Raw genomic sequence first — 69,862 nt, 5'->3', positions numbered from 1 at the left:
CTCATCTTCACGAAGTTTTTCATTCCTTGAGCAAGGGCTAGTATCAACAAAAATAACATGAATTGATTCTTCAATGCATAAGGTTCTTTTATTATAAGCCCTATATGCTCTACTTGAGGGAGAATATCCAAAAAATATACTTTCGTCGCTTTTTGGATCAAACTTACCCAGATTGTCCTTTCCATTATTGTGAATGAAGTATTTGCATCCAAAAGGATGGAAGTAGCTGATGTTGGGTTTCTTGTCATTCCATAGCTCATATGGAGTCTTTTTAAGAATGGGCCGAATCAAACACATGTTGATAATATGACATATTGTGCTTACAGCTTCTGCCCAGAAATGGTGGGGTAGAGAGTTTTCCACAATCATGGTTCTTGCCATGTCCTGTAAGGTTATATTTTTACGTTCTACCACTTCATTCTGTTGGGGCGGCCTTGGTGAAGAGAAGTTGTGAGAGATTCCTTGGGTATTGCAAAAGTTTTCAAAGGCTCTACTTTCAAATTCTCCCCCGTGATCACTTCTGATAGTGGAAATGTAGTATCCTTTTTGACGTTGAAACTTCTTACAGAAAACTTTAAAATTCCTTAGAGCTTCATCTTTATGACTTAGAAAAATAACCCATGTAAATCAAGAAAAATCATCCACAATAACAAAAGTATATTTTCTACCGCCTATACTAGCAGTTCTAGTCGGACCAAACAAATCCATATGCAATAGTTGAAGTGATTTAGTAGTAGAAATAATATTTTTATTTTAAAAGATGAGCGAGTTTATTTTTCTAGTTGACATGCATCACAAATATAATCTTTTGAAAAGTCTAGTTTTGGAAGACCAATGACTAGATCATGTTTAGAAAGTTTTTGAATAGTATGCATGCTAGCATGTCCAAGCTTTCTATGCAAAACCCAAGGATCATCAATCATAGAGACAAGACAAATTTTATCATCAAGACTATCTACATTACTGATAGTATAGGCATTCATGTTTCTGTTTTCTGAAAGAATAACTTTACCTGATTCGTCTTCTATAAGCCAACCATGTTTCTTAAAACGAACCTCATAGTCATTGTCACAGAGTTGACTGATACTGAGAATATTGTAACTGAGTTCATCAACCAGGTATACTTTGTCCATATCACATGTTGAGCTTAGAGAAACTTTTCCAACTCCAATTACGTTTCCTTTTATTTATCTCCATAGGTAATTGTTCCTCCATCGAGTTTGGTGACTGTTTTAAATAATTATTTATCACCAGTCATATGTCTGGAACACGAGCTGTCAAGATACCATTTTCCTTTTCGATTCTTCTTGCGGTGTTCCTGCAAAATAAAATTACTTATTTTTAGGTACCCAAGCTTGCTTGGGTCCTGAATGGTTAGATTTTTGTGTGTTAGCTTGACTGGAGGATTTAGGTCGCCAGATCCTTCTCCTGTTGTCCTTGAACCTACAATGGTTAGAAGTGTGACCACGTTTTCCACAATAAAAACACGACAGATTATTGAGATTTTCAGAGCCTTTTTCTGCCCTGATTCTGTTCCTGCATTGGTTAGTGTTGTGACCATTTTTACCACAATAAGAGCATGCATGAGAGTTTTTAGTTCTAATCAAAGAATTATGTGGAGTAGTCTGATTTGATTTGACAGAACTATGACTAGTGGATTTTTGTAATCCATTCAGTTGAAGTTGAGGTTCATTTACTTCATCTTGAAGCATGTCACGCTCAATTTCACAACCTTCCAGCTTCAAGGCCCAGTCTTTCTTTTCTCTTTGGATTTTTTTGAGTTCATTTGGAACTTTTTCAATATCTGCAAGAGCAATATCAACAAATTCTTGTAGTTCATAACAACTAGGACATGTAGGAAGACGTACCTCACCAGTTCCTTTGTCTGCCATGAGCCCAAGCTCTCACGAGTACTCATTGATATCTTCTTTTATGGCCATGAAATACATATTTGCAATTTCTTCATGGTCAGATTCTTCTTCATCACTCTAGGCTCCAAAAGACTTCTTCTTTTGAAGGTTCATGTTGAGCTTCTTCTTCAGTACGGGACAATCAGCTTGAATGTGTCCATGTTTTTCATATTCATAGCATCTTCCATCATTTTTATCATTTTTATTATTTGTCCTTCCTTTTCTGAAATTTGATTTCCCTCTTCTGCCATATATGTTTTTCCTCATCATGTTTGTTACAACTTGGGAAAGCATGGCTATGTTTTCATCCTGTTCTCCTCTTTCCTCTTCCTCTTCATTTTTTGGTTCAGCCACAGTTGCTTTAAAGGCTATTGTTTTCTTCTTTTCTTGTTGAATCTGCCTGTCCAAGTGAGTTCTCTCAAAGGCAATTAGATCACCTCTAAGTTTACCATAAGATATTTTGTCAAGGTCCTAACATTCCATAGCAATAACCTTGGGCTGCCAAATTGTGGGTAGACTTTTAAGGATTTTTCTGACATGTTCTCCGCTCTTTATTGGTCTACCAAAAGATTTTAGATCTCCAAGGATTTTGCTGGACCTGGAGAAAATTTCCTCCATTGATTCTCCATCCTTCATTTGAAATAGCTCATAGTCACGAACTAGAAGATTGATCCTTATTTCTTTCACCTTGTTGGTTCCTTCATATGTGATCTCCAATTTATCCCATATTTCCTTGGTAGCTTCACAGCTTAAAATTTTTTCATACTCTTCTCCACTGATAGCATTATACAGTAGATTTTTTGCTTTGGCATTCACAGTTATAACAACAGCTTATTTATCAGTGTAATCATCTAAGTCAAGTGGATCAGTTGATACAATGACTTGACCATTCGCATATTTCTTTGGCGGAATAGGAAAATTTTCCTTTTTGATCACACGCCAAACTTTGATATCATATGACATAGCGTGTGTTTTCATACGAACTTTCCAATGAGAGAAATATTGTCCGTTGAAATATAGAGGTCGTACATGAGAGGTTCCTTCTTGAAATAATACACCGACGACTGTGTTTGATCCCATTATCTTTTTCTCACTAACTGTTAAGCAAAGTTTGTGAGCCTGACTTTAATACCAATTGAAAGTACAAGGGGGTGAATTGTGGTCTATTAAAACTTGGTTGACTAAGTATGAGTTTAGTCGACTAGTTTTCGTATAGCACACAGATAAGATAGAGATGAACCAAATGAATTGAAAGCAAAATAAGGCACAACAGTTTTTATACTGGTTCGATACTGGTGTAACACTTACGTTCAGTTTCCCTTGGGTCACAAGGGTTCTCTTAGATCTTGATAAAGAATTACAACAGTGATGGTTTTAGCTCGTTTACCACCAACGATGTTTAGCAACAATAATTTCTGGATGTTGACACATCTATCTTTTGTGTTGTAACTCTTCCTATCTTTTATGATACTTGTAGACTCAAGAATACAATATTTGTAGTTGCGTATTGAATCCTTGAGTTTGCCAGTGTTCTTATAGGCGAGTTTTGAGAGTTGTTGTGGATTGGTCTTTGATTGATGCCCACAATATTTTACTGATAAAATGTGTCTCTGATTCCTTCCAGAGATATGGGCTAGATTAATTAATTCAAAGAGTGCTCTATTCCATGCCGAAATGCTCCGTGCTTTATTTGGGAAATGAGCAGCACTTCAAATTGTCTCCATTTGATGGTATGGATTATTTAATCCAAGGAGTGCTTCATTTTTATTGAAGAAAGGAGTAGCACTTCAAATTGTCTCTCATTATGTTTTGTTTCCTACTCAAATTGTCTCCCATTGCTTTCGCCATTCCTTCTTGATTTTCTTGGCTTGAGCTTCTGCTGAATCTTTCGTGATTTGCTCCATTTTTGCATACTTGAGAATCTTGATCAGTGTTGATTGATTTCCTTTTTGATGGTGTCTTGATTCCTGCAATCAAAGTAGATAGGATTTAGTTTTGCGCAATTTGTCATCATTGAAACGTAGATATAACAGATTTAACAGTTTCAATTATTTTCCTTTGAAATATTTCGGAATAATAATGAACATGTTCTAGACTTCCAATGACAAGTACATATATATAGGGACGGCCAGATAAAAATAAAAAAGTTACAATAGCCTAAGCTGCAATTTAGTAGCTTTAGAAGGATATTTGGGTTTCTTGGTGGCATTTTTGCCACAGAACAAGGAAAAAAAGTTTTAAACCTCTATAATGCATTAGAGTTTAAGTTGCCTTTCATTTGAAAATTTTATGGACTTAAAATATCTGTATTGTTGCCAAACAAATTTGCTATACATAGTCAAAATGTTAGTAATTCTTTTTCACAGCTATTTTTTCTGGCGTTTCCCTATTCCAATCCCAATCCCCGCAAAGCACCCCCTAGCAAGAGATATATCAATAAGAAAGTTTAGCTAAGAAAAAGGGAAAAGTGCTCATTTCAACATCTTTTATATCTACACATTTGATGCTATATATCAGATGAAAAGGACGAAATAAGCAATGTATAAAAAGTTAAGCCCGAGAGAAATTAAAATAAGTACAAGAACAAGATCAAATTACGTAGATCTTTTACACCTCGAACAAATTTCTAGCTCTTGAATATAATTCCATTGATCTCAAATTAGCGACAAGAGTGGATTGCTCTAGTGGTGAGCATCCTCCACTTCCAAGTGGTTGTGAGTTCGAGTCACCCCAAAAGCAAGGTGGGGAGTTCTTAGAATGCGGGAATCAGGGATCTATCGGAAACAGCCTCTCTACCCCAGGGTAGGGGTAAGGTCTGCATACACACTTCCCTCCCCATACCCCACTAGTGAGATTATACTGATTGTTGTTTTTGTTGTTGTTGATCTCAAATTGGCATAGCAAGACTAAAGAAATAGGGAGATACCAATAATTTTCAACACCTACTATTCCAGAACTATAGCTATATAAGCTGGAACACCTTGTAGGGAATTAATTTTTTTTCTTTAATATTGTCACTACTAGAAATTGGTAAAAACCGACCAACTTTGGTCGGTAATGGCCAATAACCGTCCAAAATGCGACCATTTACGTGTGGACGATATTTTAGAGGTCGAAAAGGAATACCGACCAAAGTTGGTTGGAAATTACCGACCAACTTTGGTCGGTTAATTAAATTCAAAAAAATATTGCAAAAAAATGACCAAAGTTGGTCGGTATTTTAATTATGTAATCAAAAGATTCACATCTGGGAATCGAACTGGGATCTGTACTGTGGCAGTATACTATTCTACCACTAGACTATTGGTGCATTTTATTTTAAGACTGTCTTTTATTTAATTTATACTCTTTAATTGTATTTTGGCACAAAACTAACTGACCAAAATTGGTCGATTTTATTAAAAAATAAAACTACTGACCAAAGTTGGTCGGTTTTTTAAAATGACCGGCTGAATTAATCGACCAATTTTGGTCGATTTTTTTAATATTAATTTTTATTTATTTTAATTGAAAAACCGACCAAAGTTAGTCGGTTTCTTAAAAAATAAATTTCGCGGGACTCAAAAATAGTTTCCCACATTTTTGTGCCAAAGAAAACCGACCAAAGTTGATCGGGTTCGTAAAAAAAAATTAAAAAATAAAATATTTTGAAAAACCGACCAACTTTGGTCGGATTTTTGACTGGCCAAAGTTGATCGGTCGACCTTGGTCGGTTTTGCGGAATTCCTAGTAGTGTGTAGACCTTTGGCTCTTTTGCATGGCTTCTCATTAAATTACATAATTGATATATTGACATAATGTCTCTTCATTTGTGCTAACACTATGGTTATTTGAACTATACTAGTTTATAAACACGTGCATTGCACGTGTGTCCCATATCAATTAGTACAACAATAGGTAAGTGCGATGAGCTAATTTTCTTCGTTATTTGAAAATATTTTATTTGAATGCGGAAGAAGATTGGAAATTTAGATGCAGTCATTCAGAGTATAAACTTTTTCCCCTATATTCTTTATTATTTTTTAGGATAAAATTCTGATATTCGCCTTTGTAATAAAGTGTCAAGTTTTTCGCAAAAGTAATCAAAATTTTATGCTATCGGGTAATCTCTTTTAAACACTTTAACGTTCAAGTTCTCGAAGAAAAAGAAAGAAAAAATACTGTAAGTATTTCTTGGGAAATTCTATTCTTTTTCTGAAACTCTTGTAACTTTACTTTTAAAAATTACATTTCTCATACTTTCCACCTTGTCAAATGGGAAGAAATAGAGAATATACTTGCTATAAATGTTACATTCATAATGAAAATTAAGTACTCCATAAAAAAAAAATCTACGAAACTCATTTCTAAAGCGTATTATTCACAACAAATTTTTAAAAAAATGGTAGATCATATCTCTATGTACTATAGAAAATCATTTATTTTTTCAACAACTTATACAGAATTAAACTAACAGTTCTCTATTTATTAATCATACATTAATTATTCCACTTAAGTTTTTACAGAAATTCCACCAAAAGAAAAGAATGCATTCTACTGAATATTTATCATCAGCACATCTTATTTTTTCCCCTCAATAGATTAATAGTACTCAATGAGGTCGAAATTTTTGACTGCAAGATTGGCAAGTAAGCACAATGATTTTTGCAGAAAATTAATATCATATTACATTTCACTCAATAAATACAACTCCTAACATAGAAGGCAGTAGAAGAAAATAAACTTGTCTAATAAGAAAAAAATAGATTTACCTGTGATCTACTACAAATAATGCCGAGTGAAGTACGTGAAAATGGAATTTGTGATGGAAACAAGAGAAATAAGAACTTTTAGTTGTGCACTTCTATAAATTAAAGTAAAGAATGTCAAAGATTGTGTAAAAATATTATTACAGTGGGAGCTGAAAGGAACAATAACAAAGGATAAAATGTGAAAAGATTTGTAAATAATAATGTAAAAAATTACGTAACTGACACCCTGCGATAAGCCAATAACAACTGGCCGGTAGATGAAACAATTATGGGCGAAATTCAAAAATAGTCAGATTTACAAGCGTTAATTGAAAAATAGCCATAGTTTCAAAAATAATCAAAATTTAGCCACTTTTTATGTAAAGATAAATCTGAACGAAAATACTGTTCAAAATCCGGAAAATATTCCAGCATAATATACTAGAGTTTGAATTTTTTACATGTCAACTTCCAGCATAATATACTGGAGTTCCAATATAATATGCTGGAAGTTCATACACAGGTGCTCCAATCTTCACTATATTATGCTGGAACTTTTCATGTGCTGGAGTTCTATCATATTATGCTGGAAGTTCATACACAGATGCTCCAATCTCCAGTATATTATGCTGGAACTTTCCGTGTGCTGGAGTTCCAGCATAATATGCTGGAAGTTCATACACAGGTGCACCAATCTCCAGTATATTATGCTGGAACTTTCCGTGTTGCAGCAAAATAGTGGTTATTTTTCAATGACTTTGTAAATACTGACTATTTTTTATTTACCTATCCGAAAACTGATTAGCCCGTGATATTTTCACAACAATTCTCTGCATGTAGCCTGTTCTATTTATAAAAAGTTTCAGTTTCACTATTGAGCTTTACACAAAACCAAAGGCCTTATTAAAAGATTATCTTATTAAAGGCCGGCCACTTAGAACTCATCTGAATATTTCTCTTTCTTTGGATTTTACCACTTTTTCGGTTAACTTTATTAAACTATTTCCTTTTTCTTATCTTTACAAAATGAATGGCAAAATAGTCATCAATACTATAACTCTTTGATTACCCAATTCTGGTACAACCCTTCGGCTAATGTTGAGACAATGTTTTTTGAAAATGAAAGAGTCTTCAAAACATTAATGAATAGACATAGTACGTACTCACTAAAAGATGAAAGTAATTCTAATTTCAAGAAAATAAATAAGTGCTTGGCGGAATCATGGAAATTTCAAGCCAATGACTTCCTATTTAATTGATATATTTATCATTTATTGGAAGGTAAAGTTACCATGTAGTACAAATTTAAGCTTCAATCATTGCTTTAGTCAAATATACTTGATTTATAGCAATATATATCCAGGTAATTGTAGCTCAAATGGTAGAGTGCTCACTTTGCATGCGAGAGGCACAGGGTTCGATGTCATTTTTACTCCAACTCTCCCTCGTTTTATTTTGCGAATTTTATGAATTGCGCTGAAGTTGTCAATGGCATTTGCAGTTCCTCTTTTCAACTTTGCTCCAAATTTGACCGTCTCGAGACTCTGCTTAGGTTAAACTTTGGTTTCATCCCTGTCTTTAGCTTGTGCAAAGTCGGAGAATGCAGCTCTTTTTAATGCCTCGTTTATTCTCAGTCACAGGAACAATGACTTTCAGTGAATAGAACATTTCAACTCTTCGATAAAGCCTTCAACTCAGGAATTAACTTCTTCGATCCTGCTGAGATGTAATCTGTTGGCTAGCAGCTAAGTGGCAAGATGATAGCTAACTACAGTTAAGATTAAGTGTAATATTAACTAGAGTTAGTTAGTTAGGAGTTAGTAAAAGCCGGTTAGTGTTAGAGGCAGGTAGTTTGTTAAATAGTGTAGGTTATTGTGCAGAACATAGTTTTTGAAAAAATGAAGTGAGCTGATTCTCTTCTTCTCTCATTCTTCTTTCATTTTCTCCTTCTAGATTCTTCCGTCACGTTATCTTTGATCATCATTTCCATGGTTGTTAACATGATATCAGAGCCATCAGTGTGGATTTAAGCAAGTTTGCGAACGAGTCTATTCATTTAGGTTGCTTCAATTCTGCAATTTGAGGTGCTGAATTGTCTCAAAGCAATTCTCGATCGAAGCTAGGGTTTGCAAATTGTGTTCTATCAAGCCAATTCCCAGTCAACAATGGCAATTGAAGACGATCAAATCAACAATACTACTCTTGTTCACACAGCCACAACCTCAGTGAATAACAATTTCATGACTAGTACCTCCTTCCCTACCATTGATCATAATCACCCTCTGTATCTACAGCCAATCGACACACCAAGTAGTATCTCTCTTCAACTTACTGGATATGATAACTATGCTTTGTGGAGTCGCGCAGTAAGAATTGGCTTGCTAGATAAGAGTAAATTAGGATTTGTCGATGGTAGGTTTCCTAAGTCTAAGTTTGAGCCTGAACTTCATGATCTGTGGGAGAAAGTGAATGTTATTCTCTTGTCATGGATAATGAATGTTGTGAGGTCAGGGTTGCTAAATAGTATTCTATATACATCTAGTGCTCATAAAGTTTGGGAAGATTAAAAGAGATATTTGATAAAGTAAATGGTTTGAGAATTCTGTACCTACATAGGGAGGTTCACACTTTGACTCAAGGAGTTATGACTGTAACTAACTATTTCTCCAAACTAAGAGAGCTTTGGGATGAGTTTGATGCTCTTATGCTATGTCCTGGTTGTCCCTGTCCTGAGTAAAAGAAGTATGCTCAACATTTTGAATATCAAAGGCTCCTTCATGATGGCGTCCAACATCGTTGCTAGACAAGCCAACAATGAATAACTTAATGATTTCCCATTTTGACGATTCTTCCCACGTAGTGATCTTTTTCTTTTACTTAAAAGATTTAATGAAAACTGGTTTGAATTGTTAAATGAAAACAGCGAGAAACATTAACAATCATAAGAACAAAACCCAAAAATCACAAGTCTACTAATACGTGCCAAGATCTAGTGTCACAAGTATATAGGCAACTTAGTAGAATATACAAAATATATCTATCCTACTGTCTGAAAGGGAATAGACAGAAACAAAAAAAAGAGGACTCCGACATGCTACTGAACGACTCGGAAGGGCAGCTCACCGTGGAATCCCGAACCCAGATCAAGAATGCGTGACGAATGGATATCCAGATGCACCTGCCTCACATCCTACACAGTCAAGTGCAGAAGTGTAGCGTGAGTACATAAAACAACATGTACCCAGTAAGTATCCCGCCTAACCTCGAAGAAGTAGTGACGAGGGGTCTACTTGACACTTACTAAGGTAAATGATAATAAATTTAAGTTGTAATTGAGCACTGATTACCATAAATACACTAAAACTCAACAGCAAGTGATGGCAAATACCCTCTTTTTCACAATATTATTTTCAAATTTATCTTCCATTAAACATTGGAGCAATATTAGTTATGAGTATAAAATCTCAAAAATAAATATAGTCATGCACAGATAATGCCGAGGACGTACGACCCGAACCTATATAACGATATTTAAACTGTGCACTACCGAGGGTCGAACAACGCGAACCATATATGCATCTATTTAATCTTCCGAGGCGTTCGGCCCGCTTCACAAAAGATAAAACACATTAAACAACCAATTCAAGATTTTATTAAGAGGCAAATATTCCCAAAAATTCAAATTCTCATTTAACGGTCAAGTGGATGAAGTTTAGCCTTTTCAAGGTTCCTTTATCAAGTTTCGATATGATTTAAGCAATTTAAATTAACTAGTAGGATGCAAGCATCACAAATTATAACAAGGTCTGGGTCCTAGACTACCCGGACATAAATATATTAGTAGCTACGCACGGACTCTCGTCACCCCGTGGGTACGTAGCCCCCACAAATAGAAACACAAATTAAATTATTTCACCTATGGGGTTAATTCCCTCTTACAAGGTTAGAAAGGAGACTTACCTCGTCTCAAAGCCCACTCCCCGATTCAATAACGTGCTCAATCCTACAAAATTGGTGCCAAACGACCCGAAACTAGTCAAACATTGTATGAATTAATCAATTTACGCTAAAAAATTCATACCCCCACTATTAAAGCAATTACACAACACTAAATGCAAGATTCCTAAAATTCATCCACGAGCCCGGATTCCGAAAATTTTCGAAGAAAATTGTTACCCATAACCTTAGGAACATAAATATATGATTTTCACTAAATTTCATAACCATTTTCGTGGTAAAATCTCACTCTAATCAAAACCTAAGTTTTTCATCTAAACCCATAATTTCTACAAATATTTATGTTAAAATCTATCCCTAATATATGCATTAAACTTACATTAAGTAGAAATTACTTACCTCACAAAGCTAGGTCGAAATCCCCTCATTCAAAGCTCTCAAATCGCCCAAGAGTGAGAGAAAAATATGATAAAAATGGCCTAAGTCCGTATTAAATGAACCCTCATTGCCCAGCGATTTTCGTACCTGCGGTGCTTTGTGCCGAATCTGCGGTCCCACACCTGCAGCAAATGCCTCGCATGTGCGCCTTTTCCTCACCTGGCCAGGCTCCGCATCTGCGGACAAGGGGGGTCGCATCTGCGGACAAGGAGGGCCTCATCTGCGAGCCTAGCCGCACCTGCGACCATGGCTCTCGCATCTGCGCTCACGCAAGTGCGCCCAATCTTCTGCATCTACGGATTCTGGGCTGCCTCTATTTCTCGCTTCTGCGGCTCGTGGCTCGCACCTGCGAGCCTGCACCTGCGGCTGACCCAGCGCAGGTGCGATTATGACAGATATGGGAACTTCAGTTGTAGCCCCATGCTCCCAACTTGGTCCGAGCCTCGTCCGATCCACACTCGGGGCCCCGCCCAAACATACCCACAAGTTTGAAATCATAAAACGGACTTGCTCAAACTCTCGGAACGCCCAAAACAACATTAAAACTAAGAATCGCACCCCAAAACTAATTGGATCAAACTTATGAACTTCAAGTTCTTCAATTTACTCCAAATGCGCCGAAACGTACTTATACTACTCGGAGCAACATTCTTTCTTCAGCTGCCCGTTCATTCGTGATAGCCAGGAGCAACATTCTTTCTTTTTGGAATCGGGTAATGAACTCTCGTAATAATTCGGATTCTCTATGTGCGATCATGAATATGTCGGCCTTCCGGGCTTGTACTTTTCTAGCCCCGGCATGAGCCTTGATGAAAGAATCCGCGAGCATCTCAAAGGAATTTATGGAATGCTCGGGTAATAATGAATACCACGTTAGATCTTCCCTCGTGAGAGTTTCTCCGAATATCTTTAACTACATAGATTCAATTTCGTGATGAGCTAAATCATTTCCTTTTACCGCCGTTGTGTAGGTGGTAATATGCTCATGTGGGTCTGAAGTCCAGTTATACTTTGGCATTTCAGGCATTTTGAACCGCTTTGGTATTAGTTCTGGTGTCACACTCGACTTGTACGACTATTGAGTATACTTCTTCGAGTTCAGGACTTTCAATACTGGTGGTACACCGGGATCTGGTCCATGCGGGTGTTTACTTCCCTCATAAACCGTAAAAGTTTATTCTTGAACGAGTCGTTCTCATTGTTAAGACCGGATTCATTTTCCCAGCCCCGCCGGGGCCAGCTTCACCCCTGGGAGTGTTGTTGTCGACTCTCTGCATTGTTTGGTTTGCGGGAGCACCTGGAGGAATTGGATCTCGTCTGTTTGCATTATTCGAAACCCCCGATAACGCCTGCTTCAACTCTGTCATAACCTTATCCTGCCGCGTGAGATCGCCTAGAATGATCGTGTGTTGCTCTTGCAGGACCCTCATCGCATCCACGACATGCTCCTCATCAGCATCATCGAGAGTTGTCTCCCGAACATGTCAAGGGTTCTGCATGTCATGCACCGGCGTGGCTTCATTTCCCTCATTGCGGGTGTCACTAATTGAATCCTCGAAATGAGGCTGATCCCTTCGAATTTTAGGGTTGTACGTATTGTTAACAGTGTTATCTTCCATTTTTTGTGATTTTTTCTAAGACAAAATAATCAAATCACGTTAGTAAAAAGGCAGGGATCAATTTAATTGCACGATTGTCTAGGCCCACAGTGGGCTTCAAACTATTTACCCGTAAAATAGTATAGTTGAATTTATACGTGGTTTCTAGACAAGTGAACTAATTTGATCCTGAAATAATGCGATAATTGAAGAAATGTACAATATTTAGCCTTAAAATATAGATGAAACAGAGATGACAATTCCGGGAACAAGGTTTCCGGGTACAACAATGATGAGATCAAAAAGTGAAAATGTAAGATTGTATTAAGCTTTGTATAGAATGTATTGTAAGTTTAGCCAAAAACTTTGTGCCCTCTACAATGATAACTTGGCTCGCTATTTATAGTTGTGTCTAGGGAAGGAGGTCCTAGGATCGTGCTCTCCTTTAATGTCAATTATGAGGGTCATTGATGAAGATGTAACGGTGAATATAAATGCCAAATTCTCTGTAACGAGTCTTCGCTCTTAATGCTGCAGAATATTCCTTATTAAATGCCACCGGACGCAGAGCATTTAATACACCTTTATGAACATTATCTCTTTCGGTGATAAGCGGAATGACTGCGTTCGGTTTTCTGCCATCCCCATTTAGGGTTCCACGTGTCTTTCCTTTAAATGATCACGTGTCATACTATATTTCACCCTATACATGTATAGGACTACTTAGGAGAATTAGGCTGAAAATGAAAGATTTCCAAATTCTCCGAGTTTCTGGTACTAAATTGTGACAAAGGACTGAAAGGAGTTGATTATGCAAGCAATTAGCAGTTCTTTCGTATGTCTAGTTGTCCATGAGGCACGATGGTTTACTTGGTTGCCATTAGAAACAAATTGCATTATGAGATGCATTCCTGCTTGCTCAGGAGTCGTAAGATAGTCGTTGGCTGTGAAGGTATTTTCTTTTCTTTTCTTTCTGACTGTACAATAAGATCTATCTAACATATACAGTACTACTTAATAGTTGAGACTATATTTTGGTCATGTGCTAGCTTTAACTTTAATCGTGTGAAGGAAAATATTCAAAGCTAGGAAAGGAAAATAAGAAAAAGCAACAATCAACCAAAAAAAATACACATGACAGAAGTAAGGAGCAAAACTCAGAAATTTAGATGCCAGGCTGGCTATCCCAGTAAAACTAAAAAGGAAAACCAAAAAAAAGGAAAACAATGCCACATTGGCGATCCGTGTGGAACCTAAACGTACCAATCAAACTTCGCACATCCACTCTATATAAACACAGAACAATATATGGCTGGAAAAACGTACCGGGAAAGCAATTCAAATTCGAAAACTACTTTCAACATGCCTTCAACAACAGCAACCAAATCGGTGGGCGGTAGAGGGAAAACCCAAAAAACTTCAAAATCCACCTCCAGATCTCAAAAGGCGGGTCTCCAATTCCCCGTTGGCCGAGTTGCTCGGTTTTTGAAAAAGGGTCGTTATGCTCAGCGAGTTGGCTCCGGTTCACCGGTTTATCTCTCAGCGGTTCTTGAGTACCTTACTGCTGAGTTATTGGAACTTGCTGGGAATGCTGCGAGAGATAACAAGAAGAACAGGATTGTTCCTAGGCATATACAGCTTGCTGTGAGAAACGATGAGGAATTGAGCAGGTTGTTGGGATCTGCTACCATTGCTAATGGTGGTGTTTTGCCCAATATTCACCAGAATTTGCTTCCTAAGAAGATTGGCAAAGGGAAAGCTGAATTTGCCTCTATTTCTCAGGAATTTTAGATATGTAGGTGTTGTATTAGGGGATTTGGTAGTGAACTTTTATTTGTTCATAATGGTTTTATGTGAATGACAAGTTTGTATCCTCATCCTATTATGTTGAAGTGTGTAGAATTTAATGAAGAAAAAATTAATGGGTTTATTTTAATTGTTAGAAGACCTATTTTTAGTTTCTCTTTGCTTCTGTTTCTATCTCCTGACTTTAATTATATACTTATTGGCAACGCAAATTTGAAGAATCTGCAGATCAAAATAGTCTCTCACAATACGATGAAGATTGAAATAAACTTAAATCAGATTCTATATATTACGTAAGTGGACTTTTACTTACTGGCGTATCATCTTTTTAAGGGAATCTTTTGGTCCCTCAGCAAACTCTTATCTCCTCCAATTGTCTAAAATAAGACCATTTCTCAAATTGAATTCTGTAGTCCCCTTTGCTCGAATCTCCATCTGCAACATAAACTTTTGGCATAGATCAAATAATAATTAAGTTAACATGATGATAATACAAATTGTTCGATTGCTATCTGCCATTGAATTATGCAACAAACAACATGGTGTAACTTTTTGTAGAAAATTATTTTTTTTCAATAATTTAAGCCTACCAAATTATATATATATATATATATATATATATATACTTACTATATAACGCTAATGGAAGCCAAATAGTTTAAGCAATACCAATATTTCGCAATCCTAATTCCTAGATTTTAGTTAGTTTTTTTTTTTTTTTGTGGCTAATGATTTAGTACCTTTGCAATAAACAAGAATCCATTCTAAAGTCTATAACTAGTGTCTAGTGGTATCAAAATTTACAGCTATCTATGTTTATGTTGTGCCGAAAAAAAATAAAAGGTCTAACTAACTTCTAAGCATGTATAGTAGTTATACAATTAAGAAATATCCACTCAAAAACAATAGGAATTAAGTTAAAACACTTTTCCTAATAGAACAGATTTAGACATTGTCTTAATTACATATTTCTTACTTAGCAATCTAGAATCAATCGGGGATGTAGCTCAAATGGTAGAGCGCTCGCTTTGCATGCGAGAGGCACGGGGTTCGATCCCCCGCATCTCCATAATTTTGTTCCTGCAATTTTACTTTTCTTTTTTAATTCGTTTTCCTTATCGGTTCTTCTCTCGTAGCAGAATCATCTTTACTCCAACTCTCCCTCCCTTTATTTTGAGAATTTTATGAATTTCGCCGAAGTTGTCAATGGCGTTTGTAGTTCCTCTGTGCAACCTTGCTCCAGATTTAACCGTCTCGAAACTCTGCTTAGGTTAAACTCTTTGCTTCATCCTGTCTTTACTTTGTACAAAGCCGGAGAAAGGTGGCCTTTTTGACGCCTCATTTATTCTCACAGGAACCATGACTTTCGGCGAGCAAAACACCTTGGCCGAATCATTTCAAATCCTCGACAAAGCCTTCAACTCCGGAATCAACTTCTTCGATTCTGCTGAAATGTAATCCTCAAACCTTACGTCTCTCTGCTCAAGTTTATGCTAACACCTCAACTGTGGATTTGGTACTACCCTTATGTAAGTTTCAAAAGGAAAAACCGGCTTTAAAATCGAATAATGAATGAGGATTACTAAATTACTCTAACTATAATTCTGAGAAGATTAATTTAATTTCGGCTAATTTAGGATTGAAGCTTAACTGATTGATAGATTATGTTGATATTAAACTGCATTTATTTTATTCTTTTTTAAAACCTATGAAAACCAGGTATCCAGTACCTCAGCGTGCAGAAACTCATGGCAGAAGTGAGGAGTATTTTGGGCGTTGGTTTAGAGAAAGAAAAGTCCCTCGCGATAGTGTTGTTCTCGCCACTAAGGTCTTCAATATTTAGCTCTTCTTTATTTCCCTCTGCATTTCATCCTATAGATTAAAATATTGTATGAAAGATATATAAATGTGTTAAAAGATTGAATTTTCAGTTTAAGCGTTGCATGTTGAATGTACTGTGTATGATGTGTAGGACTGGTTAGGAGAATTTAGGCTGAAGAGGCTAGATTTTCCTAAATATGTCTGGTCTTTATGGTACTTAAATGTGACAAAAGAGTTGATTATGCAAGCAATTAGTAATTCTTTCCTATGCCTAGCTAGGCCATGAGGCAGGATTGAATGCTTTGTTGCCATTAGAAAACAATTGCATTATGAGACGCATCCATGCTTGTTCCAGCGTCATAAGGAGTAAAATTTGTTGTTATCTGTGAAAGTATCTCTTTTTCATCTTTAATTTCTTAATAATGAAAGTACTTTATTTGTTTCTAACATGCGGTTAGTGGTATTTTTCCTTTTCTTTGTTTGGGGATCTTATTGCAACTGCACTAGCATTTTGATATTTTTGCACAACTATATTGGTACAGGTCAGTGGACCATCTGGACAGATGTCTTGGATCCGAAATGGACCAGAAAGCTTGGACGCTCAGAACATAACTGAGGCTATTGATAATAGGTTGAGTAAATCCTTGGTTGTTGTTTTGTTACCATTACATTGTCCATGCAGTTTTTGACTGCATCAGAATATCAGATGATTTTTGACAATTAAGCTTGCTTCTGGAGATGACCTCTATCTGCTATGATTTATATTTTTGTGCTGCTTCTGATGTGGTACCTTATTGAATTGATGCAGCCTGTTGCGTGTAAAGACTGACTACATTGACTTGTATCAAGTTCACTGGCCTGATCGGTTTGTAGATAAATCCTACAGTACATTTTCTTGCTTGTTTTCTCACATATGTAAATGCTCAAAAAAAAAAAAAAAAAAAATCAAAGTTTAAACAGATATCTTAAGACATTTGCTTCTTCACCTGTCAACATCCCATTTAATGTTCACCATTTTAAACTTTCTGGCAGCTATGTTCCTATGTTTGGAGAAACTGACTATGACCCGCTTCGAAATTATACGTCAATTAGTTTTGAGGAACAACTTGATGCTTTAGAAAGAGCTGTTGATGCTGGTAAGGTCAGTCATGATGGCGAAGATGCTAACTTCACAAACTACTTTTCCTCATGAAGGCCGAGATGTTAACTTCATAAATTTGGTCACTATTTTCTATTGGGTGTTCAATATATTCTCCTTAGATCAGATACATTGGCCTTAGCAATGAAACACCATATGGTATTATGAAGTTCCAACAAGTTGCCAAAAGCAGAGCGGGGAATCTTCAAATAGTGTCTGTTCAGGTGTTGTATTGCTCAATCCTGTTTAATGTCGGCACTTCTTTGTCTTTGCCTCCTTCAAATATTCGTTCATCACTAATATAAGATAACGCTCGATTCGGCTTCTTTCTTTCCAGAATGCATATAACTTGCTATGTCGAAATTTCGATTTATCTATGGCTGAATGCTGTCACAACGAGAGGTAATCCCTGTATTGTATGGACAAATTTGGGTTAGGCATTCTATATGAGTATGTGGTGTTGCTTTATGTACTAGAACATCCATTTGTGCAAATGATGCATCTAAGAATGGGAATAAGTGCAGTCTTGCTTTGTTGTCCTAGAAGCACACATTATACTAATAATGAGGGTGAGATAAATATTATGGATGTACAATGGGAAATACCTGAGACAATGGAGGGGGTGATGCATAGCTGGGCATGTAGGAGAAGGGAAAGATGATATAGAGCATCGATGTAGGCTCACTAGAACTTATGTGGGTTCTTTGGAGGGAAAGGAAGATAAGAGCATCCGAAGGGTATAATATGATTTTGTACAGATTAGGACATCTCTTTTGTTCTTGATTAGTTTTTGGTGCACCCACGAGATCTCTGATTGTAATGATGATTGAGTGTCTTTTAATAGAGAACCATATTTCTGTGTAGGTTCTCAACTTATGGTATACTGCTTGCTTATCGGGTTTCTTTCCCCAAACATCAATGAAATATTACCTTGTCAATAAAAATCAACTACTAGTCAGATCTTCACAGGCTTCTATGCACTCTTATTGCATGTAGTAGGATGCATGATGAAGAGTGAGGGTGCATTGGGAACCTTCTAGAATATTGTTTGCAGAACATGAATGACTCTAATAAGGGGATATTGATCTTAAATTTTCTGACAAGATCAGGAAACTAAAAGGCGTGTGTCAGAAAAGCACATCGTTTATCAATTGATTCCAACAATCTTTTTTTAACTTTCGAACTGTTCAGGGATCATCTAGTAACTCCTATATTACAATTTAAGCTGCAATCATATTAGCACTGTTTAACATCCTTCACAGCTACACTAAAAGCTTTCTATTTTATGTCCTGTTATCTCATTTTTGTTAGTGACACTGGTACATCATTGTGTCTAGTTGTCTTTCCTGCAAAGGCATCATTAAATTGTACTACATGATTAATGTCCCTGGAGCTAACTTGACTTATTCCAGTTAGTTTGACCATGACATCGTTTGCTACTTTTCATCATTGTTTGATCTTAGCATATTTATAGAAGAGATTTTCATGTATCATTTTCTGAGAATCAAGAGTTTCATGTATCATTTTCTGAGAATCAACTTAAGAAGAAAACGACCATTGCTCTTTAGGATTTGAACCTATGGACTAGGGAATGACAAAAACGATATAGCTGATAGAATCTTTCTTCAGTCTGGCTGCTTTCTGCAATAACAACCTGCCTATTGTCAACTTAATGGGAAAAATTTGTTGTGAACTTACTGACAAAGATGAGGTTCATCTATTAAGTTGAAATATTTGCGGAATTGACTGTTGCTAACCTCTTTGCTTACCTATTGCTGAATGTCTCTAGGATAAGCTTGTTGGCATACAGCCCTCTGGCCATGGGCATACTTTCTGGAAAGTACTTTGCCGAAGATGGAGGTCCATCTGATGCTCGTTTAAATCTGTTTAAAGGTCAGATCAATTGCCAGTTTCATTTGAATATTTAACTAATGCCTGTAGATTTTCTTACTATACTAATCCCAAACCTCTGATAGGGAGGTATAAGGAAGGGGAGTCCAGATACAACCTGTCAAAATCTAATGCTTTATATGCTGCCAAAGTAAGGGAATTCTTCTTTCTAAAGCTGTCTTATAATTTTGCAAAACTCAAATATATACTGGTCAGTAAATACACAACTTTTGGCACCCAAAGGTATGGTCTAGTGGTCAATGAAGTTGGTTGAGAACCATGAGGTCTCAGCATCAAATTCCAACAGAGGCAAAGAACACTGGGTGATCTCTTTCTACCTGATCGAGCTTTGGTGGATAGAGTTACCCGGTACCTATGCTGGTGGGAGGTAGCAAGTACCCCGTGGAATTAGTCGAGGTGCGCGAAAGCTGGCCCGGACATCACTTTTATAAAAAAAAACACAACATTTGGTACAGAAAGACCACTGTTTCTGTACAAAAATGATGCAACACTTAATATGCGCGTGTGTGAGATCTAGTATCTGTTTGTTCATTTTCTGCTTGACAGTAGAACCCAAACTTCTTGGGGAAAAAAAGGAGGAGGATGCTCTTCTACAATAAACAAATTTTCTCATGGTTCTGATATAGTTTCACTATGTAGTTGAATACCTTTTATCTTTTAAGACTGTAAAACATGTCCTCTTATGTCTGTTTCTATAGTTCCTATTGTCTTCACTAAAGGTTTTTAGTTTTTCTTAGTTTTATGTGACACACCAATTGAATTTTACCTTTGTGATGAATTTTGCTCATTTTGCAGTCATACCTAGAGATTGCAGACAGATATGGTATTCATCCAGTTTCTCTTGCAATTGGTATGACCAGTCTTCCTCCGAATTCCCCATTCTAGTTTAAAGTCATCTACTAATCACAGATTAGCCTTTATGGCTATTTCTTAATAGGCTAAACTGACATTATTATGCATGTGAATCGGTAACATTCTTGCTTCTGCTGTTGAGTTTAATTTCAGATTTAAGACTTGTCCTTTAGTCACCAAAAAATATATTTCGTTTGATTTTGAATTATTTGGCCAGCCTTTGTTATGAGACACCCTCTCGTGGCTAGTGTTGTCTTTGGAGCCACAAAAGTTTGGCAGCTCGAAGAGGTTCTTGATGCGTGCAAGGTCAACCTCAGTCCTGAGATAATTACTGAGATTAACAAGGTTCACTCGAGGTTTCCAAGCCCTTGTCCTTGAAAAGTATTGCTCTATAGGTCCATAATCAACGCAATGTCCCTGCTCTGAAGAGGCAATTTAAAATACTCTGCTTGAAAAGATTTTAGCTAGAATATTTGGACTTTATCATTAACTGATGGAGGTCTATCAAATGTGTGAAAATGACAATCACATGTGATAACAACCAAGAATTTGGGCTGTCGATTGGTGCTTTGTATCTATCTAGCATGAAAAGGAAAGAAAAAGATAGGAATCTGAGAGTATTAATTGTTTCTTTTCCTTTTTGTATTAATTGTTTCTTATTGTAGAATTCAACACGGCAAGTCGGCAACCAACGCTGTTAAGTAGTCACTTAGGCCACGCTGCCGATGATACTTCTTTTTGCAACAAGAATATGTTTATTTTCTCCAATGACTTTTCAAGGGTAATAGGTGAAAAGACATGCCTTGGGACACTTAAAAGGATTCATAGTAACTGAATTGTACAGTATTTATTTGTTGATGACTTCTTTAAGGAGGACTTGGGAAACAAAAGACTTGGGATCTGAGGGTAAGAAACAAGCGTAGAAAAATCAAATTAGTTGGTCCAACCGAGATAAGAGAAGAGGTGGACAAATTATCAAGATGCACTAAACATTCCAAATTTCCCAACTCTTGTGGAAAATTATCGGGTAAATGGTCCAGAGGAAAAAGTCTAATCTGATTATCATAATATGTTAACAAATTTATTTCAACCTTGTATCTTTCGAATAATTAATGTGTTACCATTTCCTTTAGATATGAAATATCGACGTAGGTACACGTTTCTAAAGGAAAGTACGAAAATAAATACATTATTTATTTAATCAATTGATATTTAGACATTTATTTAAGTGTAGGGAGAAGTTCTTATTCCATTATACATTCCCTCTAGGGGTGTATATAGGTCGGGTTGATTCGAATTTTTTAATTATTAAACCAAACCAATGATATCGGATTTTTAAATTTATAAACCAAACCAAACCAACGAAGTAATGTTTTTCAATCTCGGATTTTTTCCAGTAAAGTCTTCATAGCATAAAATATGTAACTTGTGCTCCAAATATTTTTTAAGTCCTAGTAAAGTACAATTATATAATGTATTTTTCAAGAAACTAACAGAATAATATGAGATAAGTCATAGCATTATACTAAAATATTCAATAACAAAGATAAAATAATAAAATTACATAAAATAAATATTGCTAAATAATAAGCCATAATGAAAATTAACATAATCTAAAAATATTATATAGGTCATGCTAAAATAAGTATAGCTAATAAGTACTAATATTATTTACATATCTAAGCACTAAAGAAAAAGATAAACTAAGTTATGCATTTTCATTATAAACCAATGTAAAGCTAAAATAATTATCCAACACTATCGTCATTCCTAGTATTGAATTGAATTTCTTTTGTTAGCATTAGTATTGATTTGAACTTTGTTTGAGTTACTACATTTATGCGTTATAAAATTTATTTATCATTCAAAAATGTTAAGTCTAAACTTGAAATAATACGTTAAAAGATAAATCTGTGAAAAAGTTTAAGAAATATTTATAAATTACATTACAATAAATATTTATATGTATAAAATATTTTTTAAAATTATATAAATGTGCTATCGGGTTGGTTTGGTTTGGTTTGGTTTCGGTTTGACTTTTTTAAGTTAAAACTAAACAAAATCATTTATGGTCGGGTTTTATTTTTCAATACCAAACCAAATCAAACCAAACTACATCGATTTTTTTTTTTTCCGGTTTGACTCGAATTATCGGTTTGGTGCGATTTAGCGATTTTTTTAATTCCCACAAGAAAAGAATACGAAAGGTTATCACTTAATCATGATTAATTAACTTTTTAATCTCATTTTATTACTCCACTTAGCCATAATAAGTAAACATGATTTAAGCATGCACATATTTGTGTAGATTTTTCCAGGGTTTCTTTAATTTTATTTTAGCTTTGAAGTCTAGAAGGAAATATGATTTAAGTTGATTTCAATGCTTCAAGTTGTAGACTTCCAAGTCTAAAATTTGACCAAGCAGGCAGCGTTTCCCTTTGGAAATAAGTTAGCAATACGATATCTGGTTGACCAATCTTTCTTCCTCCCCACATTCATTTTTTCCCAAATCAAACAACACAAGGTAAAAACTTTATGATTCAACATCATCTTCATCACCATTTTTTGCATTTCTCTCAACAAAAAAAGAAAAATAATTTCAAAAATATTAAACATTATTCCCATGCCCAACTTTGAAAAGTGAGTTAGCCAGCTACTCCTGCTACTACCTGTATTACTACTTTAAGTCATTTCCTTTTTATGTCCTCTCTCAAGATCCAAAAAACATCCACTTTTATGTTCTGTAATTCTCAGTCTTTTTGCTCTGCAAGTAAGAAGTTTGTTTGTTGTACTTGTGTACATTAGAAAGTTTGTAACTTTTTGGTGATGGGTTCGAAGCCGTGGCTACATCCGGCTCCAACCTATCGTATTTTGGAGACGTTTTGGGACACAGATGATGATGCCCCAGGTCCACGTTGTGGTCATACTCTTACTGCTGTAGCCGCTACCAAAATTCATGGTCCAAGACTCATCCTCTTTGGTGGCGCCACTGCTATTGAGGGTGGCAGTGGTGCTGCTCCTGGCATACGTAAAATTCTTCTCTTTTACCCTATTTGCTTTGTGACCCTTTTGTCTAAAGATTGAAACTTTACTGTTTCTTGGACTGATACTTTGCTTAATTGGGTGTTAATCTTGATTTTAGGGCTGGGTGGTGTAACCAATTGTGTTCATTCCATATGATGTTTGCCCTTTTTGTGTAAAGATTGAAACTTTGCTGTTTCTTGGACTGATACTTAGCTTAATTGGGTGTTAATCTTGATTTTTAGGGCTGGCTGGTGTAACCAATTGTGTTCATTCATATGATGTTCTTACCAGAAAATGGACCAGGTGTGTTTTCTCTACTTCTCTAATTCTTCTAGGATCTGCAGAGCTAAGTGTGTTGAAGGGGGTTCAATTGAATCCCATTTGTTAAAATATTACACTGAAAAAATAGGGTAAAAACAAACTTTTTTTTGTATATATGTGAATTGTTGAATCACCTTGATAGTTAAGTGTATTCCCTCTCTATGCAAGTTTGTATTTTTTTTGAATCCCCTTGTTAAAATTTCTGGCTCCGCTACAACGTCACTCTTTGTGTGTGGTGGGGTTTAAGGGAAGTTTGGAATCTAAATGATGATAGTTTCTTAATGGTGGTGATACTGATTTCATGCTCTTCGAATTAACCAGAGTTAGACCTGCTGGTGACCCACCTTCACCAAGGGCTGCACATGCGGCTGCGGCTGTTGGAACTATGGTTGTATTTCAGGTGATCAGAAAGCTAAATTAAAGTATTATCGTTTTTATTTTTATTACTAAAATGATCATTAGAAACAATAACTACTACTCCATATCTCTTGCTGTTTTGTTACTAGGGTGGGATAGGACCGGCAGGGCATTCAACTGATGATCTTTATGTGCTTGACTTGACTAATGACAAATTCAAGTGGCATAGGTTAGCTTCTGGATATGCAGTTGAATTTCATCTCCTTTTTTTAATTATTGTACAGCTCTCGGTCCATGACTAATTACCTCGTTTGTTTCTAGAGTTGTTGTTCAAGGTCAGGGTCCTGGACCGCGGTATGGCCATGTAATGGACTTGGTTGCACAAAGATATCTGGTAACTGTCAGTGGCAATGATGGTGAGCAAATATTTCTATGAATTACTGATTGAGCAGGTTCTTTTTCCTATTACCTTATCAGAAGATAGAGTTTGCGTTCTTTCAACTCTCAACATAATTCACTGCAGGCTGTATTCATTATGACTATGAGCAGATGAGATATGCTACATATCTTCGAGCCCCCCCCCCACAACCAACACACACACACACAAGTTTGGCCAACCAAAAGTTGGAATCACAGAGAAGCACTCTAGAGAATTAGGGTTTTAGGACAAGTCAAAGTAAGAAAAAACATATATGCACTGGCTAGTTTTGCCGCTCTCCCCTTCATAGAAGAGGAATGAAGATGTAAGAACGAAAGATAGCCACTAAAGTAAAATGCTGATTTTATAGAACATTTATCAGACCAACAATGTTATGAGAGAGTGAACATTGGCCTCTTAGGCCCAAACATAGTCATAAGATGAATGTCCTAGAAATGCAAATGTTAAGATTGATGCGAAGTAATACAAGATTGGGCAAGATTAGAAATAATAAAGTCTAACAGATGGTACAACTGGCAACCATGAAGATGTTGGAGTCCTACATTGGTTGAGGGCATGAACTGTTGTCTTCTTATTTAGTGTTGGATAATTCTCACCTCATGAGCTACTTTTAGGATTGAGTTAGGCTCAAGGTTCATTTTTTTAACATGGCATGAAGGGTATGATCCATCCCTATTCTTGGTTTATCGAAATGTTGGGGTCCTATGTTATGGTGTCCTTGCTCCAAATGTCTAATTTTAGGCGCGCGCGCGTGTGTGTGTGGGGTGTGTGTGTGTGTGTGTGTATGGGGGGGGGGGGGGTTAGAATCCTACACTGGTTGAGGGTATGGATTGTTGTCTCCTTATATGATTTTCGGCAATCCTCGCCTCATTAGCTAGCTTTTTTATAGAGCAATAACTAGGTTTTGGGGGTTAGCTTAGACCCAAGATCTGTTTCCTAACCAGGTTTATGGAGAAGACTGCATTGGATAGTTTAGCCATGACTTACATAGACCTCCATATGCTCCAGTACGTATGAAATGTTAGTTTAAAAGGTATTAAAAAGGAGATGAGGTATGAGTAAAATCACTTGAAGGAGAGTTGTCTCAAAAGACTTAAAATCTCTAGGAACCAATGCATATTTAGCAAAGATCAGAACACAATGGAAACAAAGTAGGAGCATGATGCAAATAAAGGATTTGTATAGGTGATACGAACTAGTTGGGATTATACTAATCGTCCATGTGGAGATAATTGTGAGATTTAGAGAACCTCTCATTGCCTTAAGCAAACTATTTTATTATTCGAATGAAATGTACCTAAATAGAGCAGAATTAGTATAGACAATTCATATAGTTGACCTTAATTGATTTGGGATTGAGGCGTAGTTCATTGATAGATTGCTTACTGACTGACTATGTAGTCATAAATAGAATTATCATATTTGGAATAACATTATGGATAGTTATGTCTTGATCTAGCTTAGTTTTCCACGACTTTACTTCAATGGTGTCATAGCATGATCTGACCACATTTATTTTTCCTAAAATCTCAGTAACAGTGTGATGTATCCATAACAATGTAATTTTGAAGATTAAAAGCGCATGGTTTATCACAGTTTTTAGGCATACCTTAGGAGCAGAAAAGAGACAGCAAAAAGAAATATGCAGTGGTAGCATTACTTTATCATCTCACAGTCAAAGGATAAACTGTTAAAAAATTTACCTTTATAAAACCCTGTAACGTGACTGATAAAAGATGATTGGAAGACCTCTTTTCCTTAGCTGTCCTAGACAAACATCCATTGTTTTGGATCAAGTTGACTTGATTGAATAATGCACGTCATAACTCATTCTGCAGCTTGCCTTTCAGATGGATTGAGAGTTCTATGCTGAACATATATATGCTGCATGAAATTTCCTTCTCAAAAAACATATATGCTGCATGTAGTTTATAGCTCTCTGTTGCTTAGCCCTCGTATATATTCTATATGTTTAATTTTCACTGATTTCCAGGGAAAAGAGTTCTGTCTGATGCTTGGGCGTTGGATACTGCTCAGAAACCTTATGTGTGGCAGAGGCTCAATCCAGAAGGCGATAAACCGTCAGCTAGAATGTGAGTCTCCACTGTTTAATCTCAGTTCCAAGTATTCTTGGTAACTTCGAGGGTCTTCCTGGTTGGTTTTTCTTGATGTTATTGTTGTTGTTAATGTACTATCATTAGATAGTCCAATTCATGAATTTCAGACAAATAGATCTTCTATATCCATTGAATACTACCCTATGTTCATGCTAAAAAGCTGTTCTGGGTTGACTATAGAAGCGTTTCTCAGAAACTAGGTGACAAATGATAGACGGGAGTAACAAAAATATTTACTCTTGAGGTATTGGCGTACTTATTCATCTATGAGCTTATGCGAGGATCCTTTAATTCTGAGCAAGGGCTTGAGTCGCTTGACCCATTTAGGACTTTCTCCTCTTTAATCTCTCTGTTCAGATCACTGATCACCCATGTGTCTTCTATTCATACCTTGTCACCGCGTTGGGCATAAAATGCCACTTCGCAACTTATGGCGTTCTTTCAATTCTTTTTATTTTATTGCAGAAGCACATATCCACTTTTTATATATCTCTTCCCCATATGCTATGAAAATGTGTTTCTGTCCTCGAAATTGTCCATTGAAAACTGTCTGGTGCTGCTATCTCGCAGTTATTATTTACTCTGTCATACCTCTCTGAAGTAGTTGATCAGAAAATGTCTTTGACTTGATACCTCCACCAAGATTCTGCTTCCAACATAATTCTCTCCTTCAATCTTACCACAGTAGACTTCTTTTATTTTGCCTTTTCAATCTACGGTTGCTTCTCTCTCTCTCTCTCTCTCTCTCTCTCTCTCTCTCGCACGCTCTTTCTCTCACTCTCTCTTGTTCTTTGTACTTATTATTTGTTCTTGGTAGCCTACATACTCATTCATGGTGTGGTTTTCTTACTCATAATGGTACTGAAAATTTATGTTCTCTTAGGTATGCAACAGCTAGTGCTCGGACCGATGGCATGTTTTTGCTTTGTGGTGGGAGAGATGCTTCAGGCACGGTAAGTAAGTTGTTTATATAGTCATCAACATTTAGACTGATAAACTCTTCCACTGGCTTGTTTCCTGCTTCAAAATAGCGAGTTCTTTTTAGCTGATGCTCACAGTTTGTTAGATTTTTAACATTATTTTGAAAATGGCATTCAAATTGTGTTATGTTTTGGCATACAAAGGAAAACTAAAGTAGCTGGTTTTAGGTGTTTGTAAGCTCAATCTTCTTGGATATGTAATTGTTCTTTCAGCAGCTGTTAATGCAACTAATAGTCCTAAATGAGGATGGCCTCTGTTACTGTTGGTTACGACCTGGATAGTGCTTTTGATATGTAGCCTTTAGATGATGTGGTTGCTGATTCCTGGATGTGCTTCCATGTGCAGCCCTTAACAGATGCTTATGGCCTGCTTATGCATAGGAATGGTCAGTGGGAGTGGACTCTTGCACCAGGAGTAGCACCATCACCGAGGTATCAACATGCTGCGGTGAGTACTACTCCCTCTGTTCTATTTTCTGTGTAAGTGTTTGACTTCAGAAACTAAAGAAGATTTTTGACATGTAAGCTAAATATATGCAAACTACCAAAATTATCTTTCTACATGTCTTTTCATCTTTTCTCTCCTTAAAAAAGAATGAACTTCTATATCAAGTGGGTCCAAACAAGTCATATCGTTAAGAGTAAAATGGGGACGCTAAGATTAAATAACTTCCAAAAAGAGAAAGGTGTCATTCTTTTTGGGACAGACTAAGAGGAATGAGTGTGGGAGTAATATTTCTGCAGTTTGGGTCATGTCTATCCTGTTTGCCTCCCACGGTCCACACTTTTTCTGAAAATTTTTGAATATCATTTTTGCCGGTGATCAGGTATTTGTTGGTGCAAGATTGCATGTTACAGGAGGTGTTCTTAGAGGTGGACGTGCAGTAGAAGGTGAAGCAGCTGTTGCAGGTAAATGTGGGATTATCCTTTGTGCATAATTTGATTGCGTATATATTGTCAATGGGATGTCATTAAATCTTTTCAATTTTATTGCTTTTAAAAGTGTTGGACACAGCAGCTGGAGTTTGGCTAGATAGAAATGGCCTGGTAACCGCTTCACGTGGTAGCAAGGCCCACGCTGAACAAGATCCTTCTTTGGAGCTTATGCGTCGCTGTCGGCATGCAGCTGCATCTGTTGGTGTTCGGATATATATCTATGGTGGTCTTAGAGGAGGTAATGAAAGCCGCAGGCAGATGCAGATTTTAGACTGTTCGAATGATGTCTATTCTTCTCCTTTTAATAACCACACTCCCAACTAGTAAAAAAGCTTCAACTGGTTAATCTCTGTACACTTATCTTGCAGAATGCTCGATCTAGTGATAAATGTATTTACATGAGTTAAGCTCTGAGAAGGTTAGGGTTTCTATAAAGGTCTGTGTGACTAAGAGTCCGTTTGAATTGGCTTAAAAAAAGTGGCTTTTCCGCATAAATAGCTTTTAAGCCAAAAAGCAATAAGTTGGGATTGCCCAGCTTCTTGCTTTTGGCTTGTTTTAAGCAATTTTTAAATTATTTTAAGCACTTTTTGACTTTGCCAAACACTGGGAAAAGCTAAAAAGAGCTTAAAAGCTTATTTGACCAGCTTAAAAGCCAATCCAAACACCCTCTAAGCAAAATTCTTCTGTTAGCACTCCATCTATAAAAGGATTGTCAAATGCTCGGAGTTTATTCACTTTCAGCAACAGATGTGATACAATGACTTTTTTCTTCTTTTTTACGTACCCATAAGAAATCAAATTTTAGACGGAATTTACAATCATTAGTCCAGCATTAGATAATTATTGAAGAGAGCGATGAACAATGACTTGGGAAAGGTTAGCTAAATTTAAGGTCATATGTCCTTTCTGAAGTAATAATAAGCTAGCTAGTGAGATCTTTGGTTTTAAATTCATAATATTTTTGTAAGAGTGAGAGCAGATTGATGTCGTACCTAAGAGATGAATTTGGCAAGTCACATGCACGGATATTTTATGTTGGTAGAAGTAGCATTTTGTACTCTTTTTGTCCCAATTTGTATGACACTTCGATTTTAGGACCTTCGAAAATATTTAAGGTGAATTTACAATGATTACAAAGATTAAAATTCACAGATACATTTCAGCTTTAACCAGTGGTCAAATGTCTTCACTGTTTTTTTTATAAAGTAAATTGTATTAATCAAAAGGGAGAAAAAACTCCCGCATACAAGAAGTATACCAAAAAGTAGAGAATTTATATCGAACATGATTCTCTACAAAAGACGCGCAATCTTTTACACAAGCAGGGGCTATATGTGTGCACCAAAAAGCGATCAAAGATAAAAGACTATTCTTAAGATGTGAAAACGGAAACTCAATCCCATCAAAAACTCTCCTATTTCTCTCTCCCCAGACTATCCACGTGAGAGCTAATAGGGCGAACTTCCACGCCTTTTGCTTGCTTCTTCTACGGAAACCGGCCCAGCTATATAGCATTTCCTTTACAGTGTTTGGCATCACCCATTGAACACCAAAAAGATTCAAGATTGCCCTCCACAAACCCCAGGACACAGGGCAATGCAGCAGAAGATGATCAACTTCTTCCCCTGAGCTTTTACACATGTAGCACTAACTAACAAGTGTAATTCCTCTCTTTCGCAAATTTTCAGCTGTCAAGATCACTCCCCTCGCTGCTAGCCATGCAAAAAAGCACACCTTCGTGGGCGCCTTAGGAATCCAGATCGATGAGTATGGAAAAGTAGCCTCCTCTCTCGCCAACATACTCTGGTAAAATGACTTTACGATGAACAAACCATCGCCACACAACCCCCATCTCCAAAAATCGCAAGATGGATGGGGCATGTCTTGCCTGTATAGCAGTGCCAACAAGTTTTGGAGCTCCGAAATCTCCCAATCTTGTATGTTCCTTCTAAAAGAGAGGTCCCATACTACCCCCTTCATGCTCCTTGCGAATCTGTTGGACCATCAATTCCTTCTGGTTTGAAACTCTGAAGACGTGGGGAAAGAGACCCTCAGAGTATCCTCTCCACACCACCTGTGATTCCAAAAACTGATTCTCCTTCCATCTCCCACTTTGTAAGTGATGTTGCCATAGAAAGCTTCCCAGTTCTTCATGATGTTCCTCCACATGCCACACCCAAATGATGCTGTGATTGCCTTGTTCCTCCAACCCCCTCCCGTGGAATCATACTTTTCTACTATGACCTCCCTCCATAGAGCATACTTTTCTACCCCGAATCTCCACAACCACTTCCCCAACAAAGCTATGTTGAATACCCTAAGATCTTTTACTCCAAGTCCACCTCACTTCTTTGGGGAAGTGACTGTCTGCCAATTCACTAGATGAAACTTTCTAGTTCCATCTGCCGCATCCCAAAGAAACTTCCTTTGAAGCCGCTCCAGTTTTTTTGTGATGCTCGCAGGAGCTTGCAACAGGGACAAGTAATAGGTAGGGATACTCGACAAAGTGCTTTTGATAAGCACTTCTTTACCGCCTTTTGACAAGTACCGTTTCTGCCAGCCTGCTAATCTTTTTTCAACCCTTTCAATGACTGGATTCCAAACCGTAGTATCCTTATGCAAAGCGCCCAATGGTAGACCCAGGTAAGTAGTGGGAAGAGAGGCTAACTTGCATCCGAGAACATGAGACAAAGCATCAATGTTAGCAACCTCACCCACCGGGAAAATCTCACACTTGCCGAGGTTGATTTTGAGTCCTGATACTATCTGAAGCCACTGCAGTACCTGCTTTAGGCAGGTCAACTGATCCATATCGGCATCACAGAAAACCAGGGTGTCATCCGCAAAAAGCAAATGATAGACTCTTCGGGCACTGAGCACCCCGATCGGAGCTGAGAATCCTCTCAAGAAACCTCCACCCGCCGCACGATCCATCATTTTACTCAGAGCATCCATCACTAAAATGAATAGCATGGGGGATATGGGGTCACCTTGCCTGAGACCCCTAGAGCTGCCAAAGAAACCACACGAGCTACCATTAACCAGGACAAAGAATCTGACTGAGGAAAATGCAGAACTTGATCCATCCCCTCCATCTTTCCCCAAACCCCATCCGCTTCATAATGAAGTCCAGGAACTCCCAATTGACATGGTCGAAACCCTTCTCAAGGTCCAACTTGCACAGTAAGTCGGGTTCTCTATTTTTCCTTCTGGAGTCTACAAGTTCATTTGCCACCAGAGCAGCATCCAGGATTTGCCTACCTTCCACAAACGCATTCTGGGAGGACGAAACAGATACGTCAAGAACCTTCTTGAGTCTGTTGGAGAGCACTTTAGAAATAATCTTGTAAATGCTCCCCACGAGACTGATAGGCCTGTAGTCTCTGATACAAGATGCGCCTTCCTTCTTAGGTACAATAGTAATAAAAGAAGCATTGATACTTCTCTCGAAAGCACCATTCACGTGGAAGTATTCAATGGCTTCCATCAACTCCCCCTTAATGGTGTCCCAACAGAGCTGGAAGAAGGCCAAGGAGAAACCATCAGACCCGGGGGCCTTATCACCAGAACAACTCGACACAGCATCGTGCACCTCCTCCTCCTCGAAAGCTCTTTCCAGCCACTCACTGTCTCCCTCCCCTATGTGGTTGAACTTTATTCCCCCCAAAGTAGGCCTCCAACTAACTTCCTCTTTGTATAAGTTCTCATAAAACCCCACTATCGCCCCTTTTACCTCCTCATCTCCCTCAATCCTCACCCCATCCACAACTAAGGACTCTATGAAGTTTCTCCTTCGATTTGCAACCGCAACCCTGTGGAAAAACTTGGTATTCGAATCCCCCTCCTTTAACCAGAACGCCCTTGATTTTTGCCGCCAACTAGTCTCCTGAGCTATTGCTAACTCGACTATTTCCCTCTTAACCTCCCCCAATTTCGCTTTCTCAGATTCATCTAGCTCCCTCGACCCTTCCCCTCTCTCTAATTCCCCCAATTCATGCATAAGCTCCCTCATTTTGACCTCTACCCTCCCGAAGACCTCCTTATTCCACCTAATAATATCTCCCTTGAGCAATTTGAGTTTCTTCGACAGACGGAATGATGGTGACCCTGATACCCCGTAGCTTGTCCACCATTCTTTCACTTTGTCACCAAATCCTGGCACTTTCAACCACATGTTCTCGAATCGGAAGGGAGCACGCACCCCCCTCCCTCTGCATCCATCTAGCAAGATAGGCAAATGATCCGAAGTCAGCCTAGGTAAAGGAATCTGCAGCACATTTGGCACCAGCTCATCCCAGGAGGGCGATATCAGAAATCTATCAAGTCTAGACCTTGAGTTGGAATCCTCCGCCCTGGCCCAAGTAAACCTTTCCTCTGACAGAGGAAGATCAAATGAGAAAGTGATCATTGATGAAGTCAAAAAACTCCTCCATGGCCCTCGAAATCAGATTACACCCTAATCTCTTATCCGGGAATCTAATAGTGTTAAAGTCTCTCCCTAGAACCCATGGAATGTCCTATTCCCCCATAATATTGGCCAGTTCCTCCCAGAAAGACACATTGGACCCTTCCCCTACCGGTCCGTACACTTCCCCAAATCCCCACTCCACCCCACTCACTCTATCTTTGACGAGAGTTGCTAAAGAAAAAACTCCCTTCCTAATCTCCTTTACCTCCAAACTTCTATCATCCCACATAAGTAGAATGCCCCCGGCACTTCCCGTTGCTGGAACCCAGTCATATTTCACCCAACTACCTCTCCAGACACTTCTCACGATCGCATCCGACAAAACTTCCATTTTGGTCTCCTGAAAACAAACTAGGTTGGCACCACACTCCCTAACTCCCACTTTGATGATGGCCATTTTTGTTTGGGTCATTCATTCCCCTCACATTCCATGAAAGAATCTTAACTTCCATAAGTAACAATAGCCCCCATTTCCTCACCCCCCTAGCCGAGGTCCCTTTCTCCCTGTCACACACCCGGCCCCTTCTCTGATACACCACTACATCCCCTAAGTTATTTTGCTTAACACCTTTACCCAACTCTCTCCCTGCACCTTCGTAAAAAGACTGTTGTTCAATCTCCCTCAACAGTTCTAGCACCCTATCTTCCTTCCCTTCAAAAGAAACACCTAAGAACTTCCCAAAGTTTAATAGTTTATCCTCCATCCAGAAGGACATATCCCTTTCTCTAATCCGTGACGAAATTGGACATGCGTCTTCTGTAAGTACCTTTTCCTTGCCCCTACCGGAGGAATGCAAGACCATAGCATTGCTAGCAATAAGAACTTTAGGTGCCGGGTGGATCTCGTCGTTTCCTTGAGAGGCACCAACCTCTGAAATTAATGCCTCTCTGGCAAGGTAACGTGATGGAACCCTTGGCGGCATATTAACTGGTATTACTGGCCCGCTTCTGACATCAGTTGGGGCAAGCGCAGCAATCTCCCCAGAAGAGGAAGGAGCTTGTATTGTAACCTCAGCACAGGGGGAGATGAGGGGGCGATGGAGTTGGGTCCATCAGAGGCGGGGGCCGTGGAATGACACCATCAGCTTTAGCCGGTGCTGCCCCTGGAGCAGTGGCCGAAGAGGGGCGCAGGTCACTAGTGCTTGGTGAAGAAATACCACTGTGTGAGGCATCATTGACAGAAGAAGAAGGAGCGACGGCTCCCATATGCTTAGGAGCCTTATCAGACGCAGCTTGATATAATCTGGGCCCCTTGGGATCAATTCTAATAGAATTGGGAAAAGTTGCTTGGCCTATGTGTGGAGGCCCAGGCCTATACTTGCTGAAATCTTGCCCGGCCCTATGATAGTTAAAAGAGGACCGGCCCATTCTGCCTTTCCAGCCCGCATCACTAACCCATTCACGTCTTTTCCTCCTGTTAAAATTTTGTCTTCTTCTCCCAAATTCAAACCTCCCGTCTCTTCTCGATCTAACGTCTGATTCCGGCTTAGTCCACTGATCCGGTGAGCCCTCCCCTCCCCTCAGAGACTAATTTCCCCTCCCCTCCCTTCTAATAAATGTCTTCACTGTTACACTAACTTATCAACTACTACTTTCATATTTTTCTTCTCTTGTTAGTGCTGACTTTCCTTGTAACACTCCGTGCTCCATACTTACTATGTCACATAAAATGAGATGGAGGGAATACTTGTTTGCTGTAGGAATATTAGTTTTGCAAAAAAAAAAAACCAATATTCCTACATCAAACAAGTACCCCCTCCATCTCATTTTAGTTTTGCAATGAATGTTATTGTGGAAAGGACCTTCATATGGAACCAAAAGAACCTCATAGTAAGGGTGGTCTATGCTTTTGTTAGTCGCATGCTGATCAAGATACTCACTGGATCATTTGGTTTCACGGTGTTCTTAAATCAGATACTTTGGCTGCAGATACGCTTTTGGATGAATGTCTGATTGCAGAAAATTCTCCATTACATTCTGACATCAATTCCCCAGTCTTAACATCTGAGAGAGTCCCAACCGTTGGCTCTCCAATGTCAAACAACTCAAATATATTAACTCCAGATGGAAAACCAGAGATCCACCCATCTGGTGGGTTGAGGTAATATTTCGCTGTTATCTCTAGTTCTTGATATCATTTTTCATTTAGCTCATCCTCATTATTTGAAGCGTTGCATTTTAACAGCATGGATAAAGATTCTATGGAAAAATTGACCAAGGATTTTGCTGCTGAAGCTGAGGCTGCTAATGCTGTCTGGCAATTAGCGCAGGCTGCGTCTGCCACTCCTGAAGAAACATCCGTCTCAGACGAGAGCTCTCAAGTTCCAGACACCGGTTCTGAGGGTAGCGACAGTGAGTCAGCTGTCCGCCTCCATACTAGAGCTGTATGTACTCTGCTCTTTCGTCTAGTGTTAGTTTATTTTGGCAGGCGGCGAAATCACTTTTCTAATACTGCAGGTTGTAGTTGCAAAAGAAACTGTTGGGAACCTGGGGGGAATGGTGAGGCAATTGTCATTGGATCAATTTGAAAATGAGAGCAGACGAATGCTTCCCTCATATAATGATATTTCAAATCCAACAAAAAAATTCGCGCGGCAGAAATCACCTCAAGGATTGCATAAGAAGGTAAGCCCCAGCAAGCTGCAATTTCTTTTTTTCTCAATCCTTAATGATTTAACAACAGTAATCTCTATTTGTTATATTCCTTTTGCTGATCTTTACTTGTCGGAATATGTAATCTTCTGTTGCTGTATTGCAGATCATATCCACTTTGCTTAGGCCGCGAAATTGGAAAGCACCTGTTAATAGAAAGTTCTTTCTCGATTCATATGAAGTGGGTGAGCTTTGTTATGCAGCTGAGCAGATCTTCATGCATGAGCCTACAGTACTTCAATTGAAAGCTCCTGTCAAAGTCTTTGGTGATCTTCATGGACAGTTTGGTGATCTGATGCGGCTATTTGATGAATATGGATTTCCTTCAACTGCTGGAGATATTACGTAAGTCTGATCGAAGCTTGACCATTAGGTTTTTCATTTGTAGTAGCCAGACTGCTCTGAACAATTTCAACATAAGCTTGCGTTTCAGTTTCTAGCATGCTTCCCAAATCTAATTATCTTAACTCTGAACAAAGATGAGTAAAGGAAGTAATTATGTTAAATTTGAGATAAGTTGAAAGGAATCTGAAATTTAATTTGTCCAGGAAAGTTTATTCATCCTTGTCAAAATCCTTCTGCAGATAATCAGCCATATACAGAAGTAGTAGTTGTAGTAAAATAACTTAGGGGAAGAAAATCTTCCATGATCAGAGTGTAAAGAATGTCTCCTAGCACCAGCAGTCAGCGACAAACTTATAGATGACAGCTACCCCTGCCAAAGAAAGATTAGTTTGCCTAGCATATGATATGATAGCTTAAATAATTGGGATAACTCCTCCTTAGCTTAAAGTGTTAGTTGGATTCTGTGGAATATCTCCTATTTGACTCTAAACCTGCTCATAAGTTCATGGGTGCGCAGCTTCCTAATACTTTTTTACTACTTAAGTATCCGGACAAGTGTTCGTTCTTTGGCCTTAGGTAGCCTGTTAAAGGAATTATTAGTTGGAAGTCTGGAATACTGTACTTTTGATATAGTTTTACCACTATTGTTGGTTTTGCCAAACTAAATTGCTAGTAATCCATATTCTCCAGCTCTCAACTTTGGTTCAACATAGGTAGAACAACGGGGGATGTGTGGTAGGCACACATCAGAAGTTCGAATCCTGGCTGATGAACCAAGTCTGGTATTTAAGAGGTGGTTAGAGGGGTGGGTCCCATTATCCCCCCGAGTTTCAAAGCTGAAAACAATGAATCTCTGGATTCTTACCACACACAAAAAAAAAGTGAATCCCCAGGTCGATGTTGCAAGTTCTTTATCCCTGTCACTAAGTAGAAAATCCAGTGTCTAGATATTTATATTTTGCTGACCAATATGCCGAAGACTGTTAATTATCCTATTAAATACTATTTCTTGTGCCTGAAAGATCAATGTCTTGATTCCTAAGGTCCGCCATTATTTGCAAGATTATTTTTGCTATAATTTCATCGTCTATAAACTAAGAAGTTTGATGTTTGTCTTTCTGAGGCTCGAAAGTTGTTATCACTTTGTAACAATCAAAAGAAAATGTTAAACAGTTTTGAAGCTTTTTAACAATTAATGAAATATTTACTATTGTACTCTATCTCCCGTTATCAACTTCTCTAGTGTCTGATGACACACTGCTTTGTGTGTTTCAGTTACATTGACTATTTGTTTCTGGGTGATTACGTTGATCGAGGACAGCACAGCTTGGAGACAATCACTTTACTCCTAGCTCTGAAGGTAATCCTTGACTTGTCTAACATGGTACTTTGCCTGTCATGTATTGACATCCCTTTATTTAACCAAATCGTTCACTTGTTCTAAATTTCAGATTGAATATCCAGAGAATGTACATTTGATAAGGGGGAATCATGAAGCTGCTGATATAAATGCACTTTTTGGCTTCCGTATTGAATGCATCGAGAGAATGGTAAGTTATAATGTCGAATATATATCCTTAAAATGTATTGGGCTATTCTGATGTAAGACATCCATGTAGGGAGAGAGTGATGGGATCTGGGCATGGACGCGTTTCAATCAGCTTTTTAACTATCTTCCATTGGCTGCCCTCATCGAAAAGAAAATCATCTGCATGCATGGTGGCATAGGGAGGTCAATTAATTCAGTTGAGCAGATAGAAAAGATAGAGAGGCCTATAACAATGGATGCTGGTTCGATAGTCTTAATGGATTTGCTATGGTATGTTGCTTTTTCAATACCGTCTGTCAAGCATTCAGGGAAAGATTTTTGTCATTGATTTTATTTGCAGGTCTGATCCCACAGAAAATGACAGTGTAGAAGGATTAAGACCTAATGCCAGAGGGCCTGGTCTTGTAACATTTGGGGTATGTCACGCTTTTTTTAATTGATTTCACCAGTTCAACTAGATAATTGATAGTAAAAGTTTCAGACAGCCTGCGATAGATAAATCATTTTAAGTGTTAAATTTCTTAATTCTGTGTTTTTCATCTTGTATGGTCTTCACTGAAATTTTTTCTTTTCTTTTAAACTCAATTTTTATTTATTATTCGTGATTTGATCCACCATATTACGGATTAACAGAAGGATGCACATGTCTACTATCATATGGGACCTTATATTTTTCATGTCAAGTTTCATTTACAAACTACAATGTGATCTTACGACAATTGTGGCTTTCACAACTTTGCAGCCTGATCGTGTTACTGACTTCTGCAAGAAAAACAAACTACAGCTGATTATAAGAGCACATGAGTGTGTTATGGATGGATTTGAAAGATTTGCCCAGGGGCAGCTGATCACTCTTTTTTCTGCCACCAACTATTGTGGTATGCATTAAATACTAAAGTTTTTTTCTTTCCCATGTATTACAGTACGCATTCTAACCAAGAAAGTACATTCAGGAACCGCCAACAATGCTGGTGCTATACTAGTAGTAGGCAGAGGGTTGGTTATTGTTCCAAAGTTGATCCATCCTTTGCCTCCTCCTCTTCAATCCCCTGAAACGTCTCCAGAACGAGTAATGGAGGACACTTGGATGCAGGTACTAATATTACTTTATTTTTTCCTATTTGAGCAGACATTTTATTTTACAATTGTCATATTGTTTCCTACTGAGGTGTACTTATAGATGTTCTTTGTCTTTAGGAACTCAACATTCAAAGGCCGCCTACTCCTACTAGGGGTCGTCCACAACCAGATCATGACCGGAGCTCACTTGCCTATATTTGATGCCCAGTCGTCTATTTTGGATATTTCATTTTGCTCTATTGTGGAGTCACAAATTCCGTTGTGATGCATTCATAAATTGCTTGGAAATTCAGCACAGATCGACCATGTAACTATTTCCGTACAGTCTACAGAAGCCCTGTTGTATTCTACAGATACTAGTCAGAAGGCATCCAACATGTAACATAGCTGGAGAGGTAGAGGTTTAGCTGTTAAAGAGAGTGAAAAATTGATATAGATTAATATTAATGAAGTTTAAACAGGGTTATTTATAGAAAAGGGAGTATTGTTAGCAGAGTGCTAGGTGTTGTGATGTAAAAAGCTACGGATGTGTTTTTTCTTAACTTAATTATCAGTGTGGCTTCCCTGTAAAATATTATTTCACTGAAATTAGAAAAATCATCTACGTCGACATGTACCAGATCATGTCGCAGACCCTTTAAGGTTGAAATATTTGGGTTTCAATCAATAAAAGTATTCAACTGCCTGAATTTTTAAGTGTTGCATTACTTGGTACAGCTACCTCAGAAGCTAATTGTGACAAGCTAGTAAACTGCACCCTGATAAACAACTCAAACTAGAGGAAAAGAAAGAAATAAACAGTGTTTTGTAAGGTGAAAATGTGTGATCTAAAATGCCATTTTTCAAACTTTTGGATGTTATACAGAATGTTGTATGAGAACGTAATCTTGTAAATCCTAAACCTCCACAATGTACAGGGAGCAAATGACTGAGACTTGTCTTTGGGAATCTGGGCATGTTTTCTGCAGAAGTAATATCATCACGGCCAGCACCATGGACGGTAGGATGTGAACTATCCCGAGATAGTTCCACAACAAGCCACGAGGATAGTATCGCCTTTCACGAGAACTGGATAGTTTTCCAGTTCAGGCATCAGATGCAAATGGCCTGCTCAGTGACAGCATGGGAAAGATTCATAAGACCGCCAACATGTGGACCTCAAATTCCGCGGGAATTATCAAATCTGTAACAAATCAGCTAGGAGTTACCAGCTAAAGTAAAATATAGACAACTGGAACAAAAGATATTAGGAAACACGCGCCTCCAGCTTTCGCTTTAAGTACTCGGAACATGAACTCCAGTGTGCAAATATTGTAATAGGTGTCGCTTCTTTAATCTATACATAATCAAACAAGTTTTAGCAAGAAGTTTCAAGAGGTAACACGAGTCCAACAATTCTTACCAGGAACTGAGGCGCTTTTGATTCACCGAGCTGGCAGCACAAAAAGTTTGCTGGACTGCCACAAGACTCGCATGAACCCAAATTTTCTTTCAGCCTGATCAAATGATGTTCCAGTTAGTTCTGATGGGTAAGGAAGCTTAGCAGACCTGTCGACCTTGAGATCAATAATATCCACAACACAAGTCCCTAACTCCTCCAGGTCCCTTTGATACCACTTGCCACTGACTTGACATACCTTTCCTCTCCCTATCTCTTCTGCTTTGTCATTTACAAGCACAACGTACTGGCCTGCCATACACTTGGCCGTTTCAGTTGAAGCTACAGATACAGCCGCTGGGTTTTCTGTAAAACAAGTGCTCAGAACCGGGTCAGTTACCCTCTGCACATTTTCTCTAGCAGCAGAGAGGTTACCGACATCCTCGACAGGACTGCCAGGTGAGTCACAGGGAGGTAGTACGAGGGACCCACCATGTTTGTCAAGATTATCCCCTTCAGACAGCGTACGACCATCCTTAGCAGCACGAGCTAACCTTGCTTTCCGATTATTTAGCCTGTATGTATTCAAAATAGAAATGATTCTCCAGCGTGAGGACAAGACAAGAAACATAACTCATTAAATCAGATTGAGGCCTATTTGTAAATTGTAAGTCTTCTTTTCTTTTCTTTTCTTTTCTCTCAGGAATAAGTGACTTATTTGTGCATTATCTCAATAGATGGCACACTTATTAGCTAGAGAATACATGAGGCAAAACAAAGTTGCATTTTGATACACCAGTAGAACTCTGTTGGACCCTCAGATAACTGTGGGAGCAACACATCAAACCCTCAGACCTTTTTGTTGACTCAGCACGCCATTGGAACAGGTACCTATCTTTCACAAGGTAATAGGATGTGTTCCCTGGGCAACAGTAACTTGGGTAGTCATGGATGCTGGCCCTCAATAGTGGTAAGGCAGTACAAAGAGGTGTGAAAAGAAAAAACCGTCTAGGTACTTCACGATAAACATATTTAGACCCCCACCATTCTGACAATGAAATAGTTTAAGATAAACTATTCAAAGGTGTTAACAAAAAACATAAGGGTTATCAGCATTACCAATTCTTGAGCTGCGACTTTGTAACCTCTGAACCCTGGAAATAAAGCAGGAACTTGTTAGGGAGGAAAAAAATTAATTGACTGAAAGAGCGGAAAAAAGAATCTACGTGAGGCTTGCAACATACATGAACACTTAATTCTTTAGCCCAAAATTCTAGTGACGCTTTATTTCGTTGCATATCAGGTTCGTCCATAAGGGCCTTCTCCATAAGTGATATCTGTTTTTCGTTCATTATAGTTCGCTTCCGTTTCCTTTGTTGCTTCTCTTCATGCTGTGAAGCTTCAACCATTTCATCCTCTCTACCCTCTCCAGGACCATTGCAATTTATTTTCTCAACTTTCCCAGCTTGATCTGTTGGGTGCCTACTTCGTGAGGAGCTGGAATCGGAGCCACTAGTTTCCACATTCTGAGTATCTTTCTCAATATCCTTCATCTCTATATCTGTAGCAATAAATTTATCTTGTTCTGTCATTTCGGCTTTCATCCCAGCCTCACCTGATTGACCTTCGCCATTGATCCTGGAATTCAGCTGGTTCAGTCTGTTGTTAAGATCCATGGCTACTTCCCTGAGTTGAGGGGGCAAGCATGCCCCCAGGTTCTGAGCCTCCTAAAGAAAATGAAATAATTAATCCTCCCTCCTAAATAAATTGAGTTTAAGCCGATTAAAGAATGAAAACAAAAAACACGAGCATAAATTGGTATAAATAAACTTCAAGCCATCATTATGTCCAGTTTTAAAGTACTCCAGTCATTTTAGTCACTTGACAGCACTATATTTATTTCTGCTAACAAGGGGGTCACATTTGGCAAGAGTAATCATGGGTGGTTCACAAGAAATTCAATTTCATTATTTTCTCCCTAAAGAGATTTCCAGATTATGGAGGAGATATGCATACATAACTTCTTTTCTCTTCTTTAGATAGTATAATTTATGTGCATGTGACCAATACCACCAACAGTAGACACAACCACTACCCTTCCCTATGGCCAACTGCTCTCCTCCTCTCAGCAAAACTTAGCATACGACCATTTTCCATAGAATAAACACCACTGCTGCCCTCCCCTCGCCCCAACTGCTCTTCTCCCCCTCAGCATGTGTCAAGTTCCTATTTTGTCAATGTTACTATATGAGAAACTATGTCTCCAAGTTGACTAGGGACACAATCCTCTAGGAATAAAAAAGATCACAGATTTAAAATCTCCAACTTGGAGCTCTCTAATAGTTCTGCCAAATAAAGTTGCAAACAAGAAATAGTCAGGATCTCATGTTGTTGTTATTCTCCCTACATAATCAAAACCAGCAAACTTTCAAGTATAAAGAGTAAAGAGCAGCAGAGGTTTTCTGGAACTAATTAAAGAAGTGAAACTGTATCCTCGAACCGCAATTTACTTGTGTTAAATCCTAGAAACATTTTATAAGAAGTTAAACAGTGCCCTCGAACCGCATTTTACTTTGTTAGGTCCTTGAAATGTTAGAGTTTCTTCCTAGCAATTTTGCCACAAGATGGGGCCAGGTGCACATCATGCCACCAAACGAACTACCTTTGTAAAGCCTAATCCCCCAACTTATTGATTATTTGTATATAACACTGTTTTTGATGAAATATTTAGTTATCATATAATTTAATATAAAAGAATACTACTCTGTTGATCCCACTTTGCCCAGCCATATCTTCAGCACTAATGGTCTTCTTCCTTCTCCACCCCCCTTCCCCTCCCAGCCCATGTTGTGCCCTTATCCCTTCCAACCAGGAAGATAGGAAACAGACACATCAACGAAAGTTACCACTGAGCCCCCAAAACACACCTACCTAAGCAAAAAGGAAAAACAAAATGATAAACAATTGACCAAACTCCACCACATCTCATCTCTAAAACTGCAAATCAGCATCATCATTCCCCTGTAGCCTTTCAAGAAGCAGCACCATAGTCCATACACCTATTCTTCATTGAACCACTCCTTTCGTTAGAAATCCTAATCGTTCCCTTTAGGGTTTCGAAATGAATTGTCCAAAGGTTTCCCTGTAAACTCGGCTTTTTAATCTTTCTACTCTGCGCAGGTCTTTATTTTGCTTTACTGATTTCATTTGCTTTAATTGATTTAATCTATATATATAACCAAAGCCTCACTCTGATTATGTCGTGAGGCTGACCGAATCCAATCCATAAACCAAGAAATGAAACATTGTTCATTGCACACGGCCTTCCCTATGTATACATCAGTTCCTTTCTTATGAAAAATAGAAAAAAGTCCCCCCTAAGTACTTCACTTAGCCTTTCTATAGTCTTTCTTCCATTCTTCCCTCAAAGAGCGCTCTTTCATCCATGCGCATGGTTCTTACTTTCATTTCCCCGCTCGTTATTTAAAACGAAATCGGTGAAATGACAAAATCCATAAAGATTATTCAACATGCTCCAGAAGGAATTCCAGGAGGGCCTTACGCCTATCCTTGTACTTTGTTTGTTGCACATAGCCTAATGTACACTTGCCCCTTTTTTTTTTCTTTTGATGGGGCAAGTGTACATTAGGCCCTCCTAGAATTTTGATGGGGCAAGTGTACATTATGCTACCAAAAGACGGAATATATATTTGTCTTTTCTTAGATCATGAAGTTTCTCTTTTTAATCGGTTTTTCTTAGATGGTTAAGTTGGGCTGCTGACTGTCATAGACGCTAAGGAAAGAATAAGGAAGAAAACAGTTGTGGGCAACATATGAGGGGCTGAATGGGAGGTAGAGGTGGCTGTAAGGAGGCTATGTAGGCACCAGCCCAGGTTGGTGGTGTTAGAGGCTGCCTGGAAGTTGGGGACGGCAATGAAGGTAGTCAGGAAAATGAGGAAGAACAGTCCCTTCTTTTGGTTTAAATTAAGAGGAGGAGCATACTGGATTATTATTTAGATACCTGATGCATGCCTCTCTAGTGAAAGAACTGATCAGATTTTGCACTTCTTAACTGAGGACTTAATGTGACATTTGCTCAATTTTAAAACGAGTCTCACATTTATTGCGAAGAATAGATAATTAATTCAGTAAGAAATACAGCTCGCGGGTAAAAGTCATTGGATTACAACAACTGAAAATCCAAATACACCTAACAATCTTCTCCGAGATTGAGTTTTCACAGCTTCTCCAACGACAATGATTCCTCAAACATGCTTCCCTAAATGTTATCCAGCAGCATAGTTCAATAACACATTGAATTGGGACAAAATGACAATATCAACAAACTACTAAGAAGGAATAGTGAATGTTCCATGGCGCACAGCAAGGGTCCAATAAATAAATAATGCAGTGTATATAACTAAGGGAAAAGAAGGATGTATCCAAAGGAGAAAACAAAGTAGAGATCAGAGGATTTACTTGAACTCGATTTTCTCCGCATGCACGGGGAGTAATCAGAGACTCTAACTGAGTGATGAACACCCTTCAGAAAAAAAAAGTGACAATATTAGTATTAATTTATAGTAGAAAAGATAATTGTTCTAATTGAGTTTCTTGCATAACCTTTTTACAAGATGCAGAGCTTTCTATAGAAGATGTTGTCGTTTTTTTTTTCTGATAAGTAAGATGTTGTCATTAAGTCTAATGGATCAAGCAACACAGGGTACCATAATGAGCATGATTTTGCAGTTACAGAACACGACCACCGTAAAGCAAATCATATAAGATGCATACTTTACGGTTCGAATGTGAGAATAAGAAAGATGCCAGATTATTAGTCACCTTAAAAGCTGCACGTCCTCCTCATTCAGAAAAGCAGGTATCAGAGACTCTGCATGACTTAACAGGGAACCTACAAGGCACAAAGTCAATGATAAAGCACATTGCTTAAAACTGGATGACACTCTACAAATTAAAGATGCTTACCAAGGTTTCGGCTAACAGTAGCTGCTTTATGAGAATCAGAAATGGATTTAAACCCTTCTGGGGTTTTGGAAACTTTTGTTCTCAAAAACTGAACAAATTTATTAAAAAAAAGATCCTTCTCCTCTGCAATCAAAACTAGCATGATTTAGCAATAACCAGGCAGCAGTACTACACATCAGGACAGTCAAGAAGGTTTTATACCTTTGCATATATCAGGAACAAAACAATGGAGATTTGCTAATACTTTGACCAACAATGATGTTCTCTGATGTGGATAAGACAGTCGAGGCACATGGGAAGGAACAAAAGTTGGCTCTATACTCATTGTATTTGACTGATCAGAAAATGGAAATAAATCCAATACCCATCCAGCTGCTGCAAAAGGGTCATATTCCAAAGTAGCATCTTCTTCACGTATTGGAAGGTCAGATGAGCACCAACTAGACACGAACTCTCCATGCACGACCGAAAAGATTTCCGTCAAAACTTCAGTCTGAAGGAATGTATAACAAGGTAAACATGAAAAAAGGATCTCTTGGTAAATGAAAGAACAGGCATGAACATGGTGCAGAATTTCCCAAAATAGTACTCCCTCCATTTCAGTTCATGCGTCTTATTTTCCCTTTTAGTCTGTTTCAAAACGAATGCCTCTTTCTATATTTAGTAACTTTTTAGCTTCAACTTTCCACATGGCATATTTAAGAGCACAAGATTCAAGGACATTTTGGTACATTACATACATCTTTAGTTTTAAGACCACAAGATTTAAAAGCCTTCCTTACTTTATTAAACTTTGTGCCCAGTCAAACTAAAATACATAAATTGAAACAGAGGGAGTAATATTGTTACAGGAAAATCCTTTAGCAGCTATTATAGGAAAAAATATCTTCTTACAAAGTGAGTGGTGATAAATGACCGAAAATTTGAGTCGTCTGAGAAGATGTCAGCTAGCCGCATTGCATTGAGTTGTAACTGTCCTTTCGGATAAATTTTCTCAGATGGAGCAACAGATTGTTGGAAACCCGTTCCAAACATTTTCTTCAGCAAATTAAGAACCTAGGCCAACAAAATGGCATCATACAAACTGTCTGCTTTAATAAACTTATTTCCAACTAGAAAGATAAGTAGCAGCATACAAAGCATGCAGTTCGAGACATACTACATCTCAACAAGCATCCCGCACACTGTAACATATGGTATCTGAATGAATAACTTTGAACCATTTAAAGCAGCTACTTTTGTTTCTGGTGGTAACTGTTCAACTTTCGGAGTGATTCCCATAAGTTGTCTTTGCATCACAAACAGGGGCAATACCCACCTCATGCCATGTTTTTTCATTGAGTGATTCCTTTATCCTATCTATAAATACCCCTTCTTATACAATACCATCTCCAATCAATTATCTACTTTGTAACATGGAATTAGGCATCTCTAGATGAAAAGGGACAGTAACAAAATCCCCCCCCCCCCGGTATGCTGGGTTTTATTTAAGATAGAGTGCACATGATTCATCAACAAACAATCAACCCACGTATAATCAGAAATCTCAATTTTCAAGTATCCTAGAGTTTCCATGCCTTAGGTCACCTCACCACATTAAAACGGATTCAAAGCTTGATAGTTACAGTGTTGTTTCAAAGGGGCTTTCTTGTATTTTTAATGTCCTTGGTCTATTCAGCCTTGCACAGATTAAGGTTACCTAACTTAAAAAATGGTACTGTCAAAATGAATAGGGAATGCATTAAGTAGTGCCCATGCCAACAAGATAAATTGTAAATGAATAAAGTTGAGCTTCTATAGGAATATCACTTAATGTGGTTTATTGTCTACTTTTGGTGCCTACATGTAGGATACAAAATTAATTGAACTCTCACATCTTGGTCTTTACCAGTGGATAGCCGAAAGAACATAACAAGTCAGTGCGATGAGTTTTGATTAAGGAAAAGAAGATAAATCTGACTTTTTAAAATAAAATAAGAACACTTTGTTATTAACGGACACGCAGAAGCCTGAAGATCCACGGTCATACCAATAGTGAATCATCAACGAGACCACGAGAGAACTTGCCCTGTCTATCACTAAGCTATTCACCTCCTGAATTAGCAACTTTAAAAGAGAAAAGAAAAACATGATTAGTGTCCAGGGACAGACCTCGAGAGCAATAGACTTTGCTAAATCAAGGCTTGCAGGGGTACTGGCAACCTCATCCAGGTAGGATAGACTCTCTGCTTCACAGAGATTCAACAACTGCAGAAAATATTGCTTTAAATTAATTCCCACAAAAAATGCTTTTACTAACTGTTTTCAGCAAATTTACAAATTTTACAAGGCCTCAAGCAATAAGAATAGCCAAAGACCCCACTGATCAGTTGGACTTACAATAGATAATACTTTAGATTTCAGTCTTGATACAGCAGCAACAATTGAGGAGGATAATGTAACTAAGGGAGATACATCTAAGTGCATGATAGCTTGTGCCAACAAAAGAACTCCGCCTTTGCTGCTCAACTCCTGGCGTAGATTTAAGAACAACCAAATCATTAAGAAAACGCACAAAGTTGAGTTTAAGAAAACTTTTCAAATCTCATCACATAGAACAGTTAAAAACACATTGAAGATGTCAAAGGCTTGCAAGAATTATGAAAAAGATCCACTTCAAAAAAGAATTATGAAAAAGATCATCACAATAAATGCTCAGAAAATCAGTTTTCAACAACAACTACTACTACTACTACTACACCTCAATCAGTTTTATATGCTGGTAAAATAGGTTCATAGTTCTATAAATGCAAAAAAGGAACGGACGCATGCTCGGACAACTTAAGTGAAATAACACAGCAAGCACAAAATAAGAATGCTGTAGTATGAGCTGGGACCATGCAGCTTTGCCAGGTTCAGAAAGACAGCAAGAGGAAGTTGAAGATAGGTAATCAAGTACTCTCTTGAACTTGCAGAAGTTAAATTTGGTCAAACTAATTTTGTTTATAAATCATATTGTTCTCGTGAGATAAGAAATTTGATTCTGTAATCCACTTTATACCATAAAGCATGTAAAGGGGACAAGAATGCCGAGTAAGGAAAGCAGGGTTCACCTAATCAAAAAAAAAAAAAAAGGTTAATTTGTGCGTCATATTTGGTTCCATCAGACAATTGTAGACTCACCCTACTGAAGCTAAACCTGCTAAAAAAATGTTCTTTATCCAACTCTCCAGCAGTTATTTTCGTTTCAGGTGCTATAACTAATATAATTCTAGGGAAAAACCTTATTCTTAACAAGACGCTCCCGAAATGATTTTTGCTGACATAGTGACTGAAGAAACTGCAGAGAAGCCTCACACTGCTGGCAGAGATGGTTTAAAGTTTCTTCAGCTTTAAGACCATATTCTTGCTGGGAATGAGTATGATCAGCTGATAAATTCCTCCGCAGAATTTTAATATCAACAGTAACAGCAGCAAAGGCAGCATCTATGAGTACATCTACCTGCCAAAGAATGTGGACGATCCTAAGCCCAAGAACAATCTCTCAAATACAAAAGTAATGCATACAAGTACTATGTTATCTTTTTAATTCCTACATGAAGGTCCTGTACTGTTCATACACAGAATATTACCTTGTAATATGCAAGCAAAACTTGAGCAAGCTCATGCCATTGTGAAGATATACAGACAGTCAATAAGTAGAGACTGGAAGCAACCAGAGTAGAATGCAAAAGGCCCATATCATTTGAAACCTGAAAATTTGAGATACCGATAAATAATCCTCAGCACAGTTAAAATAGAAACATAAAGATAAAAAATCCAGGTGAGGGGAAAAACAACCTTACTGTAAGTACAGAGAATAACAAGAGAATAGAAGGCGAGATCAAGCAGCTGTTCTGATACTTTCACATCATCAAGCAATATCTGGAACAAGTACATGAAGATTTCAGCGTGATCTTGTTCTATGTCACAAGATATAATAACAAATGTTCATGATCTGCTCGCCTTTTGACAACAAATGCAGAAAATTGGAAATATACATGTATATGTGCACTTATAACTATTTGGGACGGAAGATTGTAAGGCCATATAACCTATAGATATCTTAAGTTATCTTTCTTAATTAGTATATAGCTGTAGAATGTCAAAAGTACAACCTTTGAGAAGAGAAATAAATTGACAGGTCACAAGATCAGCAACCCAAATAAGACAATTACACTCAGAAGAGCAACATATAACAAATATATTCATGAGAACTTTGAAACCTAGCTCAATATACGCTCTTCATCCCAAGTAGAATATGAGTTCGAAATACAAGGCTTGAAGTAGCTAGTTTTGGTATACCTCCGGACATCGATTACTTTAATTTACGTGAAATAGATTTTACATATTTAAAACCCACATTGTTCAATATATTTGCAAATGTAAGAGATAATTGTAGTCAAAGAAAAACGGTCCAACTGCCTAACTAGTAATAGTGTCATAAAAATGAGCCACATAGACTACTAATTGTTTATGATTTCTTTTGTATTGGCCTGCTAAACAACCTTTCCTGTTTTGTTTTTTCTCCTTTCATTATCCAAATACATTAATATTATAGAGAAATACAAAACTCCATTTGGCCCACAAATAGAATAGGAGAAGCAGAAATGGAATAAAAACAACCATTAAATCGGCTCTTGTACTAGCTAATAGTTGTGTAAACGAAATAAAAAATGTCATTGACCACATAAATATACCAACAAATAAGGTGCCAACCTGCTCTATTTTTGGATTGCGTGATGCTAGATCACTCAAGGAGTGCAGCAGTTGAAACCCAGATAGCAAGTATTTGAGTAAGCCTGCATTGGCTTCCGATGCCAAAATCACCGCAATAAGGTGCAAAGCAAGATATCTTGCAAGTTTTTCCACGTCAATCTACAAACTTAAGAATGTCTCAGAACGCCTAAAAGACTACAAAATATAATTTCACCATAATGGAATAATAAAGAAGATCACACGTTGCCATGGCCATTAAGAGTTCCAACCTGTATGTTTAACCCATTATCAGGTATGTGTTGAAGGATATTGTTTTCAGCTTCTCTTATAAGCCTGCTCAGCTCTTGAGAGCTGAGACCATGTAGACCTTTCACAGCTGAAATCAGGTCAAGTGCCTATAATCAAAAGAGTTTTATGAGTTAAACATGCACAATGGAGCACAGCGTAACTGTTGACAAGCAGTCATATGGCTCTCAATGCCAAACTAGTTGATTGGCTACGTGAATCCTCCATATCCATTCCAATCTATCCATGCTCATTCCATTCCCATCCGTATTCTATCTTACTTCTACTCATCCAAAACCCCTTACACATTAAAGACACTGTCCATGCCAGAGTACAGAATTAATCTGATGGCGCACAGCATATGCATGCATCAGCAGCTCAAACATTTATTTATCAGCTGCCTAAGCCTAGCTCGAACACTAGGTGATTTCTTCTTATCTGCCAAAGCCACAGCCTTAGTGGGCAGAGTTACCTAGTACCTGTAATGGTAGGAGGTAGCAGGGTATCCGAACGAACAGTCAAGGCACGCGCAAGCTGGCCCAACACCACAATTATCAATAAACATGTATTTCTTGTTAGATTCAATGTTGTTGGATACAATACAACTATGTTATCTATTTTCAGCACACAACAAATGTTCCCTTTTTGTGACACCATGAGATTGATAATTTCAAAATAGTATACACAAATGAAAAAAAAACAAAACATACATACAGGATAATAGCTGTTCCTTTTGGGTTTTGTTTTAAGTGTAGTGTTTGGACCAACTTGCGCGCATCTCGACTAATTACACTTATACTCGCTATCTCAAACCAAAACAGGTACCGGGTAACTCTGTCCGCCAAGGCTGTTGCTTTTGGGTTATTTCCTTCTTCTTTTTCCTTTTTTGCTATTAAATTTGTTTCCCATTCTCCTCTTTAATAAGTAACTATCACGCATGCATACGCCTTATGGAGCAATATTATTGCCCCTTAAAAAGAGACCAGAAATTAGCTGCTACTGCATCAGAAAATGAATCAAACAGTTAATCTAGTTAACTTACAGGGTGGATGGGTCTTGCAACTGGGTCAGTGCTGCATGATGCTCCTTCTTCTTTCATACTTAGAAATCTGCACCAAATTCAAGAAAGCAGAATGCTCCAACCCAACTGATGACGTGTACCCAATAAAACATATAAGGGTTATAATTCTTTGGCAAAAATCTCAGATAAGACCAATATATGTAGCAAATCAGAGAAGATTAAAGAATCCCCCAATGCCTAACAAGTTTAAATTTCTTAATTCACAAAAAAAACAAAAGAAAAAGAAACACACTCAAAATCAGAAAGGTTAAAAAGATGAAGCAACGAGACCTGAGCTTCGCGAATTGCAAAATGAGAGAGCTGGTTGGGGGAGAGAGAATGGGACGGAGCAAGAAAATAGAGCGAACAGTAATGAGACTTACTTCTTGTATTAATTTCTCGTGCTCTTCGATTATATAAACACTCCCAGTTGACTATTAAGTCCTAATACTCCTTCAAGGGAAGTTTTATTTCTTTTTCTTTATATGTATAATGGTCTTTTTAAAATAAATTAATAAAGTTTTACTTATGGTTGGGTATGAAATGTTCATATACAAGCAGTATATTAAAAATATTATATATATAATACTAGCTTTTTAAATTTTACTTCAGATTATCATATATTCTTCCTGTTCTAATTAACACAACACTTATTTATTTCAAAATATATCATATTTTTATTTTTATATAATTTTCAATATTTCAGTTGGTTAAATTATTCACATTCTAACTTTGATATACTAATTGATCTCTTTTCAACTAATATTTTATACTTCCATATCAACTACTATATATTACTTAAGTCAAATTAATATTTTAAATTTTGTGTTTAATCAAATACTATCATATAGCGGAAAATATGATTTTTCAAATACAAAATAATCCTATATTTGATAATATATTGAGTTATGTTCTCTTATCAATATGATGATGTAACCATTTTCCTTTTTCTGAAATGAAGATTATGTGAAGCCATATATACTTTTTGATTTTTAATTTATTATATTTGCCTATTGAAATTTATAAATTCTATAGGGAAACCAAAATCAAATCTTTTAATTAGTCGTTTCTAATAAATTGTTGATTATTCTTATTTCAATTAGGAATTGAGCGTGGGCTGATTACTTTAAAGTTCAAAGATAATTGGAAAATATATGATGTTTTAATATTTATTACTGAATACAAATGCTATTCCTAGCTAACATAAGTGAAAGAAGAAACTTAAACACCTACAATAGTTTAATACTATAGGAAAAGTAACACTGAGCTGTCTTGTTTACCCACGCTTTGCTTTTCTCTTAAAAACATTTGCTTTGATCTAGTTATAGCCATAGATAATGTAGATGCCGAGACTTCTTGTTTGTTTTTTCCTTTTAATTTCTGATAGTATATTTTGTTTTATTTGTGTATTGTATTGACACATTTGAAGTATTACAACTATCCATCTTCATGACTTCATGGTAAATCTAGTACTCCTTCCGTTCACTTTTACTTGACGCGTTACTTTTCACGCCCCTTAAGAAATAATAAATGAAGTGCATAATTTACCATGATACTCATATTAATTGATGCATATTTTATTGGATTTGAGAAAATGATTTGAAATGAGTAATAAATACTGTGGGTATAACAGAAAAAATAAATTATTTTCACTTGATATGCGTAAAGTGACAAGTAAAAATGAAAATCTATTTTTAGTATACATGCCAAGTAAAAGTGAATGGAAGGAGTAGTAAACAATTGACCATTGCCATTACCGAGGGCAAAAATTTATTCGCATTGCATCATACCAATATATGCATAACATGTGTTTTGCACATGAATTTCAAATACTTAACCATGATCAGTTATATGCAATGTCACCTCATTAAATCGCTTAACTATAGTAAGTTATCATGGTTTGGTGTAAACACACGGTCTTATTTAGGGATTTTAGTTTATTTAATTTATTAAATTCTAAATTAATAATTTATACATAATTAATAAAATTTTTAAGATAAACACAAAATTTGAATCAATATTTTTCGGGTCCGTCGATACAATAATGGCTAGCCCCTTAGTGCTAATCTAACCTTACTTTAATGAGCAACTACTCCAATAATATCTTAATTTTATGTAGATTTCTAACAACAAACGGATAAAATTTAACGTAGAGCATAATTTTAAAATCATGTTTACATTTTAAGTAGAAATTAGTGATTATGAGAGATTGATTTATATTAATGCTACAAATCATGGCTACATTTCACATCAACTTCAAATTTTCAAAATTTGAGCTTATGGATGTTTTTTACCGAAGAAAAAGATGATTAACAACAACAAAGACAAATATACATCTTTGTTGTTGTTACATTATTTAATTTTTATATGTATTAGTTTTAAAATAAAGACAAATATACTTAATTAGATATAAAAAATCTAAAATATTTAGTATCTAGATTTAGATATATGATCTTAACAATCAAATATATACTCAGGCCAAACATCTTAATTTGTAAATATAAAATAAATCGAGTCTAATAATATGTTTGGAAAAAAATAGTTTCTCTCCAAAGATATTTTTTTTCGAAAAGTATTTTTGAGAAAAATACACTTTTGTTAAAGTACTCTTTCAAAACTTAGTCAAACACTAATTATTGCTCAAAAGTATTTTTTAAATTAATTAGACAACACAAGCTACTTCTTACCAAAAATATTTTTAAAATCATCTAATTTTAGAAGTTTGACCAAACAGGCTATAGAACAGCTATTGTTCAAACTATAAAAAAGGTAAAAAGAAAAACATACATGCAAAAGAGAAAGAATTATTTTTAAATCATTACGGAAATATTAAATTCAAACAACATGTCTCCTTAAAACTCAACAATACTTTTCTCTCATATCTTTGAATCAAAATAGTTTTTATCGGATTATTTCGATTAGTTAAACATTAAAAGAACAAGTAAAACACTTCATGGCATTTCGATTTTCAATAGGATCTGATTTTTCTTTTTTTTTTTTCAAATACAGTACTTTGAAACCATTTTGGTCAAAAGTTTAATTAGGAGGTGACATAGGAAAAATATTTAGTCGTACACATTTACATTAATCCAACAATTTAATTTTAACTGTTACTATTTAAAACCAAAATATATATTCATAATACATGTATTGATTTTGAGTAAATACGAAGCCCCTTGCTTATAACTTATGTGGGGCGAGTCGGGTATCAAAAAATAACTTATGTGGGGCGAGTCGGGTATCAAAAAACCCGCCCCTCGTATTCTCTACTTCTCTCAGATTCAGGTTCATAAACCCTAATCACCTAGTAAGCAATAAAGAAGAAAGTGCCCTTAAACCCTAAAGCCTCTTCAGCCGAAGTTCACTTGCGTAGCAGAGAGCTCCAACAATGGCAGAAAATCAATCCATAGCAAGAACTTTCCCGGTGAAGCCCAAATTAAAACCCACTTCAGCAAATTCCACTACCCCAACCCCTGAATCCAAGTACTGGAGATCATTCAAAACCCCTAAAGACCTTCAATCCCAAACCCTAGTTTCTGCAATCACCTCCCTATCATTTTCCCCAATATCCCCTCACGATTTCGCCGCCACACATTCTGCCACTGTCTCCATTTTCTCCGGCCAAACTCTCGAACCCAAAACCACCATCTCCTCCGCCTTCAAAGACACCGTCACCTCCGCTTCATTCCGTTCCGATGGTCGTCTCATCGCCGCCGGTGATCTTTCCGGCGCCGTTCAGGTTCTCGACCTTAAATCCCGTGTTCCTCTCCGTCGCCTTCGCGGTCATACCCGACCCGTTCGTGCTGTCCGTTACCCACGCGCCGATAAGCTCCACCTGTTCTCCGGTGGTGATGATGCCGTTGTTAAGTATTGGGATATTACTACTGAATCAAAAATTTACGATCTTTTAGGGCATAAGGATTATGTGAGGTGTGGTGATGCTTCGCCGGTTAGTGATGATATGTTTGTTTCCGGTTCTTATGATCATACGGTGAAAGTTTGGGATGTTAGGGTTTTGAATTCGGGTTCCGTGATGGAGTTTGATCATGGGAAGCCTGTTGAGGATGTGATTTATCTGCCATCTGGTGGGTTAGTTGCTACTGCTGGTGGGAATTCTGTGAAGATTTGGGATGTTCTTGGAGGTGGAAAGTTGTTATACACAATGGAGAGTCATAACAAGACTGTGACTTCAATTTGTGTTGGTAAAGTTGGGAAGGAGAGTGGCGAGGAGGCGCAACAATATAGGATCTTGAGTGTGTCTTTGGATGGATATATGAAGGTTTTTGATTATGCTAAGTTCAAGATTACTCATTCGATGAGGTTCCCTAATCCTCTAATGTCTGTTGGGTTTTCACCGGATTGTTCTACGAGGGTGATTGGGGCGTCGAATGGGACTTTGTATATTGGGAGGAGAAAGGTGAAGGATAGTGAAAGTTTGGAGCTTGGGGTTTTTGGTGGTGGATTTGCTCCAGTGGAGGAGCCTCGGAGGCGGGTGTTGAGGCCATCTTATTTCAGGTATTTTCAGCGGGGGCAGAATGAGAAGCCATCCGAATGGGATTACTTGATTAAGAAGCCGAAGAAGATTAAGGTGGCGGAGCATGATAAGTTGTTGAAGAAATTTATGCATAAGGATGCTTTGGTAGCTGCTTTGAGTGGGAAGAACCCGGAAAATGTGGTTGCTGTTATGGAGGAATTGGTTGCTAGGAAGAAGTTGTTGAGGTGTGTGTCAAACTTGGAAACTGAGGAACTTGGTTTGCTTCTGAGGTTTCTGCAGAGGTACTCGACCATGCCTAGATTTTCAAGGTTCTTGATGGGCTTGACAAAGAAAGTTATTGAGATGCGAACTGAAGATATTAAGTCTTCAGATGAACTGAGAGGTCACATTAGGAATCTTAAACGGGACGTTGAGGAGGAAATAAGAGTACAACAGACATTGCAACAGATACAGGGAATTGTATGTCCTCTGCTCAAGATTGCTGCAAGGAGATGATATTTTGCTTATTGTTGCCTGTCGACTATCTGGCTCTACGTTTTGCCTTTTTTACTGCTAGGATTTCCTTCAACTGAGTGACTACAAAAAATTTTGCCATCACATTGTAGTATTCCTTCAAGAAATTTTGTTTCTTTTATATGGGATTGTCCTTCTTTTACCCATGAAGAATACATGCAGGTCACAGCTTATGTAAGTTGTTAAATCTCATCCTTACAAAATTACAATTTTCCTGAAAGGGATTAGTTTGTATGAGTATTTGTTTAAGCTGCTACTTAATTAGCTAGGCCAATTTGACATAACTAGCAACTGGTATATTTGAGCTCATTCTACCATCAAATTCTTTTCATGTCTGTGAAGTTGGAAATTCCGCAAGCAAAAGAGAACAGAATGTGCAGAATATTAAGATGTGGGCGGAATCTTTATGTTAAGACAGACAAGTTGCTGCATACTTCTTGCAATATGCTTACTGCAGTGCAAACTTTCTGCTAATGCTTACTGCACTGCAATTTTGGAGTGCATTCTTGATATGTACTATTAAGCGAAAACCTTATTATTGGTGAACTTCATCTCATTTAGGTAAAACACTCAGTTTTTATTTTTTTGATAAAGTAAGAGATATTATAAATGACATCAAGAAGATGCAGAAATATAGATACAAAAGATTTGTTAGTTTCAGTACAAAGAGTCCTATACTAATGTTAAAGAGCTAACAAAGTCCAAAAAATGATCAGGGGACTTTACAGGTGTTAAGGTACTCCAACTGTCCAAAAGCAAAAGATGCCTTAAGGATAAAGCCAAATAGTCTAATGGAAGAGGAAGAAACCATTGATAATGTCAAGCTCTTATTGCTTGGACCTCATTTATTCTGCCTAAATTTTATAAGATTTAAGTGGTATAATATGCTACAATAAGTTTGCTAGACTAGAAATTATGATTCCCCTATCACATTAGATGTCAAACTATGGAAGGTCAAAATTCCTCCTTGCAAGGGGTTCATATGGGCTCAGGTATTATTTTCATGTTAGAACGGAATAGTGAAAGAATGTATCAGCAAGAGTTGGATATTATCTTACAGATACTATAAATAGAAGAGGTCCAAATTTGCCCTTCCACTATTAGAAATGTTCTAAGATTACCTTTTGTTACACTTCCAGGCCATTGATACCCTTTACTTTTTGACAATGTTTTAAGACCTCCGTTATACTTTGGTTAAAAGACTTTTTGTTTCATTTCTTTTTTGAAGTTTTAAAATTTCTTTTACGATAGGGTTATCAATAACCTCGAAAGTCCAATTTTACGATCTTGTGTTTGATCAAGAGTAAAGTTGATCAAAATGCACTCACTACAAGTTTATGGCAGCGTCTAATAGGTACAAATTTAATATTAAATACATATTTCCAAGAATATTTATACCTGTGGAGTCGAAAGTAACGGATACATTTGCATCAATTGTTAGTAGAGTAGATGTATCATTGGTTTCCAAGAATTTGGTGCTGTTTAGTTGACCTTCTTCACTCCATTAATTGGAGTATATAAAAACACAACCATTTGGACTTTTGAACCTTCTCTCCGGCCAGCTTCTAACAGCTTGTTTGGATAGTTGATACATATTGTATTGTATCGTATTGTTATTTTAAATACGATGTTTGTTTTGATTGTTATTTAAATATTATTGTATCGTATAGTTAAATCCGTCGTTACGTAACAACGAAATGTGTCACTTTATATAACGGCCGATTTGGTGTGGTCGCGTCGTTGCGTTGTCTTTTTCTCTCAATCTCATCCTTCATTATTATTAAATGATATTATTTCATCATTTACCCTACCTTTTTATATACCGTATCATAATTTTTTTTAATAATATTGTAAGTTTATTCTTCATATTGCTGGTGTGTGATATCATAAAATGACAAAAAACGATACAATCTATCCAAATATTGTATCAATCAAACGATACAATACAATACAATACAAAACAAGCTTAGAGACAAACTTCTACACGTTGCTGCATTAGGTTCAAGGACTGAAAGTAGTATTTGAATTTTCTTTATTTAGTATGTATATTACAACGATAACTATGCCTTAGTCAATCAAGTTGGTGCCAATTTTACGAATCCTCACTTTTTTTTTTTAGATTCAGTTGTATTATAAGGATTCATTATTATTGACAAGTTTTGAGGTAGTTGTCTACCTACCTGCAACTCTCCTCCTTTATATGAGTTTGGGATGGATAATGTAAGCAAGCCTATACAAGTGGAGTTTTATTTTATTTATTACTATGTATAATGTTTGAAGTAGTGAATGGAACCTTAAAGTCTACTTAACTTAGTCAGACAAGCACACGTAACAGCCTAACGGGATAAAGGCAAGTCAAAATAAGCCGGCCCGCTCTTCTAACTGCACAAGTCTCGATGCCTCACATAACTTTTGTCATACTTTTCAAGAGAAAAATCCTCACTTTTGAGTCTCTCTCCGTTTTAATTTATACTAGGCAGTTTGACTGAGGTTTTTTTTTTTTTTTTTTTTCTGAAATTTGTGGTTTTAAAAGTTTAATGGGTAAAAATTTTGTAGGATATAATATTTATGTGGTTATAAAATTTTTTTATTAAGGAGTAAAATGAATAGTTTAAAGTTAAATTATTTTTAAATTTAAAAATGAATAATTTATTTTGGAACACACTAAAAAGAAAATTATCTCGTCTAATTTGAAACGGATTGAGTATAAATTTAGAAATTTACTCCATCTATTTTGAAAAGAATGAAGAGAGTCAAATTTTTTAATTCGTTACTCCTGCAATACTCCGTCAGGTAACATTATAACATTACAATATACTCCAGTAGTTAAATAAAGATTGACTTCATATCATCAATAATGGGTATATATAAATAAGATCACATGATAATTTAAATTGAGCTAGTAGAAGTTAGCCAAGATAAGACAGACACACTTGCAGAGTAATTGTGAAAGAGGAAAGACCCAATTGCAGACTTAAATTTGTAATGCTGCAATTGGATTGTGTAGTAAGTAGTTTGATTATTGAACTATCTTGAGGACAATTAAGAGTGAGCAGAAGCTAAGTGTGCATATATTAAATACTTATAATAAAACTACATTAATTGATGATTTGACATAATTCAAACAAATAAAGCATAGACCTAAGGAGCAGTTAGGTTTTAGTTAGATGTAGCAAGACTTAATAATAGTGATGACTGGTAAACTAAACTACACCCACCTGAAACCAGAAATGTTCTGTATTTCTGACTTTCTGTAGAAGGATGTGGGCATAACTGAAATACTATCTTATTGGCAAGGGCTTTCTGGTCAGTCTAGAGTACAAAAAATTTGAAACCAGTTGCCGTTTGAACCCCTCAGGAACCTCGAAATTCAAAAAACTATCTTCAATGCAACCAATTAAACAACCCCAAACACAGCCTAAAGAAACTGAGATAGAAAAAGGATTCTGTGCGTGTGCCAGTGTGTGTTTTTGGCGAAAGAAAACAAGAAGAGAGATGACGGGGTTGGTTATGGTGAGTAGGGGGGTGGGTTGCGGAGGTGGTGGAAATGGGAAGAGGTCAAAGGAAGAGCAAAAGCAGCAGCAGCAGTTGTCTTTGTTGGATTTTATCTTACAAGCTTTGAGGAAATCTATGATGTCTTGTCGTGATGATCAAAAGGAGGAGGAGGTGATGAAATCCACCGTTCATCTTCATCATATGGAAATCGGATGGCCCACAAATGTCCAGCATCTAACTCATGTCACTTTCGATCGGTTTCATGGATTTTTGGGTCTTCCTCTTGAGTTTGAAGTTGAAATCCCTTGCAAAGTACCCAGTGCCAGGTTTGTTTAAAAACCTCAGTTTTTTTTTTTGGGTGCTCTTGAATTTCAATTTCTTGATCTGGGTCGACTTCTGTTTGTCGAAAAGATTGATTCTTTTTTGTTTTATATGTTGTCTGCATCTGATTAACAAAGCATAAAACTGATATAAAGCTGAGACTTTTACTTTTAGGGGGTGATAGTTACTCAGAATAAGCTTGTCTAGTTTTCAGCTCAATTACCAGTATTCGAGGCTGCAATTCAAATCCCAAACTAGTTAGGGCTGACTATATAATTCGTTAGTAATAACTGGAGGATTTATCATAGTTAGACTATCTTCACAACCCTTCTACTTAATCTGAGCTTTGGACAGACATTCTTTGCAAAGCTCAGTTTCTTATTCAAATACTAGTAAATATGTCTTAGTATAATGATCTGCCAACAGATTCTGCAATGTAACCAGTTTAGGAGTGGTTCATGCAAACTCTGAAGAAATAGTGAAGTTTTTATAAAACAGATTTACTGTGTTTTACTCCTATTTAGAGTTTAAAGCTAATTGAGGATAAGGATAGCATCAGTATGTTCTAACCATGCTCAACTAGTCAACACCTCTATTATGTCTCTATCCTACTTTGTAATTCAATAGTTGTGATGTGCCTATTTCAATGGTCCCCTATCCTTTTGGGTACATGATCATAATAGACCACTTTTATGTCATGACTCACTAACCGACAAGGTTTAATTGGTTTTTGGGTTCCTATTAATTTGTCACACGAGTGTCCTTGTGCCGAATTAGTAGTGGCTTTATCAACCTCATAATTTGGTTGGCTCTATAATTGATTATTTAAGGTTGTATCTGCATCTACATCCAACTTTTTCAAAATTATCATTTTAGTAAAGTTTTGCTACCAACTGGAAGCGGCTTTTGTAAAACTGTAGTATGTCAAGATGGATGCTTTTACCATTGCAACTCGAGTAGTAACTATGAATGGAAGTAGTAGTTCCTTGACCAAAACGTCAAAATAACTATTTTCCAGCAACTTTCGTTGACAGTATGCACTATGCAAAGATGGGAGTGTTCCTGTACTATATCTAATCCTTGTGGTGTCTCCCGTTAAAATGGTAACAAGGAAGATCCTAAGATAATTCTTCGAACATATCTAGACTACTAAGTTTTGCCCCTAATTTATCTCACTGGTTACATAACTTTCAATTTTTTGTGCTTTATTGTCATATCTTTTGCTAAGGGCTAAACTCATCACTTCAAAACTAAGATGGCCATGGTTGGGGACTTGAAGTAGCTTCAGTTTAAGAACAAACTCTTAGGACAACAGTGATTGGAATTTAGCTATCCAAGTAAGCAAAAAGCGTAGATACTTAGTAAGGACAGCACAAGGAGGGTGGTTGTATGTAGGGGTGTCAATAGATATTCGAAAACCGACTAAATCGACCGAACCGTATCGCAGCGAACTGATTTTTAGGTTTCTTTTAAAGAAACCGTAAGTTTTTATATAAATCTATAACCGCACCGATAATTAGGGTAGATTTTTTATTTTATGAAAATAAACCGAAAAAATACCGAACCGTACCGAATAAATTTTACATGTGAAAAATATATTTATATAGTAAGTTTAAAAATAATAATGCATTAAATTTTTCTTTGGGCCTTGGAATTATGAAAGTTGTTAAAAGCCAACAAGTAATTAAACTCAAAATACTAATTCCTAAAAGGTATTATGCTACTTCTACTTAAACTAAGTTATTTCAAGTATCTTCATTAGCAAGACACAAAGTATTCTAGCGATTATGAGTAGCAAACTACAATGTATTGAATATGTTTCCTTTCATATAATTTAAATTTATCTTTTTGAATATTTAATCTTCTATAGACTTTATTCTTGAGTCCCAACTTGAACTCGTGTGATTTAAATTTTTTTTGCCTTTGCTTGGTTTCATTTACGTTGTTGTCGAATAGTTGATGGATCTATACTCTAGCAATCTTTTATTTTTTTTAATTCATCACTCTTTAAACAGTAAAAATGTCTAGAGAGTTTTGCTAAGTCCTATAAAAGAACATATGTTATTGCATTCTACTTCTACTGGTGAATTTTACATGATATTTAAAAAAATAACAAAAATTAACCGAACCGTACCGATACCGAAGAGAAACTGACATGATTGGGACGGTTTCGAAAAGTCTAATTTTGGTTATACATAATAGAATAACTGAAAAATTAGTATGGTACAAATTTTATAAAATAACCGGCCGAACTGAACCATTGACACCCCTAGTTGTATGCATCTTTTGTCTTTCTTTAGTCAATCCCTTAAAAAGAAAAAGGGAAAACAAAAATTAGAAAAAAAAATGCTATATCGGAGTAAACTGGTTATAGTTGGTTCTGATGAAGAAGCCATTCCAGATGTTGGAAGTTTGAGGGTCCTCTTGAATGGTGATTGCTATTGTTTCAATTGACAGTGATTCCACCATATCATGCAGATGCTGAATGCTTTGCACTGTTGGTCTCTCTACTGTGTATTCAGTTTTACTCCATTCTTAGAACTCTGTCGGTATGTGTAGTTTAAACTTTTCTAACAGTAGTTTGTGAATTTCTATCAAGGTTATTCTTCAGAAAACACTTTTTAATTTTTTATAACATAACAAATGCACAGCGTATGTTGATTCCTGTTTCTATTTCTGTGGAGTCACATTTATGATGTAAGTGGTTGGCTGTAATTTGCATCCAGAGTTTATAAACAGAGTTTCAAGCTATTTATTGTATCATGCTGAATTTGTAGCAATTTTCTTTTTGCAGCGTCAGCGTTTTTGGTATCTCTGCAGAGTCGATGCAGTGTTCTTATGATACAAGAGGCAACAGTGTCCCGACTATTCTCCTGTTAATGCAGGAACGCTTATACTCACAAGGTGGTCTGAAGGTATCTCAATTTTTGTCTCGTTTCTGATGGATGAGTAGTCTCTTCCATAACTATATTTCTTGCCAAAAGTTTTCTAAGTATTGCTGGATGAACCTTTAGGCTGAAGGAATTTTTCGAATAAACCCAGAGAATAGCCATGAGGAGGAAGTAAGGGACCAGCTCAACAGAGGGATTGTGCCCGACGATATAAATGTCCACTGTTTGGCCGGTCTCGTCAAAGCTTGGTTCCGAGAGCTTCCAGCAGGTGTGCTTGACGGGCTTTCACCAGAACAGGTTTTGCAGTGCAGCACGGAGGAGGAATTTATCGAGCTTGTGGAACAACTTAAACCAACTGAGACCGCGTTGCTCAACTGGGCAATTGAGCTAATGGCTGATGTTGTTGAGCAAGAGGAATCCAACAAAATGAATGCCAGAAATATTGCGATGGTTTTCGCCCCAAATATGACACAGGTAAGTGGAATATACTTCTGTCAAGGCATACAGAATCTTAAATTCACTAACTGGTTGAAGCATTTTGTTAAATTTGTTGTTCTGGTATCAGATGTCTGATCCATTGACAGCGCTCATGCACGCTGTTCAAGTGATGAACTTACTGAAGGCTCTGATTGTGAAAACACTACGAGAACGTGGAGAGACAGAAGATGGAGGATATTCACCCATGTCATCTAGTTTTTCTGATAGACAAACTGAGAAGGAATTTGACACTCAACGAGAGATGGAGACTAGATGTGAATCAACAGGGCCCGCATCAGAAGATGATGATGAGCAACCTCGTTACAGCTACAGCAGTGAAGACAGAGATGAAATCGAATCACTGAGTGAAATGGAAGGAAGCTTCCTACGGCAATTGGATGAGAACAATCATGCAAAAAATGACTTCCGGAAACAGCTAGAAGGAATTTTGTGTAGTGAACACGATAACCCCACGAGTTCTTCCACTTTTGATGGAGATTCTTCGTGTTTAAATGATAGTAAATAATGGGATTTCAGGCTTGAGCACTAGCACAAGAGCAGCTTACTGTTTCTGTGGGGCTTAAGGTGCAAACAGATTAACTCCAGCATGTGGAAGTACAAATTGAATCTATTCCGGCGGTGCATCTTTTGGAAGTTCTAAATCTCTGTATCGTCAGTGAATGGCTGTTTATGGAAAGTGTTGTTGGTTAGGCTTAGTCTAGACACTGAATGATTTGCTTGTTGTTGACTTGTGAATCCTTGTTCAGCTTTAGGCTGATTATTTCCTATGTTTCATCAGCAGAGCAAAGGCTCTCTAATGTTGACCAGTTAAAATTGATGTAAAATAAAGATTGTCGAAGGAAGATGATGAAAAGAAGATGATTCTTATAAAAGAACAAAGTCCTTAATCTCAGATAAGAATCAAAGTAATGTTTTTGGTTTAACAAGGGAATAATAGTAGGGAACTTCTCTATAAGATTGTGTTTTTTTTCCTTTCATATATCATGAATCTTGTTAATTGGTAATAATTCTTTAATCAAATCTGTTAGTACTTGTTGTTGGAGAGTGGCTAGCCTTCCTTTAAGAAAAGTGGATAAAGCAGTGAAAGGCGATTGTGTTAGTGGGAATTTGATTGAAGCAAGTTTATTTGTGCTCCATTTCCATTTGTTCTTAATATTTGAAGTATGTGATTTTTTTCTTGGAACAGTATTATCTTGCATACGCTACATGGTGCGCTTTAGATTCAACCACATTAAGTTGTTGCTGTGATTCCCATTGCGCAATTTCCTCGCCATGAATTTTTCAGTTGATAGGATCTCATTCAACATATGTGACCAATAAGTACTCTTTGCTTCTTGATATTGGCAAAGGCCAAAGCAGATCCAGTAATCAGTATATAGCTGTGGATGCATGTGTATTGTCATGGGCGGCTTTCCAACCATGACCTATGACCCCTTGGACGCGCCCCGTGGCGTCCTGGCCAGCCTCCCAATGCTCCCAACGCCCGTCGCCACAGTCGGCCCCGTGGTCTCGGCAGCTCCAAGTGACAAGCGCGCATGTACCTCTGTCGCCCCACCGATAGCCATCGCCAACGCCCAGCCACAGGCAGATGCCAACAATGCCGCGCGCGTAGACAATGCCGCGCGCGCAGACCCTGATGCTAAAGACAAAGTTGCTGCCAACGGACTTGTTTCTGCTTTGTAGAAGACTAAGTCCTTTTCATTGTAAATATAGAGTAGTTTTGCTGCATTTTCTTTAAGTGTGATTTTACAGCTTTCATAGGTCTAGTCATGTAACTTTGGTTTATTTTTTTTAAGCATTATTAAGGGGGACCAAGCAATCAAAACTTTCAAGCAAGCAAACAATTCTCTGTACTGGTGTCTCTCCCCCCGACACCGTCTTGTTTTCTGTAATAGCTTTCATTCAATGCAATCAAGCTTTCTTTCATTCTCAATTCTCTTTTCTGCTCTCTTTCAATTGCTCACGACATTGGTTTTCCCGTACGGCACTGACAATCTAGTCTAGCGTACGGAGGGGACCTCAGTTGGCGGACAGCAACCGTACTGACATCGGTTGCTTAGCTTTACGTCGCCCTTCCAAGGAACTTCAGGAAGGCGCCGCGTAACAGTTGGTATCAGAGCCTAGGCTCGACATCGGACGAGGGATTACATTGCAATTACCACCATTTCTGACCATGGTGAATTATGGGGATTGCATCGCGACCCTTGAGGGAACGGTTGACGCATTACGGCCCATCGTGGAAATGGTGCCTGATCTAAAGACCAGCCTAGTGCAAAGGTTGGACGACCTGGACCGCAGACTCATCCAGGCCGAAGTTACATAGAAAACATCAGTCGCGACTCTGAAGGAGACCGGCAAACGGCAGCCACAGAGGCAGCTGAAATTTTTGGTAAATTTGAGGTCCTCCAGCAGGAGCGTGCCGAGGATTTAGCCAACAGGGAATAAGAGGCAGACAGGGTGACTACCATGCAGCAAACTATAGACAACTTGACAGGCCAGCTCAACGTTGTCAATGCTGCCTTACAAGGCCTACTTCGAAGAGGCGGAAACTAATTTGGGGGTGGTGTGAACCTCGCCCCTATGGCACAAAAGCTGAAAATTCCTGAGCCAAAGCCATACAGTGGAGCTCGGAATGCCAAAGAAGTGGAAAATTTCATTTTCGACATCGAGCAATACTTCGATGCCGTGGGAGGCCTAGAAGAAGCTAAGAAGGTAACAACTGCTGCCATGTATCTTCAGGGTGATGCCAAACTATGGTGGCGGGTGAAGTACGAAGCCATCAAGGCTGGTGAAGATGCCCTCGAGACATGGGCAGAACTGAAGGCAGCCATATGCCTACAGTTCTTCCCCGAAAATGTTGAGTACAATGCCAGGAGAAAGTTACGGGAGCTCTGCTAGACCAAATCAGTGCGAGATTATGTGCGGGAATTCTCTGCGCTCATGCTGAACATCCGTGACATGGGGGACAAAGACAAACTCTTCACCTTCCTAGAAGGGTTGAAACCTTATGCCCGGATAGAGTTGCAGAGACAAAGGGTAGACACGTTACCTAAGGCAATCCAAGCAGCAGAGTGCCTTGGGGATTACCAAGTAGAAGCCCGGAAGGATAGGCCGCAACAGCCTGTCCGAGGAGGATACAAAGGGGGCCAGCCAAACAATGGTGGCCCTAGCAGGAGTGGAGGAGACCGGAGTGCACCCAAATCTAAGGCTCCCTCTTCAGGCAGTACTAGTGCTGCATCTAACAACAATGATCCGGGGAGGAAGCCCCCCTCAGGATGCCGTCATTGCGGCGGGCCACATTGGAATAATGAATGCCCTCATGCACAGATGAACGCCCATCAAGCTTTTGAGGATGGGACAGATGACGACGCCGATGATGCGGACCAGACCGAGCCAGTAGGTGCATTTAATGCAATTGTTGGCTCCATCTCTGAGCCCTTAACGGGAACCAGTGCCGGTATCCGCAAGAAGAAGGACCCTTGTCCAATTGCCAGGAAAGGAAAGAAGAAGGCGAATGAGAGGGCTCCTCCTCATCAAGAGAGGACCTTAATGTTCGTTGACATGAAGGTAAATGGCAAGCCCATTCGGGCAATGATTGACACGGGTGCCACCCACAACTACTTAGCCTCGACTCAGGTGGAGCGTCTTGGACTAGTTGTAGGAAAGGGCAAGGGTCGTGTGAAGGCTATCAACTCACCACCTCAACCAGTGGGTGGAATAGCCAAAGAAGTACCAGTGAAGCTTGGCCCTTATGAAGGAAAGTTCAACCTGCATGTAGTGATCATTGATGACTTTGAGCTAATAGTGGGGTTGGAATTCCTGAGACAGACCAATACCATGCCCGCACCGTATGCAGATACGCTACTGATGATGGGAGCAAATGGAGCCAAGCCTTGCATTATTCCGTGCATTCCCATGAAGATGGCAGCCGAGAACATCTCGGCCTTGCAGTTGAAGAAGGGGGTGAAAAGACATGAACCCACGTTCCTGGCTACCCTCTGCATGGAAGATATAGAACGCTCCTCGGGTCCCATTCCTGCACCCGCGAAGGAGTTGCTTCTGGAATTTGAAGACATCATGTCACAAGACATGCCAAAGCATCTTCCGCCTAGGCGAACTGTGGACCATGAGATTGAGTTGGTGCCGGGTGCGAAGCCACCTGCCCGGGCGCCGTACAGAATGTCACAACCCGAACTCTCTGAGCTTCGGAGACAATTGACGGAAATGCTAGACACAGGGATCATCGTGCCCTCCAAGTCCCCATACGGGTCCCCTGTGCTATTCCAAAAGAAACATGATGGTAGTTTACGACTCTGCGTGGATTACCGGGCTCTAAACAAAATCACCGTGAAAAACAAGTACCCTATTCCACTAATGGCAGACTTGTTTGATAGACTGGGTGGTGCGACGGTATTCACCAAAATAGACCTGAGGACAGGTTATTGGCAAGTTCGGATCGCAGATGGTGATGAGCACAAGACGACCTGTGTGACAAGATATGGGTCGTACGACTTCCTGGTTATGCCCTTTGGCTTGACTAACGCGCCAGCCACATTTTGCACCTTGATGAACCAAGTCTTTCGAGAATACATTGATGAATTCGTCGTGGTTTATTTGGATGACATTGTGGTATATATCCAGACACTGGAAGAACATCTGGAGCATTTGCGGAAGGTCCTAGCCCGATTGCGGGAGCACGAATTATATGCGAAGCTATCCAAGTGCTCCTTTGCTCAGAAACAAATTGACTTCCTCGGATATGTCATCGAGGAAGGGAGGATCAAGATGGACCAGCAGAAGATTCAGGCCATTACAGAATGGCCGCCTCCTAATGATATCCATGCCTTGAGGTCGTTCTTTGGCCTATGCAACTTCTATCGGCGTTTCATGAAAAGTTACTCCCTCATTGCAGTGCCGCTGACAGAACTTCTCAAGAAGGCCACCCCGTGGGATTGGGGCCCCAAGCGGGCAGAGGCCTTCGACGCATTGAAAATGGCTATGTCTAGTAGCCCTGTCTTGGCCCTCCCTGACTTGGCCAAGCCATTCGAAGTGTAAACGGATGCCTCCGACTATGCACTTGGTGGAGTATTGCTACAAGAAGGGCATCCTGTAGCGTACGAGAGCCGGAAACTGAAGGATGCAGAGCGGCGCTATGCCGTCCATGAGAAAGAATTATTGGCTGTCGTTCATTGCTTACGCCTTTGGAGGCATTATCTACTGGGAGCCCCATTCGTGGTCAAGACAGACAACACAGCCGTTAGCCATTTCATGACCCAGCCAAAGCTGAATGGTCGACAGGCTAGGTGGCAGGAACTCCTAGCGGAATTTCACTTCAACCTGGAGTACCGAAGTGAAAAGACCAATCATGTTGCTGATGCACTCAGTCGGAGAGCTGATCTAGCATCGGTGTGTGTACTCGCCGCCCTAAAGGGAAGCGAAGTAACCACCACCATAAAAGACCAGATACAGGAGCTACTCATCAAGGATCCTGCTGCACAGTATTTGGTTGAATTAGTAGGACAGGGCAAGACTCACCAGTTCTACACCGAAGATGGTTTCTTGAAAGTGAAAGGGAATCGGTTCTATGTTCCTAAGGGAGGAGATCTGCGACGGGCTCTTCTGGCGGAATGCCACGATACTTTGTGGGCCGGTCATCCCGGCGAGGAACGCACCATGGCATTGCTTCGCCGTGCATATTATTGGCCTCAAATGGTCGATGACGTCGATTAGTATGTGAAGACTTGTCTAGTATTCCAGAAAGACAAGTCAGACCGCTTGACGCAGGCAGGGCTTTTGGAACCACTAGCTGTCCCAAAAAGACCTTGGGAAAGCGTTTCCCTGGACTTCATCACCGGATTGCCCAAGGTCGGAGATCTCACAACTATCTTGGTTGTGGTGGATCGGTTTTCCAAGTATGCTACCTTTATAGCAGCCCCACAATATATATCAGCAGAAGATACAGCTCGACTATTCTTCTCTCATGTCGTCAAGTATTGGGGCTTACCTAAAGACATTGTTAGTGATCGCGACTCACGCTTCACTAGCAATTTTTGGACCCAACTCTTTAAGTGCCTCGGGTCAAAATTGAGTCATAGCTCAAGTTTTCATCCGCAATCTGATGGCCAGACGGAGCGATTCAATGGCATGCTAGAGGAATATCTCCGGCACTTTGTGACCGGATCGCAGAAGAACTGGGTGAAGCTTCTGGATGCTGCTCAACTGTGTTTCAATTCACAAAAGAGCTCAAGTACCAACAAAAGCGCTTTTGAAATTATTACCGGACAGCAACCGCTACTCCCACATACAGTGAACGCACCAAACATGTCAAAATCTCCTCGGGCTGCTAGCTTCTCAAAAGAATGGAAACAAAATTTGGAGATAGTGCGGAGCTATCTTGTCAAAGCCCAAAAGCGGATGAAGAGGCATGCTGATCAGAATCGCCGCTTTGTTGAATACCAGGTGGGAGACAAAGTGATGGTCAAAATCCCAAAGCGGTACTTGTTTGCAGGGGTCCATGACCCTCGCCTATTGCAAAATAATATTGGACCCTTGTCCATTGAAAGGCGCATTGGGAAAGTTGCATACCGGGTGGATACCCCAGCTTGGTGGAAAATCCATCCTGTTTTCCATGTCAGTCTCCTGAAACCTTTTCGGGAAGATATGGAGGATCCTTCACGAAGCCAACTCACAATACCAAGTATTCGAGGCCCCAATTCAACCGGGAAAAGGCGTGCTGAAGCTATTCTTGATGATCGAGTGATTCACGCCTCAAGA

The 69,862-nt window shown here is 38.1% G+C and overlaps 7 protein-coding genes and 1 non-coding gene across 16 annotated transcripts; 7 read left to right on the top strand and 1 right to left on the bottom strand.

The window, feature by feature from the left end:
• Nucleotides 1-8,805: 8,805 nt before the first annotated feature.
• LOC138907523 (uncharacterized) lies at nt 8,806-9,377 on the top strand. The gene is made up of 2 exons (XM_070198124.1): nt 8,806-9,146; nt 9,257-9,377. The coding sequence occupies exons 1-2, from the start codon at nt 8,806-8,808 to the stop codon at nt 9,375-9,377; spliced, it is 462 nt and encodes a 153-aa protein (XP_070054225.1).
• Nucleotides 9,378-13,926: 4,549 nt separating this feature from the next.
• Nucleotides 13,927-14,569, top strand: LOC104089819 (histone H2AX-like). The gene has a single exon (XM_009594806.2). The coding sequence runs from the start codon at nt 13,942-13,944 to the stop codon at nt 14,422-14,424; it is 483 nt and encodes a 160-aa protein (XP_009593101.1). The 5' UTR covers nt 13,927-13,941; the 3' UTR covers nt 14,425-14,569.
• An 866-nt stretch (nt 14,570-15,435) lies between these two features.
• On the top strand, nt 15,436-15,508 carry TRNAA-UGC (transfer RNA alanine (anticodon UGC)). The gene has a single exon. It is a non-coding gene; the product is annotated as a tRNA-Ala (tRNA).
• Nucleotides 15,509-15,562: 54 nt separating this feature from the next.
• Nucleotides 15,563-20,781, top strand: LOC104089820 (uncharacterized). 6 transcript variants are annotated; one of them, XM_009594808.4, is made up of 13 exons: nt 15,563-15,709; nt 15,794-15,893; nt 16,159-16,267; nt 16,803-16,891; nt 17,069-17,125; nt 17,293-17,401; nt 17,521-17,622; nt 17,736-17,800; nt 19,188-19,291; nt 19,375-19,439; nt 20,105-20,159; nt 20,247-20,277; nt 20,379-20,504. In XM_009594808.4, the coding sequence occupies exons 1-12, from the start codon at nt 15,646-15,648 to the stop codon at nt 20,249-20,251; spliced, it is 924 nt and encodes a 307-aa protein (XP_009593103.1). In that variant the 5' UTR covers nt 15,563-15,645; the 3' UTR covers nt 20,252-20,277; nt 20,379-20,504. The 6 variants fall into 6 exon arrangements, 5 of the variants coding, with proteins under 5 accessions (XP_009593103.1, XP_009593102.1, XP_009593106.1 ...); XR_011412104.1 differs by lacking the exons at nt 20,247-20,277; nt 20,379-20,504 and adding an exon at nt 19,532-19,705; XM_009594807.4 differs by lacking the exon at nt 20,247-20,277 and having other exon boundaries at nt 20,379-20,781.
• A 1,822-nt stretch (nt 20,782-22,603) lies between these two features.
• LOC104089816 (serine/threonine-protein phosphatase BSL1) lies at nt 22,604-39,118 on the top strand. Of its 2 annotated transcripts, none has more exons than XM_070188391.1 (21): nt 22,604-22,685; nt 23,428-23,488; nt 23,828-23,906; nt 24,013-24,092; nt 24,185-24,279; nt 26,296-26,395; nt 27,303-27,372; nt 27,746-27,847; nt 28,227-28,308; nt 28,403-28,573; nt 34,733-34,904; nt 34,989-35,187; nt 35,261-35,428; nt 35,562-35,800; nt 37,076-37,160; nt 37,252-37,350; nt 37,420-37,619; nt 37,690-37,765; nt 38,092-38,227; nt 38,303-38,442; nt 38,547-39,118. In XM_070188391.1, the coding sequence occupies exons 3-21, from the start codon at nt 23,892-23,894 to the stop codon at nt 38,628-38,630; spliced, it is 2,313 nt and encodes a 770-aa protein (XP_070044492.1). In that variant the 5' UTR covers nt 22,604-22,685; nt 23,428-23,488; nt 23,828-23,891; the 3' UTR covers nt 38,631-39,118. The 2 variants fall into 2 exon arrangements, with proteins under 2 accessions (XP_070044492.1, XP_009593091.1); XM_009594796.4 differs by lacking the exon at nt 22,604-22,685 and adding an exon at nt 22,700-23,189.
• Nucleotides 39,119-39,205: 87 nt separating this feature from the next.
• Nucleotides 39,206-51,269, bottom strand: LOC104089817 (nodulin homeobox). 2 transcript variants are annotated; one of them, XM_009594798.3, is made up of 18 exons: nt 51,167-51,269; nt 50,858-50,962; nt 49,800-49,925; nt 49,531-49,689; nt 48,613-48,696; nt 48,405-48,524; nt 48,056-48,274; nt 47,173-47,304; nt 46,945-47,040; nt 45,688-45,849; nt 44,995-45,286; nt 44,794-44,916; nt 44,650-44,719; nt 44,287-44,350; nt 41,052-41,534; nt 40,927-40,961; nt 39,832-40,382; nt 39,206-39,612 (listed from the first exon to the last, which is right to left on the bottom strand). In XM_009594798.3, the coding sequence occupies exons 2-17, from the start codon at nt 50,912-50,914 to the stop codon at nt 39,854-39,856; spliced, it is 2,751 nt and encodes a 916-aa protein (XP_009593093.1). In that variant the 5' UTR covers nt 50,915-50,962; nt 51,167-51,269; the 3' UTR covers nt 39,206-39,612; nt 39,832-39,853. The 2 variants fall into 2 exon arrangements, with proteins under 2 accessions (XP_009593093.1, XP_070044484.1); XM_070188383.1 differs by having other exon boundaries at nt 50,858-51,248.
• Nucleotides 51,270-54,134: 2,865 nt separating this feature from the next.
• Nucleotides 54,135-56,123, top strand: LOC104089815 (protein SLOW WALKER 1). The gene has a single exon (XM_009594795.4). The coding sequence runs from the start codon at nt 54,264-54,266 to the stop codon at nt 55,863-55,865; it is 1,602 nt and encodes a 533-aa protein (XP_009593090.1). The 5' UTR covers nt 54,135-54,263; the 3' UTR covers nt 55,866-56,123.
• A 2,921-nt stretch (nt 56,124-59,044) lies between these two features.
• On the top strand, nt 59,045-64,043 carry LOC104089814 (rho GTPase-activating protein 2). 2 transcript variants are annotated; one of them, XM_009594794.4, is made up of 4 exons: nt 59,045-59,704; nt 62,494-62,614; nt 62,714-63,064; nt 63,156-64,043. In XM_009594794.4, exons 1-4 carry the CDS (start codon nt 59,271-59,273, stop codon nt 63,591-63,593), a joined length of 1,344 nt encoding a protein of 447 aa, XP_009593089.1. In that variant the 5' UTR covers nt 59,045-59,270; the 3' UTR covers nt 63,594-64,043. The 2 variants fall into 2 exon arrangements, with proteins under 2 accessions (XP_009593089.1, XP_070044480.1); XM_070188379.1 differs by lacking the exon at nt 59,045-59,704 and adding an exon at nt 61,871-62,396.
• The last annotated feature ends 5,819 nt before the right edge of the window (nt 64,044-69,862 follow it).

This window comes from Nicotiana tomentosiformis, chromosome 1 (assembly GCF_000390325.3).
Source record: "Nicotiana tomentosiformis chromosome 1, ASM39032v3, whole genome shotgun sequence".
NCBI lineage: Eukaryota > Viridiplantae > Streptophyta > Magnoliopsida > Solanales > Solanaceae > Nicotiana > Nicotiana tomentosiformis.
This window is presented reverse-complemented; position numbering and strand designations above follow the sequence as displayed.

Coding starts and splice junctions, on each gene's coding strand:
- LOC138907523 (XM_070198124.1), top strand. CDS start 8,806: ATGGCAATTGAAGACGATCAAATCAACAATACTACTCTTGTTCACACA. Junction 9,147..9,256: donor TGGATAATGAATGTTGTGAG/GTCAGGGTTGCT, acceptor GTACCTACATAG/GGAGGTTCACACTTTGACTC.
- LOC104089819 (XM_009594806.2), top strand. CDS start 13,942: ATGGCTGGAAAAACGTACCGGGAAAGCAATTCAAATTCGAAAACTACT.
- LOC104089820 (XM_009594807.4), top strand. CDS start 15,646: ATGGCGTTTGTAGTTCCTCTGTGCAACCTTGCTCCAGATTTAACCGTC. Junction 16,268..16,802: donor GTGTTGTTCTCGCCACTAAG/GTCTTCAATATT, acceptor ATATTGGTACAG/GTCAGTGGACCATCTGGACA. Junction 17,801..19,187: donor GAATGCTGTCACAACGAGAG/GTAATCCCTGTA, acceptor GAATGTCTCTAG/GATAAGCTTGTTGGCATACA.
- LOC104089816 (XM_009594796.4), top strand. CDS start 22,988: ATGGGTTCGAAGCCGTGGCTACATCCGGCTCCAACCTATCGTATTTTG. Junction 26,396..27,302: donor GATAAACCGTCAGCTAGAAT/GTGAGTCTCCAC, acceptor ATGTTCTCTTAG/GTATGCAACAGCTAGTGCTC. Junction 35,801..37,075: donor TCAACTGCTGGAGATATTAC/GTAAGTCTGATC, acceptor TGTGTGTTTCAG/TTACATTGACTATTTGTTTC.
- LOC104089817 (XM_009594798.3), bottom strand. CDS start 50,914: ATGAAAGAAGAAGGAGCATCATGCAGCACTGACCCAGTTGCAAGACCC. Junction 49,690..49,799: donor ATAATGGGTTAAACATACAG/GTTGGAACTCTT, acceptor TTAAGTTTGTAG/ATTGACGTGGAAAAACTTGC. Junction 44,917..44,994: donor TGTTCCTGATATATGCAAAG/GTATAAAACCTT, acceptor TTTTGATTGCAG/AGGAGAAGGATCTTTTTTTT.
- LOC104089815 (XM_009594795.4), top strand. CDS start 54,264: ATGGCAGAAAATCAATCCATAGCAAGAACTTTCCCGGTGAAGCCCAAA.
- LOC104089814 (XM_009594794.4), top strand. CDS start 59,271: ATGCAACCAATTAAACAACCCCAAACACAGCCTAAAGAAACTGAGATA. Junction 59,705..62,493: donor TGCAAAGTACCCAGTGCCAG/GTTTGTTTAAAA, acceptor TTCTTTTTGCAG/CGTCAGCGTTTTTGGTATCT. Junction 63,065..63,155: donor TCGCCCCAAATATGACACAG/GTAAGTGGAATA, acceptor TTCTGGTATCAG/ATGTCTGATCCATTGACAGC.